Raw genomic sequence first — 67,813 nt, forward strand, 5'->3', positions numbered from 1 at the left:
GAGTACAGTCTATGAAGTAGAGAAGGCGGAGTGCGGCCTATGAAGCAGAGCCGGCGGAGTGCAGCCTATGAAGGAGAGGCGGCAGAGTGCAGCCTATGAAGTAGAGGCGGCAGAGTGCAGTCTATGAAGTAGTGGCGGCGGAATGCGTTCTATGAAGTAGAGGCGGCGGAGTGCATTATATGAAGTAGAGGCGGCAGAGTGCAGCCTGGAGTGCACCCTATGAAGTGGAGGCGGCGGAGTGCATCCTATGAAGTGGAGGCGGCAGACTGCAGCCTATGAAGTAGAGGCGGCGGATTGCAGCTTATGAAGTAGAGGTGGCGGAGTGCGGCCTATGAAGTAGAAGCAGCAGAGTGCGGCCTATGAAGTGAAGGTTGTGGAGTGCAGTCTATGAAGTAGAGGTGGCTGAGTGCAGCCTATGAAGTAGAGGCAGTTGAGTGCAGCCTATGTAGTAGAGGCAGCGGAGTGCTGCCTATGAAGTAGAGGTGGCAGAGAGGTGGCAGAGTGTGGCGTATGAAGTAGAGGCGGCGGAGTGCGGCCTATGAAGTAGAGGCGGTGGATTGCGGTCTATGAAGTAGAGGCGGCTGAATGCAGCCTATGATGTAGAGGCGGTGGAGAGCGGCCTATGAAGTAGAGGTGGCAGAGAGGTGGCAGAGTTTGGTGTATGAAGTAGAGGTGGCGGAGTATGGCCTATGAAGTAGAGGCGGCGGTGTGCGGCCTATGAAGTAGAGGCGGCTGAGTGCAGTCTATGAAGTAGAGGCGGCAGAGTGCAGCCTATGATGTAGAGGCGGCGGAGTGCAGCCTGGAGTGCAGCCTATGAAGTAGAGGTGGCAGAGTGCGGCCTATGAAGTAGAGGTGGCGGTGTGCGGCCTATGAAGTAGAGGCGGCTGAGTGCAGTGTATGAAGTAGAGGCGGCAGAGTGCAGCCTATGAGGTAGAGGCGGCGGAGTGCAGCCTGGAGTGCAATCTATGAAGTAGAGGTGGTGGAGTGCGGCATATGAAGTAGAGACAGCAGAGTGCAGCCTATGAAGTAGAGGCGGCGGAGTATGGCCTATGAAGTAGAGGCGGCGGAGTGCAGTCTATGAAGTACAGGTGGCGGAGTGCAGCCTATGAAGTAGAGGCAAAAGAGTGCAGCCTATGAAGTGGAGGCGGTGGAGTGCAGCCTATGAAGTAGAGGTGGCGGAGTGGGGCCTATGAAGTAGAGGCGGTAGAGTGCGGCCTATGAGATAGAGGTGCCGGAGTGCGGCGTATGAAGTAGAGACAGCAGAGTGCAATCTATGAAGTAGAGGCGGAGGAGTGCAGTCTATGAAGTATAGGCGGCGGAGTGCCTTCTATGAAGTAGAGGCGGCAGAGTGCAGCCTGACGTGCAGCCTATGAAGTGAAGGCGGCGGAGTGTTGCCTATGAAGTAGAGGTGGTGGAGTGTGGCCTATGAAGTAGTGGCGGCAGAGTGCAGCAATGAAGTAGAGGTGGCAGAGTGTGGCCTATGAAGTAGAGGCGGCGGAGTGCAGTCTATGATGTAGAGGCGGCAGAGTGCAGCCTATGAAGTAGAAGTGGCAGAGTGCGGCCTATGAAGTAGAGGCGGTGGAGTGCGGCCTATAAAGTACAGGCGGCTGAGTGCAGCCTATGTAGTAGAGGCGGCGGAGTGCTGCCTATGAAGTAGAGGTGGCAGAGATGTGGCTGATTGTGGTGTATGAAATAGAGGCGGCGGAGTGCGGCCTATGAAGTAGAGGCGGTGGATTGTGGTCTATGAAGTAGAGGCGGCTGAATGCAGCCTATGATGTAGAGGCGGTGGAGAGAGGCCTATGAAGTAGAGGTGGCAGAGAGGTGGCAGAGTTCGGCGTATGAAGTAGAGGCAGCGGAGTGCGGCCTATGAAGTAGAGGCGCTGGAGTGCGGCCTATGAAGTAGAGGCGGCTGAGTGCAGTCTATGAAGTAGAGGCGGCAGAGTGCAGCCTATGAAGTAGAGGCGGCGGAGTGCAGCCTATGATGTAGAGGTGGCAGAGTGCAGCCTGGAGTGCAGCCTATGAAGTAGAGGTGGCAGAGTGCAGCCTATGAAGTAGAGGAGGCGGAGTGCGGCCTATGAAGAAGAGGAGGCAGAGTGCAGCCTATGAAGTAGAGGTGCCGGAGTGCAACCTATGAAGTAGAGACAGCAGAGTGCAGTATATGAAGTAGAGGCAGAGGAGTGCAGTCTATCAAGTATAGGCGGCGGAGTGCATTCTATGAAGTAGATGCGGTGGAGTGCAGCCTGATATGCAGCTTATGAAGTGGAGGCGGCGGAGTGCAGCCTACGAAGTAGAGGTGGCGGAGTGTGGACTATGAAGTAGAGGCGGCGGAGTGCGGCCTATGAAGTAGAAGTGGCGGAGTATGGCCTATGAAGTAGAGGTGGTGGGGTGCAGCCTATGAAGTAGAGGCGGCGGAGTACAGCCTATGAAGTGGAGGCGGTGGAGTGCAGCCTATTAAGTAGATGCGGCAGAGTGCGGAATATGAAGTAGAGGTGGTGGAGTGCGGCCTATAAAGTGGAGGCGGTGGAGTGCAGCCTATGAAGTAGAGGCGTCAGAGTGCAGCCTATGAAGTGGAGGTGGCAGAGTGCAGCCTATGAAGTAGAGGCGGTGGAGTGCGGTTTATGAAGTGGAAGCGGGGGAATACAGTCTATGAAGTAGAGGTGGTGGAGGAGTGCGGCCTATGAAGTGGAGGTGGCAGAGTGTGGCCTATGAAGTAGAGGCGGCAGAGTGCAGCCTATGAAGTGGAGGCATTGGAGTGCGGCCTATGAAGTAGAGGTGGTGGATTTCGGCCTATGAAGTAAAGGCGGTGGAGTGTGGCTTATGAAGTGGAAGCGGTGGAATACGGTCTATGAAGTAGAGGAGGCAGAGTGCAGCCTATGAAGTAGAGGCAACGGAGTGCAGCCTATGATGTAGAGGCAGAGGGGAGTGCAGCCTATGATGTAGAGGCGGCTGAGGGCAGCCTGGAGTGCAGCCTATGAAGTAAAGGCAGCAGAGTGCGGCCTATGAAGTAGAGGTGTTGGAGTGCGGCCTATGAAGTAGAGGCGGCAGAGTGCAGTCTATGAAGTATAGGAGGCGGAGTGCAGCCTATGAAGTAGAGGCAACAGAGTGCAGCCTATGAAGTGGAGGCGGTGGAGTGCAGCCTATGAAGTAGAGGTGGCGGAGTGGGGCCTATGAAGTAGAGGTGGCGGAGTGCGGCCTATGAAGTAGAGGTGCCGGAGTGCGGCCTATGAAGTAGAGTGCAGTCTATGAAGTAGAGGCGGAGGAGTGCAGTCTATGAAGTATAGGCGGCAGAGTGCATTCTATGAAGTAGAGGCGGCGGAGTGCAGCCTGACATGCAGCCTATGAAGTAGAGGTGGCGGAGTGCTGCCTATGAAGTAGAGGTGGCAGAGAGGTGGCAGAGTGTGGCCTATGAAGTTGAGGCAGCGGAGTGCGGCCTATGAAGTAGAGGCGGTGGAGTGCAGCCTATGAAGTAGAGGTGGCGGTGGAGTGCAGCCTATGATGTAGAGGTGGCAGAGTGCAGCCTGGAGTGCAGCCTATGAAGTGGAGGTGGCAGAGTGTGGGCTACGAAGTAGAGGAGGCGGAGTGCGGCCTATATAGTAGGGCCAGTGGATTTTGGCATATAAAGTAGAGGCGGCAGAGTGCGGCCTATGAAGTAGAGGTGGCGGAGTCCGGCCTATGAAGTAGAGGCAGTAGAGTGCAGCCTATGATGTAGAGGCGGTGGAGTGCAGCCTATGAAGTAGAGGCGGCGTAGTGCAGCCTATGAAGTGGAGGCGGCGGAGTGCAGCCTATGAAGTAGAGGCGGTGGAGTGCGGCCTATGAAGTAGAGGCGGTAGAGTGCAGCTTATGAAGTGGAAGCGGTGGAATACGGTCTATGAAGTAGAGGCGGCGGAGGAGTGTGGCCTATGAAGTAGAGGTGGTGGAGTGCTGCCTATGAAGTAGAGGTGGCGGACTGCTGCATATGAAGTAGAGGTGGCAGATTGCATCTATGAAATAGAGGCGGTGGATTTTGGACTATGAAGTAGAGGCGGCAGAATGCAGCCTATGAAGGAGAGGCGGCGGTGTGCAGCTTATGAAGTGGAGGCGACAGAATGTGGCCTATGAAGTAGAGGTGGCAGAGTGTGGCCTATGAAATAGAGGCAACGGAGTGCAGCCTATGAAGTAGAGGTGGCAGAGAGGTGGCAGAGTGCGGCGTATGAAATAGAGGCTGCGAAGTGTGGCATATGAAGTAGAGGTGGCGGAGTGCATCCTATGAAGTGGAGGCGGTGGAGTGCAGCCTTTGAAGTAGAGGCGGCGGAGTACAGTCTATGAAGTAGAGAAGGCAGAGTGCGGCCTATGAAGCAGAGCCGGCAGAGTGCGGCCTATGAAGGAGAGGCGGCAGAGTGCAGCCTATGAAGTAGAGACGGCAGAGTGCAGTCTATGAAGTAGTGGCGGCGGAGTGCGTTCTATGAAGTAGAGGCGGCGGAGTGCATTATATGAAGTAGAGGCGGCGGAGTGCAGCCTGGAGTGCACCCTATGAAGTGGAGGCGGCGGAGTGCAGCCTATGAAGTAGAGGTGGCAGAGTGTGGCCTATGAAGTTGAGGCAGCAGAGTGCGGCCTATGAAGTAGAGGTGGCAGAGTGCAGCCTGGAGTGCAGCCTATGAAGTGGAGGTGGCAGAGTGTGGGCTACGAAGTAGAGGAGGCGGAGTGCGGCCTATATAGTAGGGGCGGTGGATTTCAGCACATAAAGTAGAGGTGGCAGAGTGCGGCCTATGAAGTAGAAGTGTCCGAGTCCGGCCTATGAAGTAGAGGCAGCAGAGTGCAGCCTATGAAGTAGAGGCGGTGGAGTGCAGCCTATGAAGTAGAGGCGGCATAGTGCAGCCTATGAAGTGGAGGCGGCGGAGTGCAGCCTATGAAGTAGAGGCGGTGGAGTGCGGCCTATGAAGTAGAGGCGGTAGAGTGCAGCTTATGAAGTGGAAGTGGTGGAATACGGTCTATGAAGTAGAGGCGGCTGAGGAGTGTGGCCTATGAAGTAGAGGTGGTGGAGTGCTGCCTATGAAGTGGAGGTGGCGGACTGCTGCCTATGAAGTAGAGGTGGCAGAATGCAGCCTATGAAGGAGAGGCGGCGGAGTGCAGCTTATGAAGTGGAGGCGGCGGAATGTGGCCTATGAAGTAGAGGCGGCAGAGTGTGGTCTATGAAATAGAGGCAGCGGAGTGCGGCCTATGAAGTAGAGGTGGCAGAGAGGTGGCAGAGTGCGGCGTATGAAATAGAGGCTGCGGAGTGTGGCATATGAAGTAGAGGTGGCGGAGTGCATCCTATGAAGTAGAGGCGGTGGAGTGCAGCCTTTGAAGTAGAAACGGTGGAGTACAGTCTATGAAGTAGAGAAGGCGGAGTGCAGCCTATGAAGCAGAGCCGGCGGAGTGCGGCCTATGAAGGAGAGGCGGCAGAGTGCAGCCTATGAAGTAGAGGCGGCAGAGTGCAGTCTATGAAGTAGTGGCGTCCGAGTGCGTTCTATGAAGTAGAGGCGGCGGAGTGCATTATATGAAGTAGAGGCGGCGGAGTGCAGCCTGGAGTGCACCCTATGAAGTGGAGGTGGCGGAGTGCAGCCTATGAAGTGGAGCCGGCAGAGTGCAGCCTATGAAGTAGAGGCGTCGGATTGCAGCTTATGATGTAGAGGTGGCGGAGTGCGGCCTATGAAGTAGAAGCAGCAGAGTGTGGCCTATGAAGTGAAGGTGGTGGAGTGCAGTCTATGAAGTAGAGGTGGCTGAGTGCAGCCTATGAAGTAGAGGCAGCTGAGTGCAGCCTATGTAGTAGAAACAGCGGAGTGCTGCCTATGAAGTAGAGGTGGCAGAGAGGTGGCAGAGAGTGGCGTATGAAGTAGAGGCGGCGGAGTGCGGCCTATGAAGTAGAGGCGGTGGATTGCGGTCTATGAAGTAGAGGCGGCTGAATGCAGCCTATGATGTAGAGGCGGTGGAGAGCGGCCTATGAAGTAGAGGTGGCAGAGAGGTGGCAGAGTTTGGTGTATGAAGTAGAGGCGGCGGAGTATGGCCTATGAAATAGAGGCGGCGGTGTGCAGCCTATGAAGTAGAGGCGGCTGAGTGCAGTCTATGAAGTAGAGGCGGCAGAGTGCAGCCTATGATGTAGAGGCGGCGGAGTGCAGCCTGGAGTGCAATCTATGAAGTAGAGGTGGTGGAGTGCGGCATATGAAGTAGAGACGGCAGAGTGCAGCCTATAAAGTAGAGGCGGCAGAGTGCAGCCTATGAAGTAGAGGCGGCGGAGTGCAGCCTATGAAGTAGAGGCGGCGGAGTGTCGCCGATAAAGTATAGGTGGCGGAGTGCATTCTATGAAGTAGAGGTGGCGGAGTGCAGCCTGGAGTGCAGCCTATGAAGTGGAGGCGGTGGAGCACAGCCTATGAAGTGGAGGCAGCGGAGTGCAGCTAATGAAGTGGAGACAGCGGAGTGCAGCCTATGAAGTGGAGGTGGTGGAGTGCAGCCTATGAAGAAGAGGTGGCAGAGTGCAGCTTATGAAGTAGAGGCAACAGAGTGCAGCCTATAAAGTGGAGGTGGTGGAGTGCAGCCTATGAAGTAGAGGTGGCGGAGTGGGGCCTATGAAGTAGAGGCGGTAGAGTGCGGCCTATGAGGTAGAGGTGCCGGAGTGCGGCGTATGAAGTAGAGACAGCAGAGTGCAATCTATGAAGAAGAGGCGGAGGAGTGCAGTCTATGAAGTATAGGCGGCGGAGTGCCTTCTATGAAGTAGAGGCGGCAGAGTGCAGCCTGACGTGCAGCCTATGAAGTGGAGGCGGCGGAGTGTTGCCTATGAAGTAGAGGTGGTGGAGTGTGGCCTATGAAGTAGAGGCGGCAGAGTGCAGCCTATGAAGAAGAGGTGGCGGAGTGCGGCCTATGAAGTAGAGGCGGCGGAGTGCAGTCTATGATGTAGAGGCGGCAGAGTACAGCCTATGAAGTAGAAGTGGCAGAGTGCGGCCTATGAAGTAGAGGCGGCAGAGTGCAGCCTATGAAGTAGAGGCGGCGGAGTGCAGCCTATTATGTAGAGGTGGCAGAGAGCAGCCTGGAGTGCAGCCTATGAAGTAGAGGTGGCAGAGTGCGGCCTATGAAGTAGAGGAGCCGGAGTGCGGCCTATGAAGAAGAGGAGGCAGAGTGCAGCCTATGAAGTAGAGGTGCCAGAGTGCAACCTATGAAGTAGAGACAGCAGAGTGCAGTCTATGAAGTAGAGGCAGAGGAGTGCAGTCTATGAAGTATAGGCGGCGGAGTGCATTCTATGAAGTAGATGCGGCGGAGTGCAGCCTGACTTGCAGCATATGAAGTGGAGGCAGCGGAGTGCGGCCTATGAAGTAGAGGTGGCGGAGTGCAGACTATGAAGTAGAGGCGGCGGAGTGCGGCCTATGAAGTAGAGGTGGCCGAGTACAGCCTATGAAGTAGAGGTGGTGGAGTGCAGCCTATGAAGTAGAGGCGGCGGAGTGCAGCCTGGAGTGCAATCTATGAAGTAGAGGTGGTGGAGTGTGGCATATGAAGTAGAGGCGGCGGAGTGCAGCCTATGAAGTAGAGGCGGAGGAGTGCGGCCTATGAAGTAGAGGCAGCAGAGTGCAGTCTATGAAGTATAGGAGGCGGAGTGCAGCCTATGAAGTAGAGGCAACAGAGTGCAGCCTATGAAGTGGAGGCGGTGGAGTGCAGCCTATGAAGTAGAGGTGGTGGACTGGGGCCTATGAAGTAGAGGCGGCGGAGTGCGGCCTATGAAGTAGAGGTGCCGGAGTGCGGCCTATGAAGTAGAGATGGCAGAGTGCAGTCTATGAAGTAGAGGCGGAGGAGTGCAGTCTATGAAGTATAGGCGGCAGAGTGCATTCTATGAAGTAGAGGTGGCGGAGTGCGGCCTATGAAGTAGAGGTGGCAGAGAGTGTGGACTATGAAGTTGAGGCAGCGGAGTGCGGCCTATGAAGTAGAGGCGGTGGAGTGCAGCCTATGAAGTAGAGGCAGTGGAGTGCAGCCTATGATGTAGAGGTGGCAGAGTGCAGCCTGGAGTGCAGCCTATGAAATGGAGGTGGCAGAGTGTGGGCTACGAAGTAGAGGAGGCGGAGTGCGGCCTATATAGTAGTGGCGGTGGATTTCGGCATATAAAGTAGAGGCGGCAGAGTGCGGCCTATGAAGTAGAGGTGGCGGAGTCCGGCCTATGAAGTAGAGGCGGCAGAGTGCGGCCTCTGAAGTAGAGGCGGTGGATTGCGGTCTATGAAGTAGAGGCAGCTGAATGCAGCCTATGATGTAGAGGCGGTGGAGAGCGGCCTATGAAGTAGAGGTGGCAGAGTTCGGTGTATGAAGTAGAGGTGGTGGAGTGCAGCCTATGAAGTAGAGGCGGCATAGTGCAGCCTATGAAGTGGAGGCGGCGGAGTGCAGCCTATGAAGTAGAGGCGGTGGAGTGCGGCCTATGAAGTAGAGGCGGTAGAGTGCAGCTTATGAAGTGGAAGCGGTGGAATACGGTCTATGAAGTAGAGGCGGGGAGGAGTGTGGCCTATGAAGTAGAGGTGGTGGAGTGCTGCCTATGAAGTAGAGGTGGCGGACTGCTGCCTATGAAGTAGAGGTGGCAGATTGCATCTATAAAATAGAGGTGGTGGATTTCAGACTATGAAGTAGAGGCGGTAGAATGCAGCCTATGAAGGAGAGGCGGTGGAGTGCAGCTTATGAAGTGGAGGCGGCGGAATGTGGCCTATGAAGTAGAGGCGGCAGAGTGTGGCCTATGAAATAGAGGCAGCGGAGTGCGGCCTATGAAGTAGAGGTGGCAGAGAGGTGGCAGAGTGCGGCGTATGAAATAGAGGCTGCGGAGTGTGGCATATGAAGTAGAGGTGGCGGAGTGCATCCTATCAAGTAGAGGCGGTGGAGTGCAGCCTTTGAAGTAGAGGCGGCGGAGTACAGTCTATGAAGTAGAGAAGGCGGAGTGCGGCCTATGAAGCAGAGCCGGCGGAGTGCAGCCTATGAAGGAGAGGCGGCAGACTGCAGCCTATGAAGTAGAGGCAGCAGAGTGCAGCCTATGAAGTGGAGGCGGCAGAGTGCAGCCTATGAAGTAGAGGCGGCGGAATGCAGCTTATGAAGTAGAGGTGGCGGAGTGCGGCCTATGAAGTAGAAGCAGCAGAGTGCGGCCTATGAAGTGAAGGTAGTGGAGTGCAGTCTATGAAGTAGAGGTGGCTGAGTGCAGCCTATGAAGTAGAGGCAGCTGAGTGCAGCCTATGTAGTAGAGGCAGCGGAGTGCCGCCTATGAAGTAGAGGTGGCAGAGAGGTGGCAGAGTGTGGCGTATGAAGTAGAGGCGGTGGAGTGCGGCTTATGAAGTGGAAGCGGGGGAATACAGTCTATGAAGTAGAGGTGGTGGAGGAGTGCGGCCTATGAAGTGGAGGTGGCAGAGTGCGGCCTATGAAGTAGAGGCGGTGGATTTCAGCCTATGAAGTAAAGGCGGTGGAGTGCAGCCTATGAAGGAGAGGCGGCTGAGTGCAGCCTATGAAATAGAGGCAACGGAGTGCAGCCTATGATGTAGAGGCAGAGGGGAGTGCAGCCTATGATGTAGAGGCGGCTGAGTGCAGCCTGGAGTGCAGCCTATGAAGTAAAGGCAGCAGAGTGCGGCCTATGAAGTAGAGGTGTCGGAGTGCCGCCTATGAAGTAGAGGTGGCGGAGTGTGGCCTTTGAAGTAAAGGCGGCAGAGGAGTGCGGCCTATGAAGTAGAGGCGGCTGAGTGCAGTCTATGAAGTAGAGGTGGCAGAGTGCAGCCTATGATGTAGAGGCGGCAGAGTGCAGCCTGGAGTGCAATCTATGAAGTAGAGGTGGTGGAGTGCGGCATATGAAGTAGAGACGGCAGAGTGCAGCCTATGAAGTAGAGGCGGAGGAGTGCGGCCTATGAAGTAGAGGCGGCAGAGTGCAGTCTATGAAGTATAGGAGGCGGAGTGCAGCCTATGAAGTAGAGGCAACAGAGTGCAGCCTATGAAGTGGAGGCGGTGGAGTGCAGCCTATGAAGTAGAGGTGGCAGAGTGGGGCCTATGAAGTAGAGGCGGCGGAGTGCGGCCTATGAAGTAGAGGTGCCGGAGTGCGGCCTATGAAGTTGAGACGGCAGAGTGCAGTCTATGAAGTAGAGGCGAAGGAGTGCAGTCTATGAAGTATAGGCGGCAGAGTGCATTCTATAAAGTAGAGGCGGCGGAGTGCAGCCTGACATGCAGCCTATGAAGTAGAGGTGGCAGAATGCGGCCTATGAAGTAGAGGTGGCAGAGAGGTGGTAGAGTGTGGCCTATGAAGTTGAGGCAGCGGAGTGCGGCCTATGAAGTAGAGGCGGTGGAGTGCAGCCTATGAAGTATAAGTGGCGGAGTGCAGCCTATGAAGTAGAGGTGGCGGAGTGGGGCCTTTGAAGTAGAGGCGGTAGAGTGCGGCCTATGAGGTAGAGGTGCCGGAGTGCGGTGTATGAAGTAGAGACAGCAGAGTGCAGTCTATGAAGTAGAGGCAGAGGAGTGCAGTCTATGAAGTATAGGCGGCGGAGTGCATTCTATGAAGTAGAGGCGGCGGAGTGCAGCCAGACGTGCAGCCTATGAAGTGGAGGCGGCGGAGTGTTGCCTATGAAGTAGAGGTGGCGGAGTGCGGCCTATGAAGTAGAGGCGGCAGAGTGCAGCCTATGATGTAGAGGCAGCGGAGTGCGGCCTATGAAGTAGAGGTTGCGGAGTGTGGCCTATGAAGTAGAGGCGGCGGAGTGCAGTCTATGATGTAGAGGTGGCGGAGTGCAGCCTATGAAGTAGAGGTGGCGGAGTGCGGCCTATGAAGTGGAGGCGGCGGAGTGCAGCCTATAAAGTAGAGGCGGCTGAGTGCAGCCTATGTAGTAGAGGTGGCGGAGTGCTGTCTATGAAGGAGAGGTGGCAGAGAGGTGACAGAGTGTGGCGTATGAAGTAGAGGCGGCAGAGTGCGGCCTATGAGGTAGAGGTGCCGGAGTGCGGCATATGAAGTAGAGACAGCAGAGTGCAGTCTATGAAGTAGAGGCAGAGGAGTGCAGTCTATAAAGTATAGGCAGTGGAGTGCATTCTATGAAGTAGAGGCGGCGGAGTGCAGCCTGACGTGCAGCCTATGAAGTCGAGGCGGCGGATTGTTGCCTATGAAGTAGAGTTGGCGGAGTGCGGCCTATGAAGTAGAGGCGGCAGAGTGCAGCCTATGATGTAGAGGCAGCGGAGTGCGGCCTATGAAGTAGAGGTTGCGGAGTGTGGCCTATGAAGTAGAGGCGGCGGAGTGCAGTCTATGATGTAGAGGCGGCGGAGTGCAGCCTGACGTGCAGCCTATGAAGTAGAGGTGGCGGAGTGCGGCCTATGAAGTAGAGGCGGCGGAGTGCGGCCTATAAAGTAGAGGCGGCTGAGTGCAGCCTATGTAGTAGAGGTGGCAGAGTGCTGTCTATGAAGTAGAGGTGGCAGAGAGGTGACAGAGTGTGGCGTATGAAGTAGAGGCGGCAGAGTGCGGCCTCTGAAGTAGAGGCGGTGGATTGCGGTCTATGAAGTAGAGGCAGCTGAATGCAGCCTATGATGTAGAGGCGGTGGAGAGCGGCCTATGAAGTAGAGGTGGCAGAGTTCGGTGTATGAAGTAGAGGTGGTGGAGTGCAGCCTATGAAGTAGAGGCGGCATAGTGCAGCCTATGAAGTGGAGGCGGCGGAGTGCAGCCTATGAAGTAGAGGCGGTGGAGTGCGGCCTATGAAGTAGAGGCGGTAGAGTGCAGCTTATGAAGTGGAAGCGGTGGAATACGGTCTATGAAGTAGAGGCGGCGGAGGAGTGTGGCCTATGAAGTAGAGGTGGTGGAGTGCTGCCTATGAAGTAGAGGTGGCAGACTGCTGCCTATGAAGTAGAGGTAGCAGATTGCATCTATGAAATAGAGGCCGTGGATTTCGGACTATGAAGTAGAGGTGGCAGAATGCAGCCTATGAAGGAGAGGCGGCGGAGTGCAGCTCATGAAGTGGAGGCGGCGGAATGTGGCCTATGAAGTAGAGGCGGCAGAGTGTGGCCTATCAAATAGAGGCAGCGGAGTGCGGCCTATGAAGTAGAGGTGGCAGAGAGGTGGCAGAGTGCGGCGTATGAAATAGAGGCTGCGGAGTGTGGCCTATGAAGTAGAGGTGGCGGAGTGCATCCTATGAAGTAGAGGCGGTGGAGTGCAGCCTTTGAAGTAGAGGCGGAGGAGTACAGTCTATGAAGTAGAGAAGGCGGTGTGTGGCCTATGAAGCAGAGCCGGCGGAGTGCGGCCTATGAAGCAGAGGCGGCAGAGTGCAGCCTATGAAGTAGAGGCGGCAGAGTGCAGTCTATGAAGTAGTGGCGGCGGAGTGCGTTCTATGAAGTAGAGGCTGCGGAGTGCATTATATGAAGTAGAGGCGGTGGAGTGCAGCCTGGAGTGCACCCTATGAAGTGGAGGTGGCAGAGTGCAGCCTATGAAGTAGAGGCGCGGATTGCAGCTTATGAAGTAGAGGTGGCGGAGTGCGGCCTATGAAGTAGAGGCGGTGGAGTGCGGCCTATAAAGTACAGGCGGCTGAGTGCAGCCTATGTAGTAGAGGCGGCGGAGTGCTGCCTAGGAAGTAGAGGTGGCAGAGATGTGGCTGATTGTGGCGTATGAAGTAGAGGCGGCGGAGTGCGGCCTATGAAGTAGAGGCGGTGGATTGCGGTCTATGAAGTAGAGGCGGCTGAATGCCGCCTACGATGTAGAGGCGGTGGAGAGCGGCCTATGAAGTAGAGGTGGCAGAGAGGTGGCATAGTTTGGTGTATGAAGTAGAGGCGGCGGAGTACGGCCTATGAAGTAGAGGCGGCGGTGTGTGGCCTATTAAGTAGAGGCGGCTGAGTGCAGTCTATGAAGTAGAGGCGGCAGAGTGCAGCCTATGATGTAGAGGCGGCGGAGTGCAGCCTGGAGTGCAATCTATGAAGTAGAGGTGGTGGAGTGCGACATATGAAGTAGAGACGGCAGAGTGCAGTCTATGAAGTAGAGGCGGCGTAGTACGGCCTATGATGTATCGGCGGTGGAGTGCAGTCTATGAAGTATAAGCGGCGGAGTGCAGCCTATGAAGTAGAGGCAACAGAGTGCAGCCTATGAAGTGGAGGCGGTGGAGTGCAGCCTATGAAGTAGAGGTGGCAGAGTGGGGCCTATGAAGTAGAGGCGGTAGAGTGCGGCCTATGAGGTAGAGGTGCCGGAGTGCGGCGTATGAAGTAGAGACAGCAGAGTGCAATCTATGAAGTAGAGGCAGAGGAGTGCAGTCTATGAAGTATAGGCGGCGGAGTGCATTCTATGAAGTAAAGGCGGCGGAGTGCAGCCTGACGTGCAGCCTATGAGGTGGAGGCGGCGTAGTGTTGCCTATGAAGTAGAGGTGGCGGAGTGCGGCCTATGAAGTAGAGGTGGCAGAGTGCAGCCTATGATGTAGAGGCAGCAGAGTGCGGCCTATGAAGTAGAGGTGGCGGAGTGCGGCCTATGAAGTAGAGGCGGCAGAGTGCGGCCTATAAAGTAGAGGCGGCTGAGTGCAGCCTATGTAGTAGAGGTGGCGGAGTGCTGTCTATGAAGTAGAGGTGGCAGAGAGGTGACAGAGTGTGGCGTATGAAGTAGAGGCGGCAGAGTGCGGCCTCTGAAGTAGAGGCGGTGGATTGCGGTCTATGAAGTAGAGGCAGCTGAATGCAGCCTATGATGTAGAGGCGGTGGAGAGCGGCCTATGAAGTAGAGGTGGCAGAGTTCGGTGTATGAAGTAGAGGCGGTGGAGTGCGGCCTATGAAGTAGAGGGAGCGGAGTGCGGCCTATGAAGTAGAGGCGCTGGAGTGCAGCCGATGAAGTAGAGGCGGCTGAGTACAGTCTATGAAGTAGAGGCGGCAGAGTGCAGCCTATGAAGTAGAGGCGGCAGAGTGCAGCCTATGATTTAGAGGTGGCAGAGTGCAGCCTGGAGTGCAGCCTATGAAGTAGAGGTGGCAGAGTGCGGCCTATGAAGTAGAGGAGGCGGAGTGCGGCCTATGAAGAAGAGGAGGCAGAGTGCAGCCTATGAAGTAGAGGTGCCGGAGTGCAGCCTATGAAGTAGAGATGGCAGAGTGCAGTCTATGAATTAGAGGCAGAGGAGTGCAGTCTATGAAGTACAGGCGGCGGAGTGCATTCTATGAAGTAGATGCGGCGGAGTGCAGCCTGACATGCAGCCTATGAAGTGGAGGCGGCGGAGTACGGCCTATGAAGTAGAGGTGGCAGAGTGCGGACTATGAAGTAGAGGCGGCAGAGTGCGGCCTATGAAGTAGAGGCGGCGGAGTGCGGCCTATGAAGTAGAGGTGGCGGAGTACGGCCTATGAAGTAGAGGTGGCGGAGTGCGGCCTATGAAGTAGAGGCAGCAGAGTGCGGCCTATGAAGTGGAGGTGGTGGAGTGCAGTCTATGAAGTAGAGGTGGCTGAGTGCAGCCTATGAAGTAGAGGCAGCTGAGTGCAGCCTATGTAGTAGAGGCGGCGGAGTGCTGCCTATGAAGTAGAGGTGGCAGAGAGGTGGCAGAGTGTGGCGTATGAAGTAGAGGCGGCGGAGTGCGGCCTATGAAGTAGAGGCGGTGGATTGCAGTCTATGAAGTAGAGGCGGCTGAATGCCGCCTGTGATGTAGAGGCGGTGGAGAGCGGCCTATGAAGTAGAGGTGGCAGAGTTTGGTGTATGAAGTAGAGGTGGCAGAGTACGGCCTATGAAGTAGAGGCAGCGGTGTGTGGCCTATGAAGTAGAGGCGGCTGAGTGCAGTCTATGAAGTAGAGGCAGCAGAGTGCAGCCTATGATGTAGAGGCGGCGGAGTGTAGCCTGGAGTGCAATCTATGAAGTAGAGGTGGTGGAGTGCGGCATATGAAGTAGAGACGGCAGAGTGCAGCCTATGAAGTAGAGGCGGCGGAGTACGGCCTATGATGAAGAGGCGGCGGAGTGCAGTCTATGAAGTATAGGCGGCGGAGTGCAGCTTACGAAGTAGAGGCAACAGAGTGCAGACTATGAAGTGGAGGCGGTGGAGTGCAGCCTAGGAAGTAGAGGTGGCGGAGTGGGGCCTATGAAGTAGAGGCGGTAGAGTGCGGCCTATGAGGTAGAGGTGCCGGAGTGTGGCATATGAAGTAGAGACAGCAGAGTGCAGTCTATGAAGTAGAGGCGGAGGAGTGCAGTCTATGAAGTATAGGCGGCGGAGTGCATTCTATGAATTAGAGGTGGCGGAGTGCAGCCTGACGTGCAGCCTATGAAGTGGAGGCGGTGGAGTGTTGCCTATGAAGTAGAGGTGGCGGAGTGCGGCCTATGAAGTAGAGGCAGCAGAGTGCAGCCTATGATGTAGAGGCAGCGGAGTGCGGCCTATGAAGTAGAGGTGGCGGAGTGCGGCCTATGAAGTAGAGGCGGCGGAGTGCAGTCTATGATGTAGAGGCGGCGGAGTGCAGCCTATGAAGTAGAGGTGGCGGAGTGTGGCCTATGAAGTAGAGGCGGCAGAGTGCGGCCTATTAAGTAGAGGCGGCTGAGTGCAGCCTATGTAGTAGAGGCGGCGGAGTGCTGTCTATGAAGTAGAGGTGGCAGAGAGGTGACAGAGTGTGGCGTATGAAGTAGAGGTGGCGGAGTGCGGCCTATGAAGTAGAGGCGGTGGATTGCGGACTATGAAGTAGAGGCGGCTGAATGCAGCCTATAATGTAGAGGCGGTGGAGAGCGGCCTATGAAGTAGAGGTGGCAGAGAGGTGGCAGAGTTCGGTGTATGAAGTAGAGGCGGCGGAGTGTGGCCTATGAAGTAGAGGCAGCGGAGTGCGGCCTATGAAGTACAGGCGCTGGAGTGCGGCCTATGAAGTAGAGGCGGCTGAGTGCAGTCTATGAAGTAGAGGCGGCAGAGTGCAGCCTATGAAGTAGAGGCGGCGGAGTGCAGCCTATGAAGTGGAGGCGGCGGAGTGCAGCCTATGAAGTAGAGGCGGTGGAGTGCGGCCTATGAAGTAGAGGCGGTAGAGTGCAGCTTATGAAGTGGAAGCGGTGGAATACGGTCTATGAAGTAGAGGCGGGTGAGGAGTGTGGCCTATGAAGTAGAGGTGGTGGAGTGCTGCCTATGAAGTAGAGGTGGCGGACTGCTGCCTATGAAGTAGAGGTGGCAGATTGCATCTATAAAATAGAGGCGGTGGATTTTGGACTATGAAGTAGAGGCGGCAGAATGCAGCCTATGAAGGAGAGGCGGTGGAGTGCAGCTTATGAAGTGGAGGCGGCGGAATGTGGCCTATGAAGTAGAGGCGGCAGAGTGTGGCCTATGAAATAGAGGCAGCGGAGTGCGGCCTATAAAGTAGAGGTGGCAGAGAGGTGGCAGAGTGCGGCGTATGAAATAGAGGCTGCGGAGTGTGGCATATGAAGTAGAGGTGGCGGAGTGCATCCTATCAAGTAGAGGCGGTGGAATGCAGCCTTTGAAGTAGAGGCGGCGGAGTACAGTCTATGAAGTAGAGAAGGCGGAGTGCGGCCTATGAAGCAGAGCCGGCGGAGTGCGGCCTATGAAGGAGAGGCAGCAGAGTGCAGCCTATGAAGTAGAGGCGGCAGAGTGCAGTCTATGAAGTAGTGGCGGCGGAGTGCGTTCTATGAAGTAGAGGCGGCAGAGTGCATTATATGAAGTAGAGGCGGCGGAGTGCAGCCTGGAGTACACCCTATGAAGTGGAGGCGGCGGAGTGCAGCCTATGAAGTGGAGGCGGCAGAGTGCAGCCTATGAAGTAGAGGCGGCGGATTGCAGTTTATGAAGTAGAGGTGGCGGAGTGCGGCCTATGAAGTAGAAGCAGCAGAGTGCGGCCTATGAAGTGAAGGTGGTGGAGTGCAGTCTATGAAGTAGAGGTGGCTGAGTGCAGCCTATGAAGTAGAGGCAGCTGAGTGCAGCCTATGTAGTAGAGGCAGCGGAGTGCCGCCTATGAAGTAGAGGTGGCAGAGAGGTGGCAGAGTGTGGCGTATGAAGTAGAGGCGGTGGAGTGCGGCTTATGAAGTGGAAGCGGAGGAATACAGTCTATGAAGTAGAGGTGGCGGCAGAGTGCAGCCTATGTAGTGGAGGCACTGGAGTGCGGCCTATGAAGTAGAGGCGGTGGATTTCGGCCTATGAAGTAAAGGCGGTGGAGTGCAGCCTATGAAGGAGAGGCGGCGGAGTGCAGCCTATAAAGTAGAGGCAACGGAGTGCAGCCTGTGATGTAGAGGCGGAGGGGAGTGCAGCCTATGATGTAGAGACGGCTGAGTGCAGCCTGGAGTGCAGCCTATGAAGTAAAGGCAGCAGAGTGCGGCCTATGAAGTAGAGGTGTCGGAGTGCGGCCTATGAAGTAGAGGTGGCGGAGTGTGGCCTTTGAAGTAAAGGCGGCAGAGGAGTGTGGCCTATGAAGTAGAGGCGGCTGAGTGCAGTCTATGAAGTAGAGGCGGCAGAGTGCGGCCTATGATGTAGAGGCGGCGGAGTGCAGTCTATGAAGTATAGGAGGCGGAGTGCAGCCTATGAAGTAGAGGCAACAGAGTGCAGCCTATGAAGTGGAGGCGGTGGAGTGCAGCCTATGAAGTTGAGGTGGTGGAGTGGGGCCTATGAAGTAGAGGCGGCGGAGTGCGGCCTATGAAGTAGAGGTGCCGGAGTGCGGCCTATGAAGTAGAGGCGGAGGAGTGCGGCCTATGAAGTACAGGCAGCAGAGTGCAGTCTATGAAGTATAGGAGGCGGAGTGCAGCCTATGAAGTAGAGGCAACAGAGTGCAGCCTATGAAGTGGAGGCGGTGGAGTGCAGCCTATGAAGTTGAGGTGGTGGAGTGGGGCCTATGAAGTAGAGGCGGCGGAGTGCGGCCTATGAAGTAGAGGTGCTGGAGTGCGGCCTATGAAGTAGAGACGGCAGAGTGCAGTCTATGAAGTAGAGGCGGAGGAGTGCAGTCTATGAAGTATAGGCGGCAGAGTGCATTCTATGAAGTAGAGGCGGCAGAGTGCAGCCTGACATGCAGCCTATGAAGTAGAGGTGGCGGAGTGCGGCCTATGAAGTAGAGGTGGCAGAGAGGTGGCAGAGTGTGGACTATGAAGTTGAGGCAGCGGAGTGCGGCCTATGAAGTAGAGGCGGTGGAGTGCAGCCTATGAAGTAGAGGCGGTGGAGTGCAGCCTATGAAGTAGAGGCGGTGGAGTGCAGCCTATGATGTAGAGGTGGCATAGTGCAGCCTGGAGTGCAGCCTATGAAGTGGAGGTGGCAGAGTGTGGGCTACGAAGTAGAGGAGGCGGAGTGCGGCCTATATAGTAGTGGCGGTGGATTTCGGCATATAAAGTAGAGGCGGCAGAGTGCGGCCTATGAAGTAGAGGTGGCGGAGTCCGGCCTATGAAGTAGAGGCGGCAGAGTGCAGCCTATGAAGTAGAGGCGGTGTAGTGCAGCCTATGAAGTGGAGGCGGCGGAGTGCAGCCTATGAAGTAGAGGCGGTGGAGTGCGGCCTATGAAGTAGAGGCGGTAGAGTGCAGCTTATGAAGTGGAAGCGGTGGAATACGGTCTATGAAGTAGAGGCGGGGGAGGAGTGTGGCCTATGAAGTAGAGGTGGTGGAGTGCTGCCTATGAAGTAGAGGTGGCGGTGGAGTGCAGCCTATGATGTAGAGGTGGCAGAGTGCAGCCTGGAGTGCAGCCTATGAAGTGGAGGTGGCAGAGTGTGGGCTACGAAGTAGAGGAGGCGGAGTGCGGCCTATATAGTAGGGCCAGTGGATTTCGGCATATAAAGTAGAGGCGGCAGAGTGCGGCCTATGAAGTAGAGGTGGCGGAGTTCGGCCTATGAAGTAGAGGCGGCAGAGTGCAGCCTATGAAATAGAGGCGGTGGAGTGCAGCCTATGAAGTGGAGGCGGCGGAGTGCAGCCTATGAAGTAGAGGCGGTGGAGTGCGGCCTATGAAGTAGAGGCGGTAGAGTGCAGCTTATGAAGTGGAAGCGGTGGAATACGGTCTATGAAGTAGAGGCGGCGGAGGAGTGTGGCCTATGAAGTAGAGGTGGTGGAGTGCTGCCTATGAAGTAGAGGTGGCGGACTGCTGCCTATGAAGTAGAGGTGGCAGATTGCATCTATGAAATAGAGGCGGTGGATTTCGGACTATGAAGTAGAGGCGGCAGAATGCAGCCTATGAAGGAGAGGCGGCAGAGTGCAGCTTATGAAGTGGAGGTGACGTAATGTGGCCTATGAAGTAGAGGCGGCAGAGTGTGGCCTATGAAATAGAGGCAACGGAGTGCGGCCTATGAAGTAGAGGTGGCAGAGTGCGGCGTATGAAATAGAGGCTGCGGAGTGTGGCATATGAAGTAGAGGTGGCGGAGTGCATCCTATGAAGTAGAGGCGGTGGAGTGCAGCCTTTGAAGTAGAAACGGTGGAGTACAGTCTATGAAGTAGAGAAAGCGGAGTGCAGCCTATGAAGCAGAGCCGGCGGAGTGCAGCCTATGAAGTGGAGGCGGCAGAGTGCAGCCTATGAAGTAGAGGCGTCGGATTGCAGCTTATGAAGTAGAGGTGGCGGAGTGCAGCCTATGAAGTAGAAGCAGCAGAGTGTGGCCTATGAAGTGAAGGTGGTGGAGTGCAGTCTATGAAGTAGAGGTGGCTGAGTGCAGCCTATGAAGTAGAGGCAGCTGAGTGCAGCCTATATAGTAGAGGCAGCGGAGTGCTGCCTATGAAGTAGAGGTGGCAGAGAGGTGGCAGAGTGTGGCGTATGAAGTAGAGGCGGCGGAGTGCAGCCTATGAAGTAGAGGCGGTGGATTGCGGTCTATGAAGTAGAGGCGGCTGAATGCAGCCTATGATGTAGAGGCGGTGGAGAGCGGCCTATGAAGTAGAGGTGGCAGAGAGGTGGCAGAGTTTGGTGTATGAAGTAGAGGCGGTGGAGTATGGCCTATGAAGTAGAGGCGGCGGTGTGCGGCCTATGAAGTAGAGGCGGCTGAGTGCAGTCTATGAAGTAGAGGCGGCAGAGTGCAGCCTATGATGTAGAGGCGGCGGAGTGCAGCCTGGAGTGCAATCTATGAAGTAGAGGTGGTGGAGTGCGGCATATGAAGTAGAGACGGCAGAGTGCAGCCTATAAAGTAGAGGCGGCAGAGTGCAGCCTATGAAGTAGAGGCGGCGGAGTGCAGCCTATGAAGTAGAGGCGGCGGAGTGCCGCCGATGAAGTATCGGTGGCGGAGTGCATTCTATGAAGTAGAGGTGGCGGAGTGCAGCCTGGAGTGCAGCCTATGAAGTGGAGGCAGTGGAGCACAGCCTATGAAGTGGAGGCAGCGGAGTGCAGCTAATGAAGTGGAGACAGCGGAGTGCAGCCTATGAAGTGGAGGTGGTGGAGTGCAGCCTATGAAGAAGAGGTGGCAGAGTGCAGCTTATGAAGTAGAGGCAACAGAGTGCAGCCTATAAAGTGGAGGCGGTGGAGTGCAGCCTATGAAGTAGAGGCGGTAGAGTGCAGCCTATCAGGTAGAGGTGCCGGAGTGCGGCGTATGAAGTAGAGACAGCAGAGTGCAATCTATGAAGTAGAGGCGGAGGAGTGCAGTCTATGAAGTATAGGCGGCGGAGTGCCTTCTATGAAGTAGAGGCGGCAGAGTGCAGCCTGATGTGCAGCCTATGAAGTGGAGGCGGCGGAGTGTTGCCTATGAAGTAGAGGTGGTGGAGTGTGGCCTATGAAGTAGAGGTGGCAGAGTGCAGCCTATGAAGTAGAGGTGGCGGAGTACGGCCTATGAAGTAGAGGCGGCGGAGTGCAGTCTATGATGTAGAGGCGGCGGAGTACAGCCTATGAAGTAGAAGTGGCAGAGTGCGGCCTATGAAGTAGAGGCGGCAGAGTGCAGCCTATGAAGTAGAGGCGGCGGAGTGCAGCCTATTATGTAGAGGTGGCAGAGTGCAGCCTGGAGTGCAGCCTATGAAGTAGAGGTGGCAGAGTGCGGCCTATGAAGTAGAGGAGCCGGAGTGCGGCCTATGAAGAAGAGGAGGCAGAGTGCAGCCTATGAAGTCGAGGTGCCGGAGTGCAACCTATGAAGTAGAGACAGCAGAGTGCAGTCTATGAAGTAGAGGCAGAGGAGTGCAGTCTATGAAGTATAGGCGGCGGAGTGCATTCTATGAAGTAGATGCGGCGGAGTGCAGCCTGACTTGCAGCCTATGAAGTGGAGGCAGCGGAGTGCGGCCTATGAAGTAGAGGTGGCGGAGTGCAGACTATGAAGTAGAGGCGGCGGAGTGCGGCCTATGAAGTAGAGGTGGCAGAGTACAGCCTATGAAGTAGAGGTGGTGGAGTGCAGCCTATGAAGTAGAGGCGGCGGAGTGCAGCCTATGAAGTAGATGCGGCAGAGTGCGGAATATGAAGTAGAGGTGGTGGAGTGCAGCCTATGAAGTGGAGGTGGCAGAGTGCAGCCTATGAAGTAGAGGCGGTGGAGTGCGGCTTATGAAGTGGAAGCGGGGGAATACAGTCTATGAAGTAGAGGTGGTGGAGGAGTGCGGCCTATGAAGTGGAGGTGGCAGAGTGCGGCCTATGTAGTGGAGGCATTGGAATGCGGCCTATGAAGTAGAGGCGGTGGATTTCAGCCTATGAAGTAAAGGCGGTGGAGTGCAGCCTATGAAGGAGAGGCGGCGGAGTGCAGCCTATGAAGTGGAGGTGGCAGAGTGCAGCCTATGAAGTAGAGGCGGTGGAGTGCGGCTTATGAAGTGGAAGCGGGGGAATACAGTCTATGAAGTAGAGGTGGTGGAGGAGTGCGGCCTATGAAGTGGAGGTGGCAGAGTGCGGCCTATGTAGTGGAGGCATTGGAATGCGGCCTATGAAGTAGAGGCGGTGGATTTCGGCCTATGAAGTAAAGGCGGTGGAGTGCAGCCTATGAAGGAGAGGCGGCGGAGTGCAGCCTATGAAGTAGAGGCAACGGAGTGCAGCCTATGATGTAGAGGCGGAGGGGAGTGCAGCCTATGATGTAGAGACAGCTGAGTGCAGCCTGGAGTGCAGCCTATGAAGTAAAGGCAGCAGAGTGCGGCCTATGAAGTAGAGGTGTCGGAGTGCGGCCTATGAAGTAGAGGTGGCGGAGTGTGGCCTTTGAAGTAAAGGCGGCAGAGGAGTGCGGCCTATGAAGTAGAGGCGGCTGAGTGCAGTCTATGAAGTAGAGGTGGCAGAGTGCAGCCTATGATGTAGAGGCGTCGGAGTGCAGCCTGGAGTGCAATCTATGAAGTAGAGGTGGTGGAGTGTGGCATATGAAGTAGAGGCGGCGGAGTGCAGCCTATGAAGTAGAGGCGGAGGAGTGTGGCCTATGAAGTAGAGGCAGCAGAGTGCAGACTATGAAGTATAGGAGGCGGAGTGCAGCCTATGAAGTAGAGGCAACAGAGTGCAGCCTATGAAGTGGAGGCGGTGGAGTGCAGCCTATGAAGTAGAGGTGGTGGACTGGGGCCTATGAAGTAGAGGCGATGGAGTGCGGCCTATGAAGTAGAGACGGCAGAGTGCAGTTTATGAAGTAGAGGCGGAGGAGTGCAGTCTATGAAGTATATGCGGCAGAGTGCATTCTATGAAGTAGAGGCGGTGGAGTGCAGCCTGACATGCAGCCTATGAAGTAGAGGTGGCGGAGTGCAGCCTATGAAGTAGAGGTGGCAGAGAGGTGGCAGAGTGTGGACTATGAAGTTGAGGCAGCGGAGTGCGGCCTATGAAGTAGAGGCGGTGGAGTGCAGCCTATGAAGTAGAGGCGGTGGAGTGCAGCCTATGATGTAGAGGTGGCAGAGTGCAGCCTGGAGTGCAGCCTATGAAGTGGAGGTGGCAGAGTGTGGGTTACGAAGTAGAGGAGGCGGAGTGCGGCCTATATAGTAGTGGCGGTGGATTTCGGCATATAAAGTAGAGGCGGCAGAGTGCGGCCTATGAAGTAGAGGTGGCGGAGTCCGGCCTATGAAGTAGAGGCGGCAGAGTGCAGCCTATGAAGTAGAGGCGGCGTAGTGCAGCCTATTAAGTGGAGGCGGCGGAGTGTAGCCTATGAAGTAGAGGCGGTGGAGTGCGGCCTATGAAGTAGAGGCGGTAGAGTGCAGCTTATGAAGTGGAAGCGGTGGAATACGGTCTATGAAGTAGAGGCGGGGAGGAGTGTGGCCTATGAAGTAGAGGTGGTGGAGTGCTGCCTATGAAGTAGAGGTGGCGGACTGCTGCCTATGAAGTAGAGGTGGCAGATTGCATCTATAAAATAGAGGCGGTGGATTTCGGACTATGAAGTAGAGGCGGTAGAATGCAGCCTATGAAGGAGAGGCGGCGGAGTGTAGCTTATGAAGTGGAGGCGGCGGAATGTGGCCTATGAAGTAGAGGCGGCAGAGTGTGGCCTATGAAATAGAGGCAGCGGAGTGCGGCCTATGAAGTAGAGGTGGCAGCGAGGTGGCAGACTGCGGTGTATGAAATAGAGGCTGCGGAGTGTGGCATATGAAGTAGAGGTGGCGGAGTGCATCCTATCAAGTAGAGGCGGTGGAGTGCAGCCTTTGAAGTAGAGGCGGTGGAGTACAGTCTATGAAGTAGAGAAGGCGGAGTGCGGCCTATGAAGCAGAGCCGGCGGAGTGCGGCCTATGAAGGAGAGGCGGCAGACTGCAGCCTATGAAGTAGAGGCGGCAGAGTGCAGCCTATGAAGTGGAGGCGGCAGAGTGCAGCCTATGAAGTAGAGGCGGCGGAATGCAGCTTATGAAGTAGAGGTGGCGGAGTGCGGCCTATGAAGTAGAAGCAGCAGAGTGCGGCCTATGAAGTGAAGGTAGTGGAGTGCAGTCTATGAAGTAGAGGTGGCTGAGTGCAGCCTATGAAGTAGAGGCAGCTGAGTGCAGCCTATGTAGTAGAGGCAGCGGAGTGCCGCCTATGAAGTAGAGGTGGCAGAGAGGTGGCAGAGTGTGGCGTATGAAGTAGAGGCGGTGGAGTGCGGCTTATGAAGTGGAAGCGGGGGAATACAGTCTATGAAGTAGAGGTGGTGGAGGAGTGCGGCCTATGAAGTGGAGGTGGCAGAGTGCGGCCTATGAAGTAGAGGCGGTGGGTTTCAGCCTATGAAGTAAAGGCGGTGGAGTGCAGCCTATGAAGGAGAGGCGGCTGAGTGCAGCCTATGAAGTAGAGGCAACGGAGTGCATCCTATGATGTAGAGGCAGAGTGGAGTGCAGCCTATGATGTAGAGGCGGCTGAGTGCAGCCTGGAGTGCAGCCTATGAAGTAAAGGCAGCAGAGTGCAGCCTATGAAGTAGAGGTGTCGGAGTGCGGCCTATGAAGTAGAGGTGGCGGAGTGTGGCCTTTGAAGTAAAGGCGGCAGAGGAGTGCGGCCTATGAAGTAGAGGCGGCTGAGTGCAGTCTATGAAGTAGAGGTGGCAGAGTGCAGCCTATGATGTAGAGGCGGCAGAGTGCAGCCTGGAGTGCAATCTATGAAGTAGAGGTGGTGGAGTGCGGCATATGAAGTAGAGACGGCAGAGTGCAGCCTATGAAGTAGAGGCAGAGGAGTGCGGCCTATGAAGTAGAGGCGGCAGAGTGCAGTCTATGAAGTATAGGAGGCGGAGTGCAGCCTATGAAGTAGAGGCAACAGAGTGCAGCCTATGAAGTGGAGGCGGTGGAGTGCAGCCTATGAAGTAGAGGTGGCAGAGTGGGGCCTATGAAGTAGAGGCGGCGGAGTGTGGCCTATGAAGTAGAGGTGCCGGAGTGCGGCCTATGAAGTTGAGACGGCAGAGTGCAGTCTATGTGGCTTAAGAAGTGGAAGCGGTGGAATACAGTCTATAAAGTAGAGGTGGCGGTGGAGTGCAGCCTATGAAGGAGAGGCGGCGGAGTGTAGCCTATGAAGGAGAGGCAGCGGGGTGTGGCCTGGAGTGCAGCCTATGAAGTAGAGGCGGTGGAGTGCAGCCTTTGAAGTAGTGCCGGCGAAGAGGTGGAGGAGTGCAGCGTACGAAGTAGAGGTGGTGGAGTGCAGACTATGAAGTAGAGGCGGGGGAGCGCGGCCTATGAAGTGGAGGCGGCGGAGTGCACCCTATGAAGTGGATGCGGCAGAGTGCAGACTATGAAGTAGAGGCGGCAGAGTGCGGCCTATGAAGTAGAGGCAGCGGAGTTCAGCCTATGAAGGAGAGGTGGCAGAGTGCAGCTTATGAAGTGGAGGCGGTGGAATGTGGCCTATGAAGTACAGGCGGCGGAGTGGGGCCTATGAAGTAGAGATGGCAGAGAGCGGCCTATGAAGTAGAGGCGGCAGACTGCGGCCTATGAAATAAAGGCGGCAGATTGTGGTCTATGAAATAGAGGCAGCTGAATGCAGCCTATGATGTAGAGGCGGCGGAGTGCAGCCTATGAAGTGGAAGCGGTGGATTTTGGACTATGAAGTAGAGGCGGCAGAGTGCAGCCTATGAAGGAGAGGCGGCTGACTGCTGTCTATGAAGTAGAGGCAGCGGAGTGCAGCCTGTGATGTGGAGGCGGAGGAGTGCAGCCTGGAGTGCAGCCTTGAAGTAGAGGCGGCAGAGTGCGGCCTATGAAGTAGAGGCGGCGGATTACGGTCTATGAAGTAGAGGCGGCTGAATGCAGCATATGATGTAGAGGCGGCAGAGAGCGGCCTATGAAGTAGAGGTGGCAGAGTGCAGCGTATGATATGAAGTAGAGGCGGCGGAGTGCAGTCTATGAAGTATAGGCGGCTGAGTGCATTCTATGAAGTAGAGGTAGCGGAGTGCAGCCTGGAGTGCAGCCTATGAAGTGGAGGCGGTGGAGTACAGCCTATGAAGTGGAGGCGGTGGAGTACAGCCTATGAAGTGGAGGCGGCGGAGTGCAGCCAATGATGTGGAGGTGGCGGAGTGCAGCCTATGAAGTAGAGGCGGCGAAGGAGTGTGGCCTATGATGTAGAGGCGGCGGACGAGTGCGGACTATGAAGTAGAGGCGGCAGAGTGCAGCCTATGAAGTGGAGGCGGCGGAGTGCAGCCTATGAAGTAGAGGCGGCGGAGTGCAGACTATGAAGTAGAGGCAGCAGAGTGTGGCCTACGAAATAGAGGCGGCGGAGTGCAGCCTATGAAGTAGAGGCGGCAGAGTGCAGCCCATGAAGGAGAGGCGGTGGAGTCCAGCCTATGAAGTAGAGGCAGTGGAGTGCAGCCTTTGATGTAGAGGTGGCAGAGTGCAGCCTGGAGTGTGGCCTATGAAGTAGAGGCGGTGGAGGAGTGTGGCCTATGAAGTAGAGGCGGTGGAGTGTGGCCTATGAAGTAGAGGCGGCAGAGTACAGCGTACGAAGTGGAGGCGGCGGAGTGCAGCCTATGAAGTAGAGGCGGCAGAGTGCACACTATGAAGTAGAGGCTGTAGAGTGCAGCCTATGAAGTAGAGGCGGCGGAGTGCAGCCTATGAAGTAGAGGCGATGGAGTGCGGCATATGAAGTAGAGGTGGCAGAGAGGTGGCAGAGTGCGGCGTATGAAGGAGAGGTGGAGGAGTCCAGCCTATAAAGTAGATGCGGTGAAGAACGGCCTATGAAGTGGAGGTGGTGGAGTGCAGCCTATGAAGTAGAGGCGGCAGAGTGCAGCCTATGATGTAGAGATGGCAGAGTGCAGCCTATGAAGTAGAGTTGGAGGAGTGCATCCTGGAGTGCAGCCTATGAAGTAGAGGCGGTGGAGTGCAGCCTATAAAGTAGAGGCGGCGGAGTGCAGTCTATGAAGTAGAGGCGGCAGAGGGCGGCCTGGATTACAGCCTATGAAGTAGAGGCGGTGGAGCACAGCCTTTGAAGAAGTGCCGGCAGAGAGGTGGAGGAGTGCAGCATACGATGTAGAGGCGATGGAGTGCGGCCTATGAAGAAGAGGCGGGGGAGCGTGGCCTATGAAGTGGAGGCGGTGGAGTGCACCCTATGAAGTGGAGGTGGCAGAGTGCAGCCTATGAAGTAGAGGGGCAGAGTGCGGCCTATGAAGTAGAGGTGGCACAGAGGTGGCAGAGTGTGGCATATGAAGTAGAGGCGGCAGAGTGCGGCGGATGAAGTAGAGGTGGCGGAGTGCAGACTATGAAGTAGACGTGGCGGAGTGTGGCCTATGAAGTAGAAGCGGCTGAGTGCAGCCTATGAAGTAGAGGCGGCGGAGTGCGGCCTATGAAGTAGAGGTGAAAGAGAGATGTGGCCTATGAAGTAGAGGCAGCGGAGGAGTTTGGCCTATGAAGTAGAGGCGGCAGAGTGCGGCCTATGAAGTAGTGGCAGCGGAGGAGTTCAGCCTATAAAGTAGAGGCGGCAGATTCCAGTTTATGAAGTAGAGGCGGCTGAATGCAGCCTATGATGTAGAGGTGGCGGAAAGTGGCCTATGAAGTCGAGGCGGCGGAGTGTGGCCTATGAAATAGAGGCGATGGATTCCGGCCTATGAAGTAGAGGCAGAGGAATACAGCCTATGAAGTAGAGGCGGCGGATTGCGGTCTATGAAGTAGAGGAGGCTGAATGCAGCCTATGAAGTAGAGGCGGCAGAGTGCGGAATATGAAGTAGAGGTCGGCGGAGTGCGGCCTATGAGTTAGAGATGGCGGAGTGCGTTCTCTGAAGTAGAGGCGGCAGAGTGCAGAATATGAAGTAGAGGTGGTGGAGTGCGGCCCATGAAGTGGAGGCGGTGGAGTGCGGCCTATGAAGTAGAGGCAGTGGAGGAGTTCAGCCTATGAAGTAGAGGCGGCGGATTCCGGTCTATGAAGTAGAGGCGGCTGAATGCAGCCTATGATGTAGAGGTGGCAGAAAGTGGCCTATGAAGTCAAGGCGGCGGAGTGTGGCCTCTGAAATAGAGGCAATGGATTCCGGCCTATGAAGCAGAGGCAGAGGAATGCAGCCTATGAAGTAGAGGCGGCGGATTGCGGTCTATGAAGTAGAGGAGGCTGAATGCAGCCTATGAAGTAGAGGCGGCAGAGTGCGGAATATGAAGTACAGGTCGGCGGAGTGCGGCCTATGAGTTAGAGACGGCGGAGTGCGTTCTATGAAGTAGAGGCGGCAGAGTGCAGAATATGAAGTAGAGGTGGTGGAGTGCGGCCCATAAAGTTGAGGCGGTGGAGTGCAGCCTATGAAGTAGAGGCGGTAGAGCGCAGCCTTTGAAGTAGTGCCGGCGGAGAGGTGGAGGAGTGCAGCATACGAAGTAGAGGTGGTGGAGTGCAGCCTATGAAGTAGAGGCGGGGTAGCGCGGCCTATAAAGTGGAGGCGGCAGAGTGCACCCTATGAACTGGAGGCGGCAGAGTGCAGCCTATGAAGTAGAGGGGCGGAGTGCGGCCTATGAAGTAGAGGTGGCACATAGGTGGCAGAGTGTGGCATATGAAGTAGAGGCGGCAGAGTGCGGACTATGAAGTAGAGGTGGCGGAGTGCACCCTATGAAGTAGAGGCGGCAGAGTGCGGCCTATAGTATGAAGTAGAGGCGGCGGAGTGCGGCCTATGAAGTAGAGGTGGAGCTGTGCGCCCAATGAAGTAGTGGCGGCAGAGTGTGGCCTATAAAGTAGAGGCGGCGGAGTGCGGCCTATGAAGTAGAGGCGGTGGAGTGCAGCCTATGAAGGAGAAGCGGCTGAGTGCTGTCTATGAAGTAGAGGCAGCGGAGTGCAGCCTGTGATGTGGAGGCGGAGGAGTGCAGCCTGGAGTGCAGCCTTGAAGTAGAGGCGGCAGAGTGCGGCCTATGAAGTAGAGGCGGCGGATTACGGTCTATGAAGTAGAGGCGGCTGAATGCAGCATATGATGTAGAGGCGGCAGAGAGCGGCCTATGAAGTAGAGGTGGCAGAGTGCAGCGTATGAAGTAGAGGCGGCGGAGTGCAGCGTATGAAGTAGAGGCGGCAGAGTGCAGTCTATGAAGTAGAGGCGGCTGAGTGCATTCTATGAAGTAGAGGTAGTGGAGTGCAGCCTGGAGTGCAGCCTATGAAGTGGAGGCGGTGGAGTACAGCCTATGAAGTAGAGGCGGTGGAGTACAGCCTATGAAGTGGAGGCGGCGGAGTGCAGCCAATGATGTGGAGGGGGCGGAGTGCAGCCTATGAAGTAGAGGCGGCGAAGGAGTGTGGCCTATGAAGTAGAGGCGGCGGACGAGTGCGGGCTATGAAGTAGAGGCGGCAGAGTGCAGCCTATGAAGTGGAGGCGGCGGAGTGCAGCCTATGAAGTAGAGGCGGCGGAGTGCAGACTATGAAGTAGAGGCAGCAGAGTGCAGCCTACGAAGTAGAGGCGGCAGAGTGCAGCCTATGAAGTGGAGGCGGCGGAGTGCAGCCTATGAAGTAGAGGCAGTGGAGTGCAGCCTTTGATGTAGAGGTGGCAGACTGCAGCCTGGAGTGTGGCCTATGAAGTAGAGGCGGTGGAGGAGTGCGGCCTATGAAGTAGAGGCGGCGGAGTGTGGCCTATGAAGTAGAGGCGGCAGAGTACAGCATACGAAGTGGAGGCGGCGGAGTGCAGCCTATGACGTAGAGGCGGCAGAGTGCATCCTATGAAGTAGAGGCTGTAGAGTGCAGCCTATGAAGTAGAGGCGGCGGAGTGCAGCCTATGAAGTAGAGGCGATGGAGTGCGGCATATGAAGTAGAGGTGGCAGAGAGGTGGCAGAGTGTGGCGTATGAAGTAGAGGTGGAGGAGTCCAGCCTATAAAGTAGATGCGGTGAAGAACGGCCTATGAAGTGAAGGTGTTGGAGTGCAGCCTATGAAGTAGAGGCGGCAGAGTGCAGCCTATGATGTAGAGATGGCAGAGTGCAGCCTATGAAGTAGAGGTGGAGGAGTGCAATCTGGAGTGCAGCCTATGAAGTAGAGGCGGTGGAGTGCAGCCTATGAAGTAGAGGCGGTGGAGTGCAGTCTATGAAGTAGAGGCGGCAGAGTGCGGCCTGGAGTACAGCCTATGAAGTAGAGGCGGTGGAGCGCAGCCTTTGAAGTAGTGCCGGCAGAGAGGTGGAGGAGTGCAGCGTACAAAGTAGAGGCAGTGGAGTGCGGCCTATGAAGTAGAGGCGGGGGAGCGTGGCCTATGAAGTGGAGGTAGTGGAGTGCACCCTATGAAGTGGAGGCGGCAGAGTGCAGCCTATGAAGTAGAGGGGCAGAGTGTGGCCTATGAAGTAGAGGTGGCACAGAGGTGGCAGAGTGCGGCATATGAAGTAGAGGCGGCTGAGTGCAGCCTATGAAGTAGAGGCGGCGGAGTGCGGCCTATGAAGTAGAGGTGAAAGAGAGGTGTGGCCTATGAAGTAGAGGCAGCGGAGGAGTTTGGCCTATGAAGTAGCGGCGGCAGAGTGCGGCCTTTGAAGTAGTGGCAGCGGAGGAGTTCAGCCTATAAAGTAGAGGCGGCGGATTCCGGTCTATGAAGTAGAGGCGGCTGAATGCTGCCTATGATGTAGAGGTGGCGGATTGCGGTCTATGAAGTAGAGGAGGCTGAATGCAGCCTATGAAGTAGAGGCGGCAGAGTGCGGAATATGAAGTAGAGGTCGGCGGAGTACGGCCTATGAGTTAGAGACGGCAGAGTGCGTTCTCTGAAGTAGAGGCGGCAGAGTGCAGAATATGAAGTAGAGGTGGTGGAGTGCGGCCCATGAAGTGGAGGCGGTGGAGTGCGGCCTATGAAGTAGAGGCAGTGGAGGAGTTCAGCCTATGAAGTAGAGGCGGCGGATTCCGGTCTATGAAGTAGAGGCGGCTGAATGCAGCCTATGATGTAGAGGTGGCAGAAAGTAGCCTATGAAGTCGAGGCGGCGAAGTGTGGCCTCTGAAATAGAGGCGATGGATTCCGGCCTATGAAGTAGAGGCAGAGGAATGCAGCCTATGAAGTAGAGGCGGCGGATTGCGGTCTATGAAGTAGAGGAGGCTGAATGCAGCCTATGAAGTAGAGGCGGCAGAGTGCAGAATATGAAGTAGAGGTCGGCGGAGTGCGGCCTATGAGTTAGAGACGGCGGAGTGCGTTCTATGAAGTAGAGGCAGCAGAGTGCAGAATATGAAGTAGAGGTGGTGGAGTGCGGCCCATGAAGTGGAGGCGGTGGATTGCAGCCTATGAAGTAGAGGCGGTAGAGCGCAGCCTTTGAAGTAGTGCCGGCGGAGAGGTGGAGGAGTGCAGCATACGAAGTAGAGGTTGTGGAGTGCGGCCTATGAAGTAGAGGTGGGGTAGCGCGGCCTATGAAGTGGAGGCGGCGGAGTGCACCCTATGAAGTGGAGGCAGCAGAGTGCAGCCTATGAAGTAGAGGGGCGGAGTGCGGCCTATGAAGTAGAGGTGGCACATAGGTGGCAGAGTGTGGCGTATGAAGTAGAGGCGGCAGAGTGCGGAATATGAAGTAGAGGTGGCGGAGTGCACCCTATGAAGTAGAGGCGGCAGAGTGCGGCCTATAGTATGAAGTAGAGGCGGCGGAGTGCGGCCTATGAAGTAGAGGTGGAGCAGTGCGCCCTATGAAGTAGTGGCGGCAGAGTGCGGCCTATGAAGTAGAGGCGGCGGAGTGAGGCCTATGAAGTAGAGGCGGTGGAGTGCAGCCTATGAAGTAGAGGTGGCAGAGTGCAGCCTATGATGTAGAGGCGGCGGAGTGCAGCCTGGAGTGCAGCCTCTGAAGTAGATGCGGCAGAGTGCGGCCTATGAAGTAGAGGCGGCGGAGTGGAGCCTATGAAGTAGAGGCGGCTGAGTGCAGCCTATGAAGTAGAGGCGGCAGAGTGCAGCCTATGAAGTGGAGGCGGCGGAGTGCAGCCTATGAAGTGGAGGCAGCGAAGAGCGGCATATGAAGTAGAGGTGGCAGAGTGGTGGCAGAGTGCAGCGTATGAAGTAGAGGCAGAGGAGTGCAGCCTATGAAGTAGAGGTGGCAGACTGCAGCCTATGAAGTAGAGGCGGCAGAGTGCAGCTTATGAGGAAATGGCAGTGGAGTGTGGCCTATGAAGTGGACACAGCAGTGTGCAGCTTATGATGTAGAGGCGGCAGAGTGCAGCCCATGATGTGGAGGCGGCAGAGTGCAGCCTGAAGTGCAGCCTATGAAGTAAAGGCGGCAGAGTGCGGTCTATGAAGAAGAGGCGGCGGAGTGCGGCATATGAAGTAGAGGTGGCAGAGAGGTGGCAGAGTGCAGCGTATGAAGTAGAGGCAGAGGAGTGCAGCCTATGAAGTAGAGGCGGCAGACTGCAGCCTATGAAGTAGAGGCGGCAGAGTGCAGCTTATGAAGTAGAGGCAACAGAGTGCAGACTATGAAGTGGAGGCGGTGGAGTGCAGCCTATGAAGTAGAGGTGGCGGAGTGCGGCCTATGAAGTAGTGGCAGCGGAGTGCGGCCTATGAAGTAGAGGCGGCAGAGTGTGGAAAATGAAGTAGAGGTGGTGGAGTGCGGCCTATGAAGTGGAGGCAGTGGAGTGCAGCCTATGAAGTAGAGGTGGAGGAGTGCAGCCTATGAAGTAGAGGCGGCAGAGTGCGGAATATGAAGTAGAGGTGGTGGCGTGCGGCCTATGAAGTGGAGGCGGTGGAGTGCAGCCTATGAAGTGGAGGCGGCGGAGTACAGCCTATGAAGTAGAGGCGGCAGAGTGCAGCCTATGAAGTAGAGGCGGTGGAGTCCACCCTATGAAGTGGAGGCAGCAGAGTGCAGCCTATGAAGTAGAGGGGCGGAGTGCGGCCTATGAAGTAGAGGTGGCACATAGGTGGCAGAGTGTGGCGTATGAAGTAGAGGCGGCAGAGTGCGGAATATGAAGTAGAGGTGGCGGAGTTTGCCCTATGAAGTAGAGGCGGCAGAGTGCGGCCTATAGTATGAAGTAGAGGCGGCGGAGTGCGGCCTATGAGGTAGAGGTGGAGCAGTGCGCCCTATGAAGTAGTGGCGGCAGAGTGCGGCCTATGAAGTAGAGGCGGCGGAGTGCGGCCTATGAAGTAGAGGCGGTGGAGTGCAGCCTATGAAGTAGAGGTGGCAGAGTGCAGCCTATGATGTAGAGGCGGCGGAGTGCAGCCTGGAGTGCAGCCTCTGAAGTAGAGGCGGCAGAGTGCGGCCTATGAAGTAGAGGCGGCGGAGTGGAGCCTATGAAGTAGAGGCGGCTGAGTGCAGCCTATGAAGTAGAGGCGGCAGAGTGCAGCCTATGAAGTGGAGGCGGCGGAGTGCAGCCTATGAAGTGGAGGCAGCGAAGAGCGGCATATGAAGTAGAGGTGGCAGAGTGGTGGCAGAGTGCAGCGTATGAAGTAGAGGCAGAGGAGTGCAGCCTATGAAGTAGAGGCAGCAGACTGCAGCCTATGAAGTAGAGGCGGCAGAGTGCAGCTTATGAGGAAAAGGCAGTGGAGTGTGGCCTATGAAGTGGACACGGCAGTGTGCAGCTTATGATGTAGAGGCGGCAGAGTGCAGCCCATGATGTGGAGGCGGCAGAGTGCAGCCTGAAGTGCAGCCTATGAAGTAAAGGCGGCAGAGTGCGGTCTATGAAGAAGAGGCGGCAGAGTGCGGCATATGAAGTAGAGGTGGCAGAGAGGTGGCAGAGTGCAGCGTATGAAGTAGAGGCAGAGGAGTGCAGCCTATGAAGTAGAGGCGGCAGACTGCAGCCTATGAAGTAGAGGCGGCAGAGTGCAGCTTATGAAGTAGAGGCAACAGAGTGCAGACTATGAAGTGGAGGCGGTGGAGTGCAGCCTATGAAGTAGAGGTGGCAGAGTGCGGCCTATGAAGTAGTGGCAGCGGAGTGCGGCCTATGAAGTAGAGGCGGCAGAGTGCGGAATATGAAGTAGAGGTGGTGGAGTGCGGCCTATGAAGTGGAGGCAGTGGAGTGCAGCCTATGAAGTAGAGGTGGAGGAGTGCAGCCTATGAAGTAGAGGCGGCAGAGTGCGCCATATGAAGTAGAGGTGGCAGAGAGGTGGCAGAGTGCAGCGTATGAAGTAGAGGCGGAGGAGTACAGCCTATGAAGTAGAGGCGGCGGACTGCAGCCTATGAAGTAGAGGCGGCAGAGTGCAGCTTATGAAGTAGAGGCAACAGAGTGCAGACTATGAAGTGGAGGTGGTGGAGTGCAGCCTATGAAGTAGAGGTGGCGGAGTGCGGCCTATGAAGTAGTGGCAGCGGAGTGCGGCCTATGAAGTAGAGGTGGCAGAGTGCGGAATATGAAGTAGAGGTGGTGGCGTGCGGCCTATGAAGTGGAGGCAGAGGAGTGCAGCCTATGAAGTAGAGGCGGCAGACTGCAGCCTATGAAGTAGAGGCGGCAGAGTGCAGCTTATGAGGAAAAGGCAGTGGAGTTTGGCCTATGAAGTGGACACGGCAGTGTGCAGCTTATGATGTAGAGGCGGCAGAGTGCAGCCCATGATGTGGAGGCGGCAGAGTGCAGCCTGAAGTGCAGCCTATGAAGTAAAGGCGGCAGAGTGCAGTCTATGAAAAAGAGGCGGCGGAGTGCGGCATATGAAGTAGAGGTGGCAGAGAGGTGGCAGAGTGCAGCGTATGAAGTAGAGGCAGAGGAGTGCAGCCTATGAAGTAGAGGCAGCAGACTGCAGCCTATGAAGAAGAGGCGGCAGAGTGCAGCTTATGAAGTAGAGGTAACAGAGTGCAGACTATGAAGTGGAGGCGGTGGAGTGCAGCCTATGAAGTAGAGGTGGCGGAGTGCGGCCTATGAAGTAGTGGCAGCGGAGTGTGGCCTATGAAGTAGAGGCGGCAGAGTGCGGAATATGAAGTAGAGGTGGTGGAGTGCAGCCTATGAAGTGGAGGCAGTGGAGTGCAGCCTATGAAGTAGAGGTGGAGGAGTGCAGCCTATGAAGTAGAGGCGGCAGAGTGCGGCATATGAAGTAGAGGTGGCAGAGAGGTGGCAGAGTGCAGCGTATGAAGTAGAGGCAGAGGAGTACAGCCTATGAAGTAGAGGCGGCGGACTGCAGCCTATGAAGTAGAGGCGGCAGAGTGCAGCTTATGAAGAAGAGGCAACAGATTGCAGACTATGAAGTGGAGGTGGTGGAGTGCAGCCTATGAAGTAGAGGTGGCGGAGTGCGGCCTATGAAGTAGTGGCAGCGGAGTGCGGCCTATGAAGTAGAGGCGGCAGAGTGCAGAATATGAAGTAGAGGTGGTGGCGTGCGGCCTATGAAGTGGAGGTGGTGGAGTGCAGCCTATGAAGTGGAGGCGGCGGAGTACAGCCTATGAAGTAGAGGCGGCAGAGTGTAGCCTATGAAGTAGAGGCGGTGGAGTCCAGCCTATGAAGTAGAGGCGGCGGAGTGCAGCCTTTGATGTAGAGGCGGCGGAGTGCAGCCTGGAGTGCGGCCTTTGAAGTATAGGCGGCAGAGGAGTGTGGCCTATGAAGTAGAGGTGGTGCAGGAGTGTGGCCTATGAAGTAGAGTCGGCAGAGTGCGGCCTATGAAGTAGAGGCAGCGGAGTACAGCCTATGAAGTGAAGGCGGCGGAGTGCAGCCTATGAAGTAGATGCAGCAGAGTGTATCCTATGAAGTAGAGGCGGTGGAGTGCAGCCTATGAAGTAGAGGCTGCAGAGTGCAGCTTATGAAGTAGAGGCGGTGGAGCGCAGCCTTTGAAGTAATGCCGGCGGAGAGGTGGAGGAGTGCAGCGTACGAAGTAGAGGCGGTGGAGTGCAGCCTATGAAATTGAGGCGGCGGAGTGCGGCCTATGAAGTAGAGGCGGCGGAGTGCGGCATATGAAGCAGAGGTGGCATAGAGGTGGCAGAGTGCGGCATATGAAGTAGAGGCGGAGGAGTGCAGCCTATGAAGTAGAGGCGGTGGAGTGCAGCCTATGAAGTAGAGGCAGCAGAGTGCAGCTTATGAAGTGGAGGTGGCGGAATGTGGCCTATGAAGTAGAGGCGGCGGAGTGCAGCCTATGAAGGAGAGGCGTCGGAGTGCGGCCTGGAGTGCAGCCTATGAAGTAGAGGCGGTGGAGCGCAGCCTTTGAAGTAGTACCGGTGAAGAGGTGGAGGAGTGCAGCGTATGAAGTAGAGGTGGTGGAGTGCGGCATATGAAGTAGAGGCAGGGGAGCGCAGCCTATGAAGTGGAGGCGGCAGAGTGCACCCTATGAAGTGGGGGCAGCAGAGTGCAGCCTATGAAGTAGAGGGGCGGAGTTGGCCTATGAAGTAGAGGTGGCACAGAGGTGGCAGATGCGGCGTATGAAGTAGTAGAGGCAGAGTGCGGCGGATGAAATAGAGGCGGCGGAGTGCGGCCTATGAAATAGAGCGGCAGACTGCAGAATATTATGTAGAGACGGCGGAGTGCAGCCTTTGAAGAAGAGGCGTAGGAGTGCGGCCTATGAAGTAGAGGTGGCTGAGTGCAGTCTATGAAGTAAAGGCAGCAGAGTGCAGCCTATGATGTAGAGGCGGCGGAGTGCAGCCTGGAGTGCAGCCTATGAAGTGGAGGCGGTGGACTACGGCCTATGAAGTGGAGGCGGTGGTGTACAGCCTATGAAGTGGAGGCAGTGGAGTGCAGCAATGAAGTTTGAGGTGGCGGAGTGCAGCCTATGAAGTAGAGGCGGCAGAGGAGTGTGGCCTATGAAGTAGAGGCGGCGGAGGAGTGTGGCCTATGAAGTAGAGGCAGCGGAGTGCAGCCTATGAAGTGGAGGCGGCGGAGTGCAGCCTATGAAGTGGAGGAGGCGGAGTGCAGCCTATGAAGTAGAGGCGGCAGAGTGCAGCCTATGCAGTAGAGGCGGTGGAGTCCAGCCTATGAAGTAGAGGTGGCAGAGTGCAGCCTTTGATGTAGAGGCGGCAGAGTGCAGCCTGGAGTGCGGCCTTTGAAGTAGAGGCGGCAGAGGAGTGTGGCCTATGAAGTAGAGGCGGTGGAGTGCGGCGTATAAAGTAGAGGCGGTGGATTTCAGTCTATGAAGTAGAGGCGGCAGAGTGCTGTCTATGATGCAGAGGCGGCAGAGTGCAGCCTGGAGTGTAGCCTATGAAGTAGAGGCGGCGGAGTGCAGCTTCTGAAGTAGAGGCAACAGAGTGCAGACTATGAAGTGGAGGCGGTGGAGTGCAGCCTATGAAGTAGAGGCGGCGGAGTGCAGCCTATGAAGTAGAGGTGGCAGAGTGCAGCCTATGAAGTAGAGGCGGTGGAGTGCGGCTTATGAAGTGGAAGCGGTGGAATACAGTCTATGAAGTAGAGGTGGCAGTGGAGTGCAGCCTATGAAGGAAAGGTGGCGGAGTGTAGTTTATGAAGTGGAGGTGGCAGAATGTGGCCTATGAAGTAGAGGCGGCGGAGTGCAGCCTATGAAGGAGAGGCGGCGGAGTGTGGCCTGGAGTGCAGCCTATGAAGTAGAGGCGGTGGAGTGCAGCCTTTGAAGTAGTGCTGGCGGAGAGGTGGAGGAGTGCAGCGTATGAAGTAGAGGTTTTGGAGTGCAGCCTATGCAGTAGAGGGGCGAAGTGCGGCCTATGAAGTAGAGGTGGCACAGAGGTGGCAGATGCGGCTTATGAAGTAGAGGCGGCGGAGTGCAGCGGATGAAGTAGAGGTGGCAGAGTGCAGACTATGAAGTAGAGGCGGCGGAGTGCGGCCTATGAAGTAGAGGCGGCGGAGTTCAGCCTATGAAGAAGAGGCAGCAGAGTGCAGCTTATGAAGGGGAGGTGGTGGAATGTGGCCTATGAAGTACAGGCGGCGGAGTGCAGCCGATGAAGTAGAGGCTGCAGAGTGCAGCTTATGAAGTAGAGGAGGTGGAGCGCAGCCTTTGAAGTAATGCCGGCGGAGAGGTGGAGGAGTGCAGCGTACAAAGTAGAGGCGGTGGAGTGCAGCCTATGAAATAGAGGCGGCGGAGTGCGGCCTATGAAGTAGAGGCGGCGGAGTGCGGCATATGAAGCAGAGGTGGCAGAGAGGTGGCAGAGTGTGGCATATGAAGTAGAGGCGGAGGAGTGCAGCCTATGAAGTAGAGGCGGTGGAGTGCAGCCTATGAAATAGAGGCGGCGGAGTGCGGCCTATGAAGTAGAGGCGGCGGAGTGCGGCATATGAAGCAGAGGTGGCAGAGAGGTGGCAGAGTGCGGCATATGAAGTAGAGGCGGAGGAGTGCAGCCTATGCAGTAGAGGCGGTGGAGTCCAGCCTATGAAGTAGAGGTGGCAGAGTGCAGCCTTTGATGTAGAGGCGGCAGAGTGCAGCCTGGAGTGCGGCCTTTGAAGTAGAGGCGGCAGAGGAGTGTGGCCTATGAAGTAGAGGCGGTGGAGTGCGGCGTATAAAGTAGAGGTGGTGGATTTCAGTCTATGAAGTAGAGGCGGCAGAGTGCTGTCTATGATGCAGAGGCGGCAGAGTGCAGCCTGGAGTGTAGCCTATGAAGTAGAGGCGGCGGAGTGCAGCTTCTGAAGTAGAGGCAACAGAGTGCAGACTATGAAGTGGAGGCGGTGGAGTGCAGCCTATGAAGTAGAGGCGGCGGAGTGCAGCCTATGAAGTAGAGGTGGCAGAGTGCAGCCTATGAAGTAGAGGCGGTGGAGTGCGGCTTATGAAGTGGAAGCGGTGGAATACAGTCTATGAAGTAGAGGTGGCAGTGGAGTGCAGCCTATGAAGGAAAGGCGGCGGAGTGTAGTTTATGAAGTGGAGGTGGCAGAATGTGGCCTATGAAGTAGAGGCGGCGGAGTGCAGCCTATGAAGGAGAGGTGGCGGAGTGTGGCTTGGAGTGCAGCCTATGAAGTAGAGGCGGTGGAGTGCAGCCTTTGAAGTAGTGCTGGCGGAGAGGTGGAGGAGTGCAGCGTATGAAGTAGAGGTGGTGGAGTGCAGCCTATGCAGTAGAGGGGCGAAGTGCGGCCTATGAAGTAGAGGTGGCACAGAGGTGGCAGATGCGGCTTATGAAGTAGAGGCGGCGGAGTGCAGCGGATGAAGTAGAGGTGGCAGAGTGCAGACTATGAAGTAGAGGCGGCGGAGTGCGGCCTATGAAGTAGAGGCGGCGGAGTTCAGCCTATGAAGAAGAGGCGGCAGAGTGCAGCCTATGAAGGGGAGGTGGTGGAATGTGGCCTATGAAGTACAGGCGGCGGAGTGCAGCCGATGAAGTAGAGGCTGCAGAGTGCAGCTTATGAAGTAGAGGAGGTGGAGCGCAGCCTTTGAAGTAATGCCGGCGGAGAGGTGAAGGAGTGCAGCATACAAAGTAGAGGCGGTGGAGTGCAGCCTATGAAATAGAGGCGGCGGAGTGCGGCCTATGAAGTAGAGGCGGCGGAGTGCGGCATATGAAGCAGAGGTGGCAGAGAGGTGGCAGAGTGCGGCATATGAAGTAGAGGCGGAGGAGTGCAGCCTATGAAGTAGAGGCGGTGGAGTGCAGCCTATGAAGTAGAGGCGGCAGAGTGCCGCTTATGAAGTGGAGGTGGCGGAATGTGGCCTATGAAGTAGAGGCGGCGGAGTGCAGCCTATGAAGGAGAGGCGTCGGAGTGCGGCCTGGAGTGCAGCCTATGAAGTAGAGGCGGTGGAGCGCAGCCTTTGAAGTAGTACCGGTGAAGAGGTGGAGGAGTGCAGCGTATGAAGTAGAGGTGGTGGAGTGCGGCGTATGAAGTAGAGGCAGGGGAGCGCAGCCTATGAAGTGGAGGCGGCAGAGTGCACCCTTTGAAGTGGGGGCAGCAGAGTGCAGCCTATGAAGTAGAGGGGCGGAGTTGGCCTATGAAGTAGAGGTGGCACAGAGGTGGCAGATGCGGCGTATGAAGTAGTGGAGGCAGAGTGCGGCGGATGAAATAGAGGCGGCGGAGTGCGGCCTATGAAATAGAGCGGCAGACTGCGGAATATTATGTAGAGGCGGCGGAGTGCAGCCTTTGAAGAAGAGGCGTAGGAGTGCGGCCTATGAAGTAGAGGTGGCTGAGTGCAGTCTATGAAGTAAAGGCAGCAGAGTGCAGCCTATGATGTAGAGGCGGCGGAGTGCAGCCTGGAGTGCAGCCTATGAAGTGGAGGCGGTGGACTACGGCCTATGAAGTGGAGGCGGTGGTGTACAGCCTATGAAGTGGAGGCAGCGGAGTGCAGCCAATGAAGTTTGAGGTGGCGGAGTGCAGCCTATGAAGTAGAGGCGGCAGAGGAGTGTGGCCTATGAAGTAGAGGCGGCGGAGGAGTGCGGCCTATGAAGTAGAGGCAGCGGAGTGCAGCCTATGAAGTGGAGGCGGCGGAGTGCAGCCTATGAAGTAGAGGCATCAGAGTGCAGCCTATGCAGTAGAGGCGGTGGAGTGCAGCCTATGAAGTAGAGGTGGCAGAGTGCAGCCTTTGATATAGAGGCGGCAGAGTGCAGCCTGGAGTGCGGCCTTTGAAGTAGAGGTGGCAGAGGAGTGTGGCCTATGAAGTAGAGGCGGTGGAGGGCGGCATATAAAGTAGAGGCGGTGGATTTCAGTCTATGAAGTAGAGGCGGCAGAGTGCTGTCTATGATGCAGAGGCGGCAGAGTGCAGCCTGGAGTGTAGCCTATGAAGTAGAGGCGGCGGAGTGCAGCTTCTGAAGTAGAGGCAACAGAGTGCAGACTATGAAGTGGAGGCGGTGGAGTGCAGCCTATGAAGTAGAGGCGGCGGAGTGCAGCCTATGAAGTAGAGGTGGCAGAGTGCAGCCTATGAAGCAGAGGCGGTGGAGTGCGGCTTATGAAGTGGAAGCGGTGGAATACAGTCTATGGAGTAGAGGTGGCGGTAGAGTGCAGCCTATGAAGGAAAGGCGGCAGAGTGTAGTTTATGAAGTGGAGGTGGCAGAATGTGGCCTATGAAGTAGAGGCGGCGGAGTGCAGCCTATGAAGGAGAGGCGGTGGAGTGCGGCCTGGAGTGCAGCCTATGAAGTAGAGGTGGTGGAGTGCAGCCTTTGAAGTAGTGCCGGCGGAGAGGTGGAGGAGTGCAGCGTATGAAGTAGAGGTGGTGGAGTGCAGCCTATGCAGTAGAGGGGCGGAGTGCGGCCTATGAAGTAGAGGTGGCACAGAGGTGGCAGATGTGGCATATGAAGTAGAGGCGGCGGAGTGCAGCGGATGAAGTAGAGGCGGCAGAGTGCAGACTATGAAGTAGAGGTGGCGGAGTGCAGCCTATGAAGTAGAGGCGGCGGAGTTCAGCCTATGAAGAAGAGGCGGCAGAGTGCTGCTTATGAAGGGGAGGTGGTGGAATGTGGCCTATGAAGTACAGGCGGCGGAGTGTGGCCTATGAAGTAGAGGTGGCGGAGAGCGACCTATGAAGTAGAGGCGGCAGACTGCGGCCTATGAAGTAGAGGTGGCAAATTGTGGTCTATGAAGTAGAGGCAGCTGAATGCAGCCTATGATGTAGAGGCGGCGGAGTGCAGCCTATGAAGTGGAAGCGGTGGATTTTGGACTATGAAGTAGAGGCGGCAGAGTGCAGCCTATGAAGTAGAGGCGGCGGATTCCGGTCTATGAAGTAGAGGCGGCTGAATGCAGCCTATGATGTAGAGGCGGCGGAGAGCGGCCTATGAAGTAGAGGTGGCAGAGAGGTGGCAGAGTGCGGCGTATGAAGTAGAGGCGGCAGAGTGCGGCGTATGAAGTAGAGGCGGCGGAGTGCAGTCTATGAAGTATAGGCGGCTGAGTGCATTCTATGAAGTAGAGGTGGCGGAGTGCAGCCTGGAGTGCAGCCTATGAAGTGGAGGCGGTGGAGTACAGCCTATGAAGTGGAGGCGGTGGAGTACAGCCTATGAAGTGGAGGCGGCGGAGTGCAGCCAATGATGTGGAGGTGGCGGAGTGCAGCCTATGAAGTAGAGGCGGCAAAGGAGTGTGGCCTATGAAGTAGAGGCGGCGGAGGAGTGCGGCCTATGAAGTAGAGGCGGCAGAGTGCGGAATATGAAGTAGAGGCGGGGGAGCGCAGCCTATGAAGTGGAGGCGGCGGAGTGCACCCTATGAAGTGGGGGCGGCAGAGTGCAGCCTATGAAGTAGAGGGGCGGAGTTGGCCTATGAAGCATGGGTGGCACAGAGGTGGCAGATGCGGCGTATGAAGTAGTGGCATCGGAGTGCGGCAGATGAAGTAGAGGTGGCGGAGTGCAGCCTATGGAGTAGAGGCGGCAGACTGCGGCCTATGATGTAGAGGCGGCGGAGTGCAGCCTATGAAGTAGAGGTGTAGGACTGCGGCCTATGAAGTAGAGGTGGCTGCGTGCGGTCTATGAAGTAGAGGATGCGGAGTGCATCCTATGAAGTAGAGGCGGTGTTGTGCAGCCTATGAAGTGGAGGCGGCGGAGTGCAGCCTATGAAGTTGAGGCGGCGGAGTGCTGCCATTGAAGTGGAGGTGGCGGAGTGCAGCCTATGAAGTAGAGGCAGCGGAGGAGTGTGGCCTATGAAGTAGAGGGGGCGGAGGAGTGCGGCCTGTGAAGTAGAGCTGGCGGAGTGCAGCCTATGAAGTGGAGGCGGCGGAGTGCAGCCTATATAGTAGAAGCGGCAGAGTGCAGCCTATGAAGTAGAGGCGGTGGAGTCCAGCCTATGAAGTAGAGGCGGCGGAGTGCAGCCTTTGATGTAGAGGCAGCAGAGGAGTATGGCCTATGAAGTAGAGGCGGTGGAGAAGTTCGGCCTATGAAGTAGAGGCGGCGGAGTGCAGCCTATGAAGTAGAGGTGGCAGAGTGCATCCTACGAAGTAGAGGCGGTGGAGTGCAGCCTATGAAGTAGAGGCGGCGGAGTGCGGCCTATGAAGTAGAGGCGGCTGAGTGCAGCTTCTGAAGTAGAAGCAACAGAGTGCAGACTATGAAGTGGAGGTGGCAGAGTGCAGCCTATGAAGTAGAGGCGGTGGAGTGCGGCTTATGAAGTGGAAGCGGTGGAATACAGTCTATGAAGTAGAGGTGGCGGTGGAGTGCAGCCTATGAAGGAGAGGCGGCGGAGTGTAGTTTATGAAGTGGAGGTGGCAGAATGTGGCCTATGAAGTAGAGGCGGCGGAGTGCAGCCTATGAAGGAGAGGCAGCGGAGTGCGGCCTGGAGTGCAGCCTATGAAGTAGAGACAGTGGAGTGCAGCCTTTGAATTAGTGCCGGCGGAGAGGTGGAGAAGTGCAGCGTACGAAGTAGAGGTGGTGGAGTGCGGACTATGAAGTAGAGGCGGGGGAGCGCGGCCTATGAAGTAGAGGCGGCGGAGTGCACCCTATGAAGTGGATGCGGCAGAGTGCAGACTATGAAGTAGAGGCGGCAGAGTGCGGCCTATGAAGTAGAGGCAGCGGAGTTCAGCCTATGAAGGAGAGGCGGCAGAGTGCAGCTTATGAAGTGGAGGCGGTGGAATGTGGCCTATGAAGTACAGGTGGCGGAGTGTGGCCTATGAAGTAGAGATGGCGGAGAACGGCCTATGAAGTAGAGGCGGCAGACTGCGGCCTATGAAATAGAGGCGGCAGATTGTGGTCTATGAAGTAGAGGCAGCTGAATGCAGCCTATGATGTAGAGGCGGCGGAGTGCAGCCTATGAAGTGGAAGCGGTGGATTTTGGACTATGAAGTAGAGGCGGCAGAGTGCAGCCTATGAAGGAGAGGCGGCTGAGTGCTGTCTATGAAGTAGAGGCAGCAGAGTGCAGCCTGTGATGTGGAGGCGGTGGAGTGCAGCCTGGAGTGCAGCCTTGAAGTAGAGGCTGCAGAGTGCGGCCTATGAAGTAGAGGCTGCGGATTACGGTCTATGAAGTAGAGGCGGCTAAATGCAGCATATGATGTAGAGGCAGCAGAGAGCGGCCTATGAAGTAGAGGTGGCAGAGTGCGGCTATGAAGTAGAGGCGGCGGCGTGCAGCGTATGAAGTAGAGGCGGCGGAGTGCAGTCTATGAAGTATAGGCGGCTGAGTGCATTCTATGAAGTAGAGGTAGCGGAGTGCAGCCTGGAGTGCAGCCTATGAAGTGGAGGCGGTGGAGTACAGCCTATGAAGTGGAGGCGGTGGAGTACAGCCTATGAAGTGGAGGTGGCAGAGTGCAGCCAATGATGTGGAGGTGGCGGAGTGCAGCCTATGAAGTAGAGGCGGCGAAGGAGTGTGGCCTATGAAGTAGAGGCGGCAGACGAGTGCGGCCTGTGAAGTAGAGGTGGCAGAGTGCGGCCTATGAAGTGGAGGCGGCGGAGTGCAGCCTATGAAGTAGAGGCGGCAGAGTGCAGCCTATGAAGTAGAGGTGGTGGAGTCCAGCCTATGAAGTAGAGGCAGCGGAGTGCAGCCTTTGATGTAGAGGCGGTGGAGTGCAGCCTGGAGTGCGGCCTTTGAAGTAGAGGCGGCAGAGGAGTGTGGCCTATGAAGTAGAGGCAGTGCAGGAGTGTGGCCTATGAAGTAGAGGCGGCAGAGTGCGGCCTATGAAGTAGAGGCAGTGGAGTACAGCCTATGAAGTGGAGGCGGCGGAGTGCAGCCTATGAAGTAGAGGCAGCAGAGTGTATCCTATGAAGTAGAGGCTGTGGAGTGCAGCCTATGAAGTAGAGGCTGCAGAGTGCAGCTTATGAAGTAGAGGCGGTGGAGCGCAGCCTTTGAAGTAATGCTGGCAGAGAGGTGGAGGAGTGCAGCGTACGAAGTAGAGGTGGTGGACTGCAGCCCATGAAATAGAGGCGGCGGAGTGCGGCCTATGAAGTAGAGGCGGCGGAGTGCGGCATATGAAGCAGAGGTGGCAGAGTGCGGCATATGAAGTAGAGGCGGAGGAGTGCAGCCTATGAAGTAGAGGCGGTGGAGTGCAGCCTATGAAGTAGAGGCAGCAGAGTGCAGCGTACGAAGTAGAGGTGGTGGAGTGCGGCCTATGAAGTAGAGGCGGGGGAGTGCGGCCTATGAAGTAGCGGCGATGGAGTGCGTCATATGAAGTAGAGGTGGCAGAGAGGTGGCAGAGTGCTGCGTATGAAGTAGAGGCGGAGATGTGCAGCCTATAAAGTAGAGGTGGTGGAGCATGGCCTATGAAGTGGAGGTGGTGGAGTGCAGCCTAGGAAGTAGTGGCGGCGGAGTGCAGCCTATGATGTAGAGACGGCAGAGTGCAGCTTATGAAGTAGAGGCAGCAGAGTGCATCCTGGAGTGCAGCCTATGAAGTTGAGGCGGCGGAGTGCAGCCTATGAAGCAGAGGCGGCGGAGTGCAGTCTATGAAGTAGAGGCGGCAGAGTGCGGCATATGAAGCAGAGGTGGCAGAGAGGTGGCAGAGTGCGGCATATGAAGTAGAGGCGGAGGAGTGCAGCCTATGAAGTAGAGGCGGTAGAGTACAGCCTATGAAGTAGAGGCGGCAGAGTGCAGCTTATGAAGTAGAGGCGGTGGAGCGCAGCCTTTGAAGTAGTGCCGGCAGAGAGGTGGAGGAGTTCAGCGTACGAAGTAGAGGTGCTGGAGTGCGGCCTATGAAGTAGAGGCGGGGGAGTGCAGCCTATAAAGTAGAGGCGGCGGAGTGCAGCCTATGAAGTAGAGGCGGCGAAGTGCAGTCTATGAAGTAGAGGCGGCAGAGTGCGGCCTGGAATGCAGCCTATGAAGTAGAGGCGGTGGAGCGCAGCCTTTGAAGTAGTGCCGGCGGAGAGGTGGAGGAGTGCAGCGTACGAAGTAGAGGCGGTGGAGTGCAGCCTATGAAGTAGAGGCGGGGGAGCGCGGCCTATGAAGTGGAGGCGGTGGAGTGCACCCTATATAGTGGAGGTGGCAGAGTGCAGCCTATGAAGTAGAGCGGCAGAGTGCGGCCTATGAAGTAGAAGTGGCACAGAGGTGGCAGAGTGCAGCATATGAAGTAGAGGCGGCGGAGTGCAGACTATGAAGTAGAGGCGGTGGAGTGTGGCCTATGAAGTAGAGGCGGCTGAGTGCAGCCTATGAAGTAGAGGCGGTGGAGTGCGGCTTATGAAGTAGAGGCAGCAGAGGAGTTCAGCCTATGAAGTAGAGGCGGTGCAGTGCGGCCTATGAAGTAGAGGCAGCGGAGGAGTTCAGCCTATGAAGTAGAGGCGGCTGAATGCAGCCTATGATGTAGAGGTGGCGGAAAGTGGCCTATGAAGTAGAGGCGGCGGAGTGCAGCCTATGAAGTAGAGGTGGCAGAGTGCAGCCTATGAAGTAGAGGCGGTGGAGTGCGGCTTATGAATTGGAAGCGGTGGAATACAGTCTATGAAGTAGAGGTGGCGGTGGAGTGCAGCCTATGAAGGAGAGGCGGCAGAGTGTAGTTTATGAAGTGGAGGTGGCAGAATGTGGCCTATGAAGTAGAGGCGGCGGAGTGCAGCCTATGAAGGAGAGGCAGCGGAGTGCGGCCTGGAGTGCAACCTATGAAGTAGAGGCGGTGGAGTGCAGCCTTTGAAGTAGTGCCGGCAGAGAGGTGGAGGAGTGCAGCGTACGAAGTAGAGGTGGTGGAGTGTGGACTATGAAGTAGAGGCGGGGGAGCGCGGCCTATGAAGTGGAGGCGGCGGAGTGCACCCTATGAAGTGGATGCGGCAGAGTGCAGACTATGAAGTAGAGGCAGCAGAGTGCGGCCTATGAAGTAGAGGCAGCGGAGTTCAGCCTATGAAGGAGAGGCGGCAGAGTGCAGCTTATGAAGTGGAGGCGGTGAAATGTGGCCTATGAAGTACAGGTGGCGGAGTGTGGCCTATGAAGTAGAGATGGCGGAGAGCGGCCTATGAAGTAGAGGCGGCAGACTGCGGCCTATGAAATAGAGGCGGCAGATTGTGGTCTATGAAGTAGAGGCAGCTGAATGCAGCCTATGATGTAGAGGTGGCGGAGTGCAGCCTATGAAGTGGAAGTGGTGGATTTTGGACTATGAAGTAGAGGCGGCAGAGTGCAGCCTATGAAGGAGAGGCGGCTGAGTGCTGTCTATGAAGTAGAGGCAGCGGAGTGCAGCCTGTGATGTGGAGGCGGTGGAGTGCAGCCTGGAGTGCAGACTTGAAGTAGAGGCGGCAGAGTGCGGCCTATGAAGTAGAGGCTGCGGATTACGGTCTATGAAGTAGAGGCGGCTGAATGCAGCATATGATGTAGAGGCAGCAGAGAGAGGCCTATGAAGTAGAGGTGGCAGAGTGCGGCTATGAAGTAGAGGCGGCGGAGTGCAGTCTATGAAGTATAGGCGGCTGAGTGCATTCTATGAAGTAGAGGTAGCAGAGTGCAGCCTGGAGTGCAGCCTATGAAGTGGAGGCGGTGGAGTACAGCCTATGAAGTGGAGGCAGTGGAGTACAGCCTATGAAGTGGAGGTGGCAGAGTGCAGCCAATGATGTGGAGGTGGCGGAGTGCAGCCTATGAAGTAGAGGCGGCGAAGGAGTGTGGCCCATGAAGTAGAGGCGGCGGACGAGTTTGGCCTATGAAGTAGAGGTGGCAGAGTGTATCCTATGAAGTAGAGGCTGTGGAGTGCAGCCTATGAAGTAGAGGCTGCAGAGTGCAGCTTATGAAGTAGAGGCGGTGGAGCGCAGCCTTTGAAGTAATGCTGGCGGAGAGGTGGAGGAGTGCAGCGTACGAAGTAGAGGTGGTGGAGTGCAGCCTATGAAATAGAGGCGGCGGAGTGCGGCCTATGAAGTAGAGGCGGCAGAGTGCGGCATATGAAGCAGAGGTGGCAGAGAGGTGGCAGAGTGCGGCATATGAAGTAGAGGCAGAGGAGTGCAGCCTATGAAGTAGAGGCGGTGGAGTGCAGCCTATGAAGTAGAGGCGGCAGAGTGCAGCTTATGAAGTAGAGGCGGTGGAGCGCAGCATTTGAAGTAGTGCCGGCGGAGAGGTGGAGGAGTGCAGCGTACGAAGTAGAGGTGGTGGAGTGCGGCCTATGAAGTAGAGGCGGGGGAGTGCGGCCTATGAAGTAGCGGCGATGGAGTGCGGCATATGAAGTAGAGGTGGCAGAGAGGTGGCTGAGTGCTGCGTATGAAGTAGAGGCGGAGATGTGCAGCCTATAAAGTAGAGGTGGTGGAGCATGGCCTATGAAGTGGAGGTGGTGGAGTGCACCCTAGGAAGTAGTGGCGGCAGAGTGTAGCCTATGATGTAGAGACGGCAGAGTGCAGCTTATGAAGTAGAGGTGGCAGAGTGCATCCTGGAGTGCAGCCTATGAAGTAGAGGCGGCGGAGTGCAGCCTATGAAGTAGAGGCAGCGGAGTGCAGTCTATGAAGTAGAGGCGGCAGAGTGCGGCATATGAAGCAGAGGTGGCAGAGAGGTGGCAGAGTCCGGCATATGAAGTAGAGGCGGAGGAGTGCAGCCTATGAAGTAGAGGCGGTGGAGTGCAGCCTATGAAGTAGAGGCGGCAGAGTGCAGCTTATGAAGTAGAGGCGGTAGAGCGCAGCCTTTGAAGTAGTGCCGGCGGAGAGGTGGAGGAGTGCAGCGTACAAAGTAGAGGTGGTGGAGTGCGGCCTATGAAGTAGAGGCGGGGGAGTGCGGCCTATGAAATAGCGGAGATGGAGTGCGGCATATGAAGTAGAGGTGGCAGAGAGGTGGCAGAGTGCTGCGTATGAAGTAGAGGCGGATATGTGCAGCCTATAAAGTAGAGGTGGTGGAGCATGGCCTATGAAGTGGAGGTGGTGGAGTGCAGCCTAGGAAGTAGTGGCGGCGGAGTGCAGACTATGATGTAGAGACGGCAGAGTGCAGCTTATGAAGTAGAGGCGGCAGAGTGCATCCTGGAGTGCAGCCTATAAAGTAGAGGCGGCGGAGTGCAGCCTATGAAGTAGAGGCGGCGGAGTGCAGTCTATGAAGTAGAGGCGGCAGAGTGCGGCCTGGAGTGCATCCTATGAAGTAGAGGCTGTAGAGTGCCGCCTATGAAGTAGAGGCGGCGGAGTGCAGCCTATGAAGCAGAGCCGATGGAGTGCGGCATATGAAGTAGAGGTGGCAGAGAGGTGGCAGAGTGTGGCGTATGAAGTAGAGGTGGAGGAGTCCAGCCTATAAAGTAGATGCGGTGAAGAACGGCCTATGAAGTGGAGGTGGTGGAGTGCAGCCTATGAAGTAGAGGCGGCAGAGTGCAGCCTATGATGTAGAGATGGCAGAGTGCAGCCTATGAAGTAGAGGTGGAGGAGGGCATCCTGGAGTGCAGCCTATGAAGTAGAGGCGGTGGAGTGCAGCCTATGAAGTAGAGGCGGCGGAGTGCAGTCTATGAAGTAGAGGCGGCAGAGTGCGGCCTGGAGTACAGCCTATGAAGTAGAGGCGGTGGAGCGCAGCCTTTGAAGTAGTGCCGGCAGAGAGGTGGAGGAGTGCAGCGTACAAAGTAGAGGCGGTAGAGTGCGGCCTATGAAGTAGAGGCGGGGGAGCGTGGCCTATGAAGTGGAGGCAGTGGAGTGCACCCTATGAAGTGGAGGCGGCAGAGTGCAGCCTATGAAGTAGAGGGGCAGAGTGTGGCCTATGAAGTAGAGGTGGCACAGAGGTGGCAGAGTGCGGCATATGAAGTGGAGGCGGCAGAGTGCGGCGGATGAAGTAGAGGCGACGGAGTGCAGACTATGAAGTAGACGTGGCGGAGTGTGGCCTATGAAGTAGAGGCGGCTAAGTGCAGCCTATGAAGTAGAGGCGGCGGAGTGCGGCCTATGAAGTAGAGGTGAAAGAGAGGTGTGGCCTATGAAGTAGAGGCAGCGGAGGAGTTTGGCCTATGAAGTAGAGGCGGCAGAGTGCGGCCTATGAAGTAGTGGCAGCGGAGGAGTTCAGCCTATAAAGTAGAGGCGGCGGATTCCGGTCTATGAAGTAGAGGAGGCTGAATGCAGCCAATGATGTAGAGGTGGCGGATTGCGGTCTATGAAGTAGAGGAGGCTGAATGCAGCCTATGAAGTAGAGGCGGCAGAGTGCGGAATATGAAGTAGAGGTCGGCGGAGTGCGGCCTATGAGTTAGAGACGGCAGAGTGCGTTCTCTGAAGTAGCGGCGGCAGAGTGCAGAATATGAAGTAGAGGTGGTGGAGTGCGGCCCATGAAGTGGAGGCGGTGGAGTGCGGCCTATGAAGTAGAGGCAGTGGAGGAGTTCAGCCTATGAAGTAGAGGCGGCGGATTCCGGTCTATGAAGTAGAGGCGGCTGAATGCAGCCTATGATGTAGAGGTGGCAGAAAGTGGCCTATGAAGTCGAGGCGGCGGAGTGTGGCCTCTGAAATAGAGGCGATGGATTCCTGCCTATGAAGTAGAGGCAGAGGAATGCAGCCTATGAAGTAGAGGCGGCGGATTGCAGTCTATGAAGTAGAGGAGGCTGAATGCAGCCTATGAAGTAGAGGCGGCAGAGTGCGGAATATGAAGTAGAGGTCGGCGGAGTGCGGCCTATGAGTTAGAGACGGCGGAGTGCGTTCTATGAAGTAGAGGCGGCAGAGTGCAGAATATGAAGTAGAGGTGGTGGAGTGCGGCCCATGAAGTGGAGGCGGTGGAGTGCAGCCTATGAAGTAGAGGCGGTAGAGCGCAGCCTTTGAAGTAGTGCCGGCGGAGAGGTGGAGGAGTGCAGCATACGAAGTAGAGGTGGTGGAGTGCGGCCTATGAAGTAGAGGCGGGGTAGCGCGGCCTATGAAGTGGAGGCGACGGAGTGCACCCTATGAAGTGGAGGCGGCAGAGTGCAGCCTATGAAGTAGAGGGGCGGAGTGCGGCCTATGAAGTAGAGGTGGCACATAGGTGGCAGAGTGTGGCGTATGAAGAAGAGGCGGCAGAGTGCGGAATATGAAGTAGAGGTGGCGGAGTGCGCCCTATGAAGTAGAGGCGGCAGAGTGCGGCCTATAGTATGAAGTAGTGGCAGAGGAGTGCGGCCTATGAAGTAGAGGTGGAGCAGTGCGCCCTATGAAGTAGTGGCGGCAGAGTGCGGCCTATGAAGTAGAGGCGGCGGAGTGCGGCCTATGAAGTAGAGGCGGTGGAGTGCAGCCTATGAAGTAGAGGTGGCAGAGTGCAGCCTATGATGTCGAGGCGGCGGAGTGCAGCCTGGAGTGCAGCCTCTGAAGTAGAGGCGGCAGAGTGCGGCCTATGAAGTAGAGGCGGCAGAGTGGAGCCTATGAAGTAGAGGCGGCTGAGTGCAGCCTATGAAGTAGAGGCGGCAGAGTGCAGCCTATGAAGTGGAGGCGGCGGAGTGCAGCCTATGAAGTGGAGGCAGCGAAGAGCGGCATATGAAGTAGAGGTGGCAGAGTGGTGGCAGAGTGCAGCGTATGAAGTAGAGGCAGAGGAGTGCAGCCTATGAAGTAGAGGCGGCAGACTGCAGCCTATGAAGTAGAGGCGGCAGAGTGCAGCTTATGAAGAAAAGGCAGTGGAGTGTGGCCTATGAAGTGGACACGGCAGTGTGCAGCTTATGATGTAGAGGCGGCAGAGTGCAGCCCATGATGTGGAGGCAGCAGAGTGCAGCCTAAAGTGCAGCCTATGAAGTAAAGGCGGCAGAGTGCAGTCTATGAAGAAGAGGCGGCAGAGTGCAGCTTATGAAGTAGAGGCAACAGAGTGCAGACTATGAAGTGGAGGCGGTGGAGTGCAGCCTGAAGTGCAGCCTATGAAGTAAAGGCGGCGGAGTGCAGCCTATGAAGTAGAGGCGGCAGACTGCAGCCTATGAAGTAGAGGCGGCAGAGTGCAGCTTATGAAGTAGAGGCAACAGAGTGCAGACTATGAAGTGGAGGCGGTGGAGTGCAGCCTATGAAGTAGAGGTGGCGGAGTGCGGCCTATGAAGTAGTGGCAGCGGAGTGCGGCCTATGAAGTAGAGGCGGCAGAGTGCGGAATATGAAGTAGAGGTGGTGGAGTGCGGCCTATGAAGTGGAGGCAGTGGAGTGCAGCCTATGAAGTAGAGGTGGAGGAGTGCAGCCTATGAAGTAGAGGCGGCAGAGTGCGGCATATGAAGTAGAGGTGGCAGAGAGGTGGCAGAGTGCAGCGTATGAAGTAGAGGCGGAGGAGTACAGCCTATGAAGTAGAGGCGGCGGACTGCAGCCTATGAAGTAGAGGTGGCAGAGTGCAGCTTATGAAGTAGAGGCAACAGAGTGCAGACTATGAAGTGGAGGTGGTGGAGTGCAGCCTATGAAGTAGAGGTGGCGGAGTGCGGCCTATGAAGTAGTGGCAGCGGAGTGCGGCCTATGAAGTAGAGGTGGCAGAGTGCGGAATATGAAGTAGAGGTGGTGGCGTGCGGCCTATGAAGTGGAGGCGGTGGAGTGCAGCCTATGAAGTGGAGGCGGCAGAGTACAGCCTATGAAGTAGAGGCGGCAGAGTGCAGCCTATGAAGTAGAGGCGGGGGAGTCCAGCCTATGAAGTAGAGGCGGCGGAGTGCAGCCTTTGATGTAGAGGCAGCGGAGTGCAGCCTGGAGTGCGGCCTTTGAAGTATAGGCGGCAGAGGAGTGTGGCCTATGAAATAGAGGTGGTGCAGGAGTGCGGCCTATGAAGTAGAGGCGGCAGAGTGCAGCCTATGAAGTAGAGGCAGCGGAGTACAGCCTATGAAGTGAAGGCGGCGGAGTGCAGCCTATGAGGTAGAGGCAGCAGAGTGTATCCTATGAAGTAGAGGCGGTGGAGTGCAGCCTATGAAGTAGAGGCTGCAGAGTGGAGCTTATGAAGTAGAGGCGGTGGAGCGCAGCCTTTGAAGTAATGCCGGCGGAGAGGCGGAGGAGTGCAGCATACGAAGTAGAGGCGGTGGAGTGCAGCCTATGAAATTAAGGCGGCGGAGTGCAGCCTATGAAGTAGAGGCGGCGGAGTGCGGCATATGAAGCAGAGGTGGCAGAGAGGTGGCAGAGTGCGGCATATGAAGTAGAGGCGGAGGAGTGCAGCCTATGAAGTAGAGGCGGTGGAGTGCAGCCTATGAAGTAGAGGCGGCAGAGTGAAGCTTATGAAGTGGCGGTGGCGGAATGTGGCCTATGAAGTAGAGGCGGCAGAGTGCAGCCTATGAAGGAGAGGCGTCGGAGTGCGGCCTGGAGTGCAGCCTATGAAGTAGAGGCGGTGGAGAGCAGCCTTTGAAGTAGTACCGGTGAAGAGGTGGAGGAGTGCAGCGTATGAAGTAGAGGTGGTGGAGTGTGGCGTATGAAGTAGAGGCAGGGGAGCGCAGCCTATGAAGTGGAGGCGGCAGAGTGCACCCTATGAAGTGGGGGCAGCAGAGTGCAGCCTATGAAGTAGAGGGGCGGAGTTGGCCTATGAAGTAGAGGTGGCACTGAGGTGGCAGATGCGGCGTATGAAGTAGTGGAGGCAGAGTGCGGCGGATGAAATAGAGGCGGCGGAGTGCGGCCTATGAAATAGAGCGGCGGACTGCGGAATATTATGTAGAGGCGGCGGAGTGCAGCCTTTGAAGAAGAGTCGTAGGAGTGCAGCCTATGAAGTAGAGGTGGTGGAGTCCAGCCTATGAAGTAGAGGTGGCAGAGTGCCGCCTATGAAGTAGAGGCGGCGGAGTGCAGCCTATGAAGCAGAGCCGATGGAGTGCGGCATATGAAGTAGAGGTGGCAGAGAGGTGGCAGAGTGTGGCGTATGAAGTAGAGGTGGAGGAGTCCAGCCTATAAAGTAGATGCGGTGAAGAACGGCCTATGAAGTGGAGGTGGTGGAGTGCAGCCTATGAAGTAGAGGCGGCAGAGTGCAGCCTATGATGTAGAGATGGCAGAGTGCAGCCTATGAAGTAGAGGTGGAGGAGTGCATCCTGGAGTGCAGCCTATGAAGTAGAGGCGGTGGAGTGCAGCCTATGAAGTAGAGGCGGCGGAGTGCAGTCTATGAAGTAGAGGCGGAAGAGTGCGGCCTGGAGTACAGCCTATGAAGTAGAGGCGGTGGAGCGCAGCCTTTGAAGTAGTGCCGGCAGAGAGGTGGAGGAGTGCAGCGTACAAAGTAGAGGCGGTAGAGTGTGGCCTATGAAGTAGAGGCGGGGGAGCGTGGCCTATGAAGTGGAGGCAGTGGAGTGCACCCTATGAAGTGGAGGCGGCAGAGTGCAGCCTATGAAGTAGAGGGGCAGAGTGTGGCCTATGAAGTAGAGGTGGCACAGAGGTGGCAGAGTGTGGCATATGAAGTAGAGGCGGCAGAGTGCGGCGGATGAAGTAGAGGCGACGGAGTGCAGACTATGAAGTAGACGTGGCGGGGTGTGGCCTATGAAGTAGAGGCGGCTAAGTGCAGCCTATGAAGTAGAGGCGGCGGAGTGCGGCCTATGAAGTAGAGGTGAAAGAGAGGTGTGGCCTATGAAGTAGAGGCAGCGGAGGAGTTTGGCCTATGAAGTAGTGGCGGCAGAGTGCGGCCTATGAAGTAGTGGCAGCGGAGGAGTTCAGCCTATAAAGTAGAGGCGGCGGATTCCGGTCTATGAAGTAGAGGAGGCTGAATGCAGCCAATGATGTAGAGGTGGCGGATTGCGGTCTATGAAGTAGAGGAGGCTGAATGCAGCCTATGAAGTAGAGGCGGCAGAGTGCGGAATATGAAGTAGAGGTCGGCGGAGTGCGGCCTATGAGTGAGAGACGGTGGAGTGCGTTCTCTGAAGTAGAGGCGGCAGAGTGCAGAATATGAAGTAGAGGTGGTGGAGTGCGGCCCATGAAGTGGAGGCGGTGGAGTGCGGCCTATGAAGTAGAGGCAGTGGAGGAGTTCAGCCTATGAAGTAGAGGCGGCGGATTCCGGTCTATGAAGTAGAGGCGGCTGAATGCAGCCTATGATGTAGAGGTGGCAGAAAGTGGCCTATGAAGTCGAGGCGGCGGAGTGTGGCCTCTGAAATAGAGGCGATGGATTCCTGCCTATGAAGTAGAGGCAGAGGAATGCAGCCTATGAAGTAGAGGCGGCGGATTGCAGTCTATGAAGTAGAGGAGGCTGAATGCAGCCTATGAAGTAGAGGCGGCAGAGTGCGGAATATGAAGTAGAGGTCGGCGGAGTGCGGCCTATGAGTTAGAGACGGCGGAGTGCGTTCTATGAAGTAGAGGCGGCAGAGTGCAGAATATGAAGTAGAGGTGGTAGAGTGCGGCCCATGAAGTGGAGGCGGTGGAGTGCAGCCTATGAAGTAGAGGCGGTAGAGCACAGCCTTTGAAGTAGTGCCGGCGGAGAGGTGGAGGAGTGCAGCATACGAAGTAGAGGTGGTGGAGTGCGGCCTATGAAGTAGAGGCGGGGTAGCGCGGCCTATGAAGTGGAGGCGGCGGAGTGCACCCTATGAAGTGGAGGCGGCAGAGTGCAGCCTATGAAGTAGAGGGGCGGAGTGCGGCCTATGAAGTAGAGGTGGCACATAGGTGGCAGAGTGTGGCGTATGAAGAAGAGGCGGCAGAGTGCGGAATATGAAGTAGAGGTGGCGGAGTGCAGCCTATGAAGTAGAGGCGGCAGAGTGCAGCCTATGAAGTGGAGGCGGCGGAGTGCAGCCTATGAAGTGGAGGCAGCGAAGAGCGGCATATGAAGTAGAGGTGGCAGAATGGTGGCAGAGTGCAGCGTATGAAGTAGAGGCAGAGGAGTGCAGCCTATGAAGTAGAGGCGGCAGACTGCAGCCTATGAAGTAGAGGCGGCAGAGTGCAGCTTATGAAGAAAAGGCAGTGGAGTGTGGCCTATGAAGTGGACACGGCAGTGTGCAGCTTATGATGTAGAGGCGGCAGAGTGCAGCCCATGATGTGGAGGCAGCAGAGTGCAGCCTGAAGTGCAGCCTATGAAGTAAAGGCGGCAGAGTGCGGTCTATGAAGAAGAGGTGGCAGAGTGCAGCTTATGAAGTAGAGGCAACAGAGTGCAGACTATGAAGTGGAGGCAGTGGAGTGCAGCCTGAAGTGCAGCCTATGAAGTAAAGGCGGCGGAGTGCAGCCTATGAAGTAGAGGCGGCAGACTGCAGCCTATGAAGTAGAGGCGGCAGAGTGCAGCTTATGAAGTAGAGGCAACAGAGTGCAGACTATGAAGTGGAGGCGGTGGAGTGCAGCCTATGAAGTAGAGGTGGCGGAGTGCGGCCTATGAAGTAGTGGCAGCGGAGTGCGGCCTATGAAGTAGAGGCGGCAGAGTGCGGAATATGAAGTAGAGGTGGTGGAGTGCGGCCTATGAAGTGGAGGCAGTGGAGTGCAGCCTATGAAGTAGAGGTGGAGGAGTGCAGCCTATGAAGTAGAGGCGGCAGAGTGCGGCATATGAAGTAGAGGTGGCAGAGAGGTGGCAGAGTACAGCGTATGAAGTAGAGGCGGAGGAGTACAGCCTATGAAGTAGAGGCGGCGGACTGCAGCCTATGAAGTAGAGGCGGCAGAGTGCAGCTTATGAAGTAGAGGCAACAGAGTGCAGACTATGAAGTGGAGGTGGTGGAGTGCAGCCTATGAAGTAGAGGTGGCGGAGTGCGGCCTATGAAGTAGTGGCAGCGGAGTGCGGCCTATGAAGTAGAGGCGGCAGAGTGCGGAATATGAAGTAGAGGTGGTGGCGTGCGGCCTATGAAGTGGAGGCGGTGGAGTGCAGCCTATGAAGTGGAGGCGGCGGAGTACAGCCTATGAAGTAGAGGCGGCAGAGTGCACCCTACGAAATAGAGGCAGTGGAGTCCAGCCTATGAAGTAGAGGCGGTGGAGTGCAGCCTTTGATGTAGAGGCAGCGGAGTGCAGCCTGGAGTGCGGCCTTTGAAGTATAGGTGGCAGAGGAGTGTGGCCTATGAAGTAGAGGTGGTGCAGGAGTACGGCCTATGAAGTAGAGGCGGCAGAGTGCGGCCTATGAAGTAGAGGCAGCGGAGTACAGCCTATGAAGTGAAGGCGGCGGAGTGCAGCCTATGAGGTAGAGGCAGCAGAGTGTATCCTATGAAGTAGAGGCGGTGGAGTGCAGCCTATGAAGTAGAGGCTGCAGAGTGCAGCTTATGAAGTAGAGGCGGTGGAGCGCAGCCTTTGAAGTAATGCCGGCGGAGAGGCGGAGGAGTGCAGCCTACGAAGTAGAGGCGGTGGAGTGCAGCCTATGAAATTAAGGCGGCGGAGTGCAGCCTATGAAGTAGAGGCGGCGGAGTGCGGCATATGAAGCAGAGGTGGCAGAGAGGTGGCAGAGTGCGGCATATGAAGTAGAGGCGGAGGAGTGCAGCCTATGAAGTAGAGGCGGTGGAGTGCAGCCTATGAAGTAGAGGCGGCAGAGTGAAGCTTATGAAGTGGCGGTGGCGGAATGTGGCCTATGAAGTAGAGGCGGCAGAGTGCAGCCTATGAAGGAGAGGCGTCGGAGTGCGGCCTGGAGTGCAGCCTATGAAGTAGAGGCAGTGGAGAGCAGCCTTTGAAGTAGTACCGGTGAAGAGGTGGAGGAGTGCAGCGTATGAAGTAGAGGTGGTGGAGTGTGGCGTATGAAGTAGAGGCAGGGGAGCGCAGCCTATGAAGTGGAGGCGGCAGAGTGCACCCTATGAAGTGGGGGCAGCAGAGTGCAGCCTATGAAGTAGAGGTGGCACTGAGGTGGCAGATGCGGCGTATGAAGTAGTGGAGGCAGAGTGCGGCGGATGAAATAGAGGCGGCGGAGTGCGGCCTATGAAATAGAGCGGCGGACTGCGGAATATTATGTAGAGGCGGCGGAGTGCAGCCTTTGAAGAAGAGGCGTAGGAGTGCGGCCTATGAAGTAGAGGTGGCTGAGTGCAGTCTATGAAGTAAAGGCAGCAGAGTGCAGCCTATGATGTAGAGGCGGCGGAGTGCACCCTGGAGTGCAGCCTATGAAGTGGAGGCGGTGGACTACAGCCTATGAAGTGGAGGCGGTGGAGTACAGCCTATGAAGTGGAGGCAGCGGAGTGCAGCCTATGAAGAATGAAGTGGCGGAGTGCAGCCTATGAAGTAGAGGCGGCAGAGGAGTGTGACCTATGAAGTAGAGGCGGCGGAGGAGTGCGGCCTATGAAGTAGAGGCAGCGTAGTGCAGCCTATGAAGTGGAGGAGGCGGAGTGCAGCCTATGAAGTAGAGGCGGCAGAGTGCAGCCTATGCAGTAGAGGCGGTGAAGTCCAGCCTATGAAGTAGAGGTGGCAGAGTGCAGCCTTTGATGTAGAGGCGGCAGAGTGCAGCCTGGAGTGCGGCCTTTGAAGTAGAGGCGGCAGAGGAGTGTGGCCTATGAAGTAGAGGCGGTGGAGTGCGGCGTATAAAGTAGAGGCGGTGGATTTCAGTCTATGAAGTAGAGGCGGCAGAGTGCTGTCTATGATGCAGAGGCGGCAGAGTGCAGCCTGGAGTGTAGCCTATGAAGTAGAGGCGGCGGAGTGCAGCTTCTGAAGTAGAGGCAACAGAGTGCAGACTATGAAGTGGAGGCGGTGGAGTGCAGCCTATGAAGTAGAGGCGGCGGAGTGCAGCCTAGGAAGTAGAGGTGGCAGAGTGCAGCCCATGAAGTAGAGGCGGTGGAGTGCGGCTTATGAAGTGGAAGCGGTGGAATACAGTCTATGAAGTAGAGGTGGCAGTGGAGTGCAGCCTATGAAGGAAAGCTGGCGGAGTGTAGTCTATGAAGTGGAGGTGGCAGAATGTGGCCTATGAAGTAGAGGCGGCGAAGTGCAGCCTATGAAGGAGAGGCGGCGGAGTGTGGCCTGGAGTGCAGCCTATGAAGTAGAGGCGGTGGAGTGCAGCCTTTGAAGTAGTGCTGGCGGAGAGGTGGAGGAGTGCAGCGTATGAACTAGAGGTGGTGGAGTGCAGCCTATGCAGTAGAGGGGCGGAGTGCGGCCTATGAAGTAGAGGTGGCACAGAGGTGGCAGATGCAGCTTATGAAGTAGAGGAGGCGGAGTGCAGCGGATGAAGTAGAGGCGGCAGAGTGCAGACTATGAAGTAGAGGCGGCAGAGTGCGGCCTATGAAGTAGAGGTGGCGGAGTTCAGCCTATGAAGAAGAGGCGGCAGAGTGCAGCTTATGAAGGGGAGGTGGTGGAATGTGGCCTATGAAGTACAGGCGGCGGAGTGCAGCCGATGAAGTAGAGGCTGCAGAGTGCAGCTTATGAAGTAGAGGCGGCGGAGCGCAGCCTTTGAAGTAATGCCGGCGGAGAGGTGGAGGAGTGCAGCGTACGAAGTAGAGGCGGTGGAGTGCAGCCTATGAAATAGAGGCGGTGGAGTGCGGCCTATGAAGTAGAGGCGGCGGAGTGCGGCATATGAAGCAGAGGTGGCATAGAGGTGGCAGAGTGCGGCATATGAAGTAGAGGCGGAGGAGTGCAGCCTATGAAGTAGAGGCGGTGGAGTGCAGCCTATGAAGTAGAGGCAGCAGAGTGCAGCTTATGAAGTGGAGGTGGCGGAATGTGGCCTATGAAGTAGAGGCGGCGGAGTGCAGCCTATGAAGGAGAGGCGCCGGAGTGCGGCCTGGAGTGCAGCCTATGAAGTAGAGGCGGTGGACCGCAGCCTTTGAAGTAGTACCGGTGAAGAGGTGGAGGAGTGCAGCGTATGAAGTAGAGGTGGTGGAGTGCGGCATATGAAGTAGAGGCAGGGGAGCGCAGCCTATGAAGTGGAGGCGGCAGAGTGCACCCTATGAAGTGGGGGCAGCAGAGTGCAGCCTATGAAGTAGAGGGGCGGAGTTGGCCTATGAAGTAGAGGTGGCACAGAGGTGGCAGATGCGGCGTATGAAGTAGTAGAGGCAGAGTGCGACGGATGAAATAGAGGTGGCGGAGTGCGGCCTATGAAATAGAGCAGCAGACTGCGGAATATTATGTAGAGGCGGCGGAGTGCAGCCTTTGAAGAAGAGGCGTAGGAGTGCGGCCTATGAAGTAGAGGTGGCTGAGTGCAGTCTATGAAGTAAAGGCAGCAGAGTGCAGCCTATGATGTAGAGGCGGCGGAGTGCAGCCTGGAGTGCAGCCTATGAAGTGGAGGCGGTGGACTACAGCCTATGAAGTGGAGGCGGTGGTGTACAGCCTATGAAGTGGAGGCAGCGGAGTGCAGCCAATGAAGTTTGAGGTGGCGGAGTGCAGCCTATGAAGTAGAGGCGGCAGAGGAGTGTGGCCTATGAAGTAGAGGCGGCGGAGGAGTGCGGCCTATGAAGTAGAGGCAGCGGAGTGCAGCCTATGAAGTGGAGGCGGCGGAGTGCAGCCTATGAAGTAGAGGCGGCAGAGTGCAGCCTATGCAGTAGAGGCGGTGGAGTCCAGCCTATGAAGTAGAGGTGGCAGAGTGCAGCCTTTGATGTAGAGGTGGCAGAGTGCAGCCTGGAGTGCGGCCTTTGAAGTAGAGGCGGCAGAGGAGTGTGGCCTATGAAGTAGAGGCGGTGGAGTGCGGCGTATAAAGTAGAGGCGGTGGATTTCAGTCTATGAAGTAGAGGCGGCAGAGTGCTGTCTATGATGCAGAGGCGGCAGAGTGCAGCCTGGAGTGTAGCCAATGAAGTAGAGGGGGCGGAGTGCAGCTTCTGAAGTAGAGGCAACAGAGTGCAGACTATGAAGTGGAGGCGGTGGAGTGCAGCCTATGAAGTAGAGGCGGCGGAGTGCAGACTATGAAGTAGAGGTGGCAGAGTGCAGCCTATGAAGTAGAGGTGGTGGAGTGCGGCTTATGAAGTGGAAGCGGTGGAATACAGTCTATGAAGTAGAGGTGGCGGTGGAGTGCAGCCTATGAAGGAAAGGCAGCGGAGTGTAGTTTATGAAGTGGAGGTGGCAGAATGTGGCCTATGAAGTAGAGGCGGCGGAGTGCAGCCTATAAAGGAGAGGCGGCGGAGTGCGGCCTGGAGTGCAGCCTATGAAGTAGAGGTGGTGGAGTGCAGCCTTTTAAGTAGTGCCGGCGGAGAGGTGGAGGAGTGCAGCGTATGAAGTAGAGGTGGTGGAGTGCAGCCTATGCAGTAGAGGGGCGGAGTGCGGCCTATGAAGTAGAGGTGGCACAGAGGTGGCAGATGTGGCATATGAAGTAGAGGCGGCGGAGTGCAGCAGATGAAGTAGAGGCGGCAGAGTGCAGACTATGAAGTAGAGGCGGCGGAGTGCAGCCTATGAAGTAGAGGCGGCGGAGTTCAGCCTATGAAGAAGAGGCGGCAGAGTGCAGCTTATGAAAGGGAGGTGGTGGAATGTGGCCTATGAAGTACAGGCGGCGGAGTGTGGCTTATGAAGTAGAGGTGGCGGAGAGCGACCTATGAAGTAGAGGCGGCAGACTGCGGCCTATGAAGTAGAGGCGGCGAATTGTGGTCTATGAAGTAGAGGCAGCTGAATGCAGCCTATGATGTCGAGACGGCGGAGTGCAGCCTATGAAGTGGAAGCGGTGGATTTTGGACTATGAAGTAGAGGCGGCAGAGTGCAGCCTATGAAGGAGAGGCGGCTGAGTGCAGCCTGTGATGTAGAGGCAGCGGAGTGCAGCCTGGAGTGCAGCCTTGAAGTAGAGGCGGCAGAGTGCGGCCTATGAAGTAGAGGCGGCGGATTCCGGTCTATGAAGTAGAGGCGGCTGAATGCAGCCTATGATGTAGAGGCGGCGGAGAGCGGCCTATGAAGTAGAGGTGGCAGAGAGGTGGCAGAGTGCGGCGTATGAAGTAGAGGCGGCGGAGTGCGGCGGGTGAAGTAGAGGCGGCGGAGTGCAGTCTATGAAGTATAGGCAGCTGAGTGCATTCTATGAAGTAGAGGTGGCGGAGTGCAGCCTGGAGTGCAGCCTATGAAGTGGAGGCGGTGGAGTACAGCCTATAAAGTGGAGGCGGTGGAGTACAGCCTATGAAGTGGAGGCGGCGGAGTGCAGCCAATGATGTGGAGGTGGCGGAGTGCAGCCTATGAAGTAGAGGCGGCGAATGAGTGTGGCCTATGAAGTATAGGCGGCGGAGGAGTGCGGCCTATGAAGTAGAGGCGGCAGAGTGCGGAATATGAAGTAGAGGCGGGGGAGCGCAGCCTATGAAGTGGAGGCGGCGGAGTGCACCCTATGAAGTGGGGGCGGCAGAGTGCAGCCTATGAAGTAGAGGGGCGGAGTTGGCCTATGAAGCATGGGTGGCACAGAGGTGGCAGATGCGGCATATGAAGTAGTGGCATCGGAGTGCGGCGGATGAAGTAGAGGTGGCGGAGTGCAGCCTATGGAGTAGAGGCGGCGGACTGCGGCCTATGATGTAGAGGCGGCAGAGTGCAGCCTATGAAGTAGAGGTGTAGGACTGCGGCCTATGAAGTAGAGGTGGCTGAGTGCAGTCTATGAAGTAGAGGATGCGGAGGGCAGCCTATGAAGTAGAGGCGGTGTTGTGCAGCCTATGAAGTAGAGGCGGCGGAGTGCAGCCTATGAAGTTGAGGCGGCGGAGTGCAGCCATTGAAGTGGAGGTGGCGGAGTGCAGCCTATGAAGTAGAGGCAGCGGAGGAGTGTGGCCTATGAAGTAGAGGCGGCGGAGGAGTGCGGCCTGTGAAGTAGAGGTGGCGGAGTGCAGCCTATGAAGTGGAGGCGGCGGAGTGCAGCCTATAAAGTAGAAGCGGCAGAGTGCAGCCTATGAAGTAGAGGTGGTGGAGTCCAGCCTATGAAGTAGAGGCGGCGGAGTGCAGCCTTTGATGTAGAGGCAGCAGAGGAGTATGGCATATGAAGTAGAGGCTGTGGAGAAGTTCGGCCTATGAAGTAGAGGCGGCGGAGTGCAGCCTATGAAGTAGAGGTGGCAGAGTGCATCCTACGAAGTAGAGGCGGTGGAGTGTAGCCTATGAAGTAGAGGCGGCGGAGTGCGGCCTATGAAGTAGAGGCGGCTGAGTGCAGCTTCTGAAGTAGAGGCAACAGAGTGCAGACTATGAAGTGGAGGTGGCAGAGTGCAACCTATGAAGTAGAGGCGGTGGAGTCCGGCTTATGAAGTGGAAGCGGTGGAATACAGTCTATGAAGTAGAGGTGGCGGTGGAGTGCAGCCTATGAAGGAGAGGCGGCGGAGTGTAGTTTATGAAGTGGAGGTGGCAGAATGTGGCCTATGAAGTAGAGGCGGCGGAGTGCAGCCTATGAAGGAGAGGCAGCGGAGTGCGGCCTGGAGTGCAGCCTATGAAGTAGAGGCGGTGGAGTGCAGCCTTTGAAGTAGTGCCAGCGGAGAGGTGGAGGAGTGCAGCGTACAAAGTAGAGGTGGTGGAGTGCGGACTATGAAGTAGAGGCGGCGGAGTGCACCCTATGAAGTGGATGCAGCAGAGTGCAGACTATGAAGTAGAGGCGGCAGAGTGCGGCCTATGAAGTAGAGGCTGCGGAGTTCAGCCTATGAAGGAGAGGCGGCAGAGTGCAGCTTATGAAGTGGAGGCGGTGGAATGTGGCCTATGAAGTACAGGCGGCGGAGTGTGGCCTATGAAGTAGAGATGGCAGAGAGCGGCCTATGAAGTAGAGGCGGCAGACTGCGGCCTATGAAATAGAGGCGGCAGATTGTGGTCTATGAAGTAGAGGCAGCTGAATGCAGCCTATGATGTAGAGGCGGCAGAGTGCAGCCTATGAAGTGGAAGCGGTGGATTTTGGACTATGAAGTAGAGGTGGCAGAGTGCAGCTTATGAAGGAGAGGCGGCTGAGTGCTGTCTATTAAGTAGAGGCAGCGGAGTGCAGCCTGTGATGTGGAGGCGGTGGAGTGCAGCCTGGAGTGCAGCCTTGAAGTAGAGGCGGCAGAGTGCGGCCTATGAAGTAGAGGCTGCGGATTACAGTCTATGAAGTAGAGGCAGCTGAATGCAGCATATGATGTAGAGGCAGCAGAGAGCGGCCTATGAAGTAGAGGTGGCAGAGTGCGGCTATGAAGTAGAGGCGGCGGAGTGCAGCGTAGGAAGTAGAGGCGGCGGAGTGCAGTCTATGAAGTATAGGCGGCTGAGTGCATTCTATGAAGTAGAGGTAGCGGAGTGCAGCCTGGAGTGCAGCCTATGAAGTGGAGGCGGTGGAGTACAGCCTATGAAGTGGAGGCAGTGGAGTACAGCCTATGAAGTGGAGGTGGCGGAGTGCAGCCAATGATGTGGAGGTGGCGGAGTGCAGCCTATGAAGTAGAGGCAGCGAAGGAGTGTGGCCTATGAAGTAGAGGCGGCAGACGAGTGCGGCCTATGAAGTAGAGGTAGCAGAGTGCAGCCTATGAAGTGGAGGCGGCGGAGTGCAGCCTATGAAGTAGAGGCGGCAGAGTGCAGCCTATGAAGTAGAGGTGGTGGAGTCCAGCCTATGAAGTAGAGGCAGCAGAGTGCAGCCTTTGATGTAGAGGCGGTGGAGTGCAGCCTGGAGTGCGGCCTTTGAAGTATAGGCGGCAGAGGAGTGTGGCCTATGAAGTAGAGGTGGTGCAGGAGTGCGGCCTATGAAGTAGAGGCGGCAGAGTGCAGCCTATGAAGTAGAGGCAGCGGAGTACAGCCTATGAAGTGGAGGCGGCGGAGTGCAGCCTATGAACTAGAGGCAGCAGAGTGTATCCTATGAAGTAGAGGCTGTGGAGTGCAGCCTATGAAGTAGAGGCTGCAGAGTGCAGCTTATGAAGTAGAGGCGGTGGAGCGCAGCCTTTGAAGTAATGCTGGCGGAGAGGTGGAGGAGTGCAGCGTACGAAGTAGAGGTGGTGGACTGCAGCCTATGAAATAGAGGCGGCAGAGTGCGGCCTATGAAGTAGAGGCGGCAGAGTGCGGCATATGAAGCAGAGGTGGCAGAGTGCGGCATATGAAGTAGAGGCAGAGGAGTGCAGCCTATGAAGTAGAGGCGGTGGAGTGCAGCCTATGAAGTAGAGGCGGCAGAGTGCAGCTTATGAAGTAGAGGCGGTGGAGCGCAGCCTTTGAAGTAGTGCCGGCGGAGAGGTGGAGGAGTGCAGCGTACGAAGTAGAGGTGGTGGAGTGCGGCCTATGAAGTAGAGGCGGGGGAGTGCGGCCTATGAAGTAGCGGCGATGGAGTGCGTCATATGAAGTAGAGGTGGCAGAGAGGTGGCAGAGTGCTGCGTATGAAGTAGAGGCGGAGATGTGCAGCCCATAAAGTAGAGGTGGTGGAGCATGGCCTATGAAGTGGAGGTGGTGGAGTGCAGCCTAGGAAGTAGTGGCGGCGGAGTGCAGCCTATGATGTAGAGACGGCAGAGTGCAGCTTATGAAGTAGAGGCAGCAGAGTGCATCCTGGAGTGCAGCCTATGAAGTAGAGGCGGCGGAGTGCAGCCTATGAAGTAGAGGCGGCGGAGTGCAGTCTATGAAGTAGAAGTGTCAGAGTGCGGCATATGAAGCAGAGGTGGCAGAGAGGTGGCAGAGTGCGGCATATGAAGTAGAGGCGGAGGAGTGCAGCCTATGAAGTAGAGGTGGTGGAGTGCAGCCTATGAAGTAGAGGCGGCAGAGTGCAGCTTATGAAGTAGAGGCAACAGAGTGCAGACTATGAAGTGGAGGCGGTGGAGTGCAGCCTGAAGTGCAGCCTATGAAGTAAAGGTGGCGGAGTGCAGCCTATGAAGTAGAGGCGGCAGACTGCAGCCTATGAAGTAGAGGCGGCAGAGTGCAGCTTATGAAGTAGAGGCAACAGAGTGCAGACTATGAAGTGGAGGCGGTGGAGTGCAGCCTATGAAGTAGAGGTGGCGGAGTGCGGCCTATGAAGTAGTGGCAGCGGAGTGCGGCCTATGAAGTAGAGGCGGCAGAGTGCGGAATATGAAGTAGAGGTGGTGGAGTGCGGCCTATGAAGTGGAGGCAGTGGAGTGCAGCCTATGAAGTAGAGGTGGAGGAGTGCAGCCTATGAAGTAGAGTCGGCAGAGTGCGGCATATGAAGTAGAGGTGGCAGAGAGGTGGCAGAGTGCAGCGTATGAAGTAGAGGCAGAGGAGTACAGCCTATGAAGTAGAGGCGGCGGAGGAGTGTGGCCTATGAAGTAGAGGCGGCAGACGAGTGCGGCCTATGAAGTAGAGGTGGCAGAGTGCAGCCTATGAAGTGGAGGCGGCGGAGTGCAGCCTATGAAGTAGAGGCGGCAGAGTGCAGCCTATGAAGTAGAGGTGGTGGAGTCCAGCCTATGAAGTAGAGGCAGCGGAGTGCAGCCTTTGATGTAGAGGCGGTGGAGTGCAGCCTGGAGTGCGGCCTTTGAAGTAGAGGCGGCAGAGGAGTGTGGCCTATGAAGTAGAGGCAGTGCAGGAGTGTGGCCTATGAAGTAGAGGCGGCAGAGTGTGGCCTATGAAGTAGAGGCAGCGGAGTACAGCCTATGAAGTGGAGGCGGCGGAGTGCAGCCTATGAAGTAGAGGCAGCAGAGTGTATCCTATGATGTAGAGGCTGTGGAGTGCAGCCTATGAAGTAGAGGCTGCAGAGTGCAGCTTATGAAGTAGAGGCGGTGGAGCGCAGCCTTTGAAGTAATGCTGGCGGAGAGGTGGAGGAGTGCAGCATACGAAGTAGAGGTGGTGGACTGCAGCCTATGAAATAGAGGCGGCGGAGTGCGGCCTATGAAGTAGAGGCGGCGGAGTGCGGCATATGAAGCAGAGGTGGCAGAGTGCGGCATATGAAGTAGAGGCGGAGGAGTGCAGCCTATGAAGTAGAGGCGGTGGAGTGCAGCCTATGAAGTAGAGGCGGCAGAGTGCAGCTTATGAAGTAGAGGCGGTGGAGCGCAGCCTTTGAAGTAGTGCCGGCGGAGAGGTGGAGGAGTGCAGCGTACGAAGTAGAGGTGGTGGAGTGCGGCCTATGAAGTAGAGGCGGGGGAGTGCGGCCTATGAAGTAGCGGCGATGGAGTGCGTCATATGAAGTAGAGGTGGCAGAGAGGTGGCAGAGTGCTGCGTATGAAGTAGAGGCGGAGATGTGCAGCCTATAAAGTAGAGGTGGTGGAGCATGGCCTATGAAGTGGAGGTGGTGGAGTGCAGCCTAGGAAGTAGTGGCGGCGGAGTGCAGCCTATGATGTAGAGACGGCAGAGTGCAGCTTATGAAGTAGAGGCAGCAGAGTGCATCCTGGAGTGCAGCCTATGAAGTAGAGACGGCGGAGTGCAGCCTATGAAGTAGAGGCGGCGGAGTGCAGTCTATGAAGTAGAAGCATCAGAGTGCGGCATATGAAGCAGAGGTGGCAGAGAGGTGGCAGAGTGCGGCATATGAAGTAGAGGCGGAGGAATGCAGCCTATGAAGTAGAGGCGGTGGAGTGCAGCCTATGAAGTAGAGGCGGCAGAGTGCAGCTTATGAAGTAGAGGCAACAGAGTGCAGACTATGAAGTGAAGGCGGTGGAGTGCAGCCTGAAGTGCAGCCTATGAAGTAAAGGCGGCGGAGTGCAGCCTATGAAGTAGAGGCGGCAGACAGCAGCCTATGAAGTAGAGGCGGCAGAGTGCAGCTTATGAAGTAGAGGCAACAGAGTGCAGACTATGAAGTGGAGGCGGTGGAGTGCAGCCTATGAAGTAGAGGTGGCGGAGTGCGGCCTATGAAGTAGTGGCAGCGGAGTGCGGCCTATGAAGTAGAGGCAGCAGAGTGCGGAATATGAAGTAGAGGTGGTGGAGTGCGGCCTATGAAGTGGAGGCAGTGGAGTGCAGCCTATGAAGTAGAGGTGGAGGAGTGCAGCCTATGAAGTAGAGGCGGCAGAGTGCGGCATATGAAGTAGAGGTGGCAGAGAGGTGGCAGAGTGCTGCGTATGAAGTAGAGGCGGAGATGTGCAGCCTATAAAGTAGAGGTGGTGGAGCATGGCCTATGAAGTGGAGGTGGTGGAGTGCAGCCTAGGAAGTAGTGGCGGCGGAGTGCAGCCTATGATGTAGAGACGGCAGAGTGCAGCTTATGAAGTAGAGGCAGCAGAGTGCATCCTGGAGTGCAGCCTATGAAGTAGAGACGGCGGAGTGCAGCCTATGAAGTAGAGGCGGCGGAGTGCAGTCTATGAAGTAGAAGCATCAGAGTGCGGCATATGAAGCAGAGGTGGCAGAGAGGTGGCAGAGTGCGGCATATGAAGTAGAGGCGGAGGAGTGCAGCCTATGAAGTAGAGGCGGTGGAGTGCAGCCTATGAAGTAGAGGCGGCAGAGTGCAGCTTATGAAGTAGAGGCAACAGAGTGCAGACTATGAAGTGAAGGCGGTGGAGTGCAGCCTGAAGTGCAGCCTATGAAGTAAAGGCGGTGGAGTGCAGCCTATGAAGTAGAGGCGGCAGACAGCAGCCTATGAAGTAGAGGCGGCAGAGTGCAGCTTATGAAGTAGAGGCAACAGAGTGCAGACTATGAAGTGGAGGCGGTGGAGTGCAGCCTATGAAGTAGAGGTGGCGGAGTGCGGCCTATGAAGTAGTGGCAGCGGAGTGCGGCCTATGAAGTAGAGGCGGCAGAGTGCGGAATATGAAGTAGAGGTGGTGGAGTGCGGCCTATGAAGTGGAGGCAGTGGAGTGCAGCCTATGAAGTAGAGGTGGAGGAGTGCAGCCTATGAAGTAGAGGCGGCAGAGTGCGGCATATGAAGTAGAGGTGGCAGAGAGGTGGCAGAGTGCAGCGTATGAAGTAGAGGCGGAGGACTACAGCCTATGAAGTAGAGGCGGCGGACTGCAGCCTATGAAGTAGAGGCGGCAGAGTGCAGCTTATGAAGTAGAGGCAACAGAGTGCAGACTATGAAGTGGAGGTGGTGGAGTGCAGCCTATGAAGTAGAGGTGGCGGAGTGCGGCCTATGAAGTAGTGGCAGCGGAGTGCGGCCTATGAAGTAGAGGCGGCAGAGTGCGGAATATGAAGTAGAGGTGGTGGAGTGCAGCCTATGAAGTGGAGGCGGCAGAGTACAGCCTATGAAGTAGAGGCGGCAGAGTGCAGCCTATGAAGTAGAGGCGGTGGAGTCCAGCCTATGAAGTAGAGGCGGCGGTGTGCAGCCTTTGATGTAGAGGCAGCGGAGTGCAGCCTGGAGTGCGGCCTTTGAAGTATAGGCGGCAGAGGAGTGTGGCCTATGAAGTAGAGGTTGTGCAGGAGTGCGGCCT

This window comes from Triturus cristatus, chromosome 1_1, assembly GCF_964204655.1.
Source record: "Triturus cristatus chromosome 1_1, aTriCri1.1, whole genome shotgun sequence".
Lineage (NCBI taxonomy): Eukaryota > Metazoa > Chordata > Amphibia > Caudata > Salamandridae > Triturus > Triturus cristatus.